The sequence below is a fragment of the Chlamydotis macqueenii genome, chromosome 1 (genome assembly GCF_036417535.1).
Source record: "Chlamydotis macqueenii isolate bChlMac1 chromosome 1, bChlMac1.mat, whole genome shotgun sequence".
Lineage (NCBI taxonomy): Eukaryota > Metazoa > Chordata > Aves > Otidiformes > Otididae > Chlamydotis > Chlamydotis macqueenii.
The window spans coordinates 33,751,515-33,808,140 of NC_141556.1; the positions used below are offsets into that span (position 1 = coordinate 33,751,515).

The 56,626-nt window shown below is 43.8% G+C and overlaps 1 protein-coding gene across 2 annotated transcripts; it reads right to left on the reverse strand.

Moving 5' to 3' along the window:
* Window positions 1-1,804: 1,804 nt before the first annotated feature.
* On the reverse strand, window positions 1,805-44,816 carry SLC38A1 (solute carrier family 38 member 1). Of its 2 annotated transcripts, XR_015258640.1 has the most exons (17): window positions 44,653-44,816; window positions 36,017-36,229; window positions 28,185-28,260; window positions 27,167-27,282; window positions 22,135-22,208; window positions 20,418-20,510; window positions 20,021-20,102; window positions 18,747-18,829; window positions 17,771-17,829; window positions 17,513-17,638; window positions 14,586-14,665; window positions 13,335-13,435; window positions 10,029-10,147; window positions 9,338-9,479; window positions 9,139-9,236; window positions 7,963-8,152; window positions 1,805-4,658 (listed from the first exon to the last, which is right to left on the reverse strand). XR_015258640.1 is itself a non-coding variant. In XM_086748439.1 (16 exons), exons 2-16 carry the CDS (start codon window positions 36,133-36,135, stop codon window positions 8,048-8,050), a joined length of 1,473 nt encoding a protein of 490 aa, XP_086604565.1. In that variant the 5' UTR covers window positions 36,136-36,229; window positions 44,653-44,816; the 3' UTR covers window positions 1,805-8,047. The 2 variants fall into 2 exon arrangements, 1 of the variants encoding a protein (XP_086604565.1); XM_086748439.1 differs by having other exon boundaries at window positions 1,805-8,152.
* Between the last annotated feature and the right edge of the window lie 11,810 nt (window positions 44,817-56,626).

A 56,626-nucleotide genomic window follows, 5' to 3' on the forward strand; every position in this document is an offset into this window, starting at 1 on the left:
TCAGCCAGTAGCACTGTCCCTTGCCAGCACCGTGGCATTTCGCAGTGTAACACCAACAGCTTTAAGAAACTCAATTTTCTGTAACTGTAAGTTGAAAGGGAAATGCATGGCACTTAATATTTGGAAAATACAGCTGGCAGGCTGCCTGAAAACTTCTGTCTAACCACACTGGGATCTGTGTTAAGAAGTCAGTATTTTGGCCGGGGCCTGCTAGCACAACTGAGCACAGAGCAAATGGTGCTGCTGTCCTACGTGGGTCTGAGGAGAACAGGGTCTAAGAAGCGATGCTCATGTCCAGCTGATTGTGGTCTGTGATTAGAAAGGCTTAGAAATGGACTTAGCACTCATCCCTGCTCCTACCATCTCCACATTCTCCACACTTCTTAAAATTGGTGTGAGTGCTTACTACCAGCTCTTGGTACAGTGAGGAATGAGACATCTTAGCAGTGGCCTGAATTTGGGCTTCAGCCTGAAGACTAACTGCAGTTTCATGTGAACTTAAGTCAAGCTAAGACCCCACTTGAACCAAAATGGGAGGTCTCAGGCAGAGCTTGCCCTCCGTAAATTTCCTTTTTTTTTTCTTCAAGTAGGGACTGGTCAAATGAATTCAGAGATCTGGCTGACCAAGCCAAACCAAAGGTAGAAGTTTGTGGCTGGAAAGGAGGTTGGTGTTTCTTTCTTTGGCTGTGTGGCTTGAGGTGAGCTTCAGGTGAAGCTGTAGGACTGCACTGCAGAAAGCAACAGATGTTTGCTGTTGTCTCTGCAAGCAAGGAAGAAAATAAATATAGCTGCTCTTTTTCCTCCACTCCACAAACCATGCTCCTGTGTTTTAGAGTATGGCTCTGAGATTATTATGCTTGGCTGGATAGAGAAGTGGGTATGGCCAAACAGGAGAGGCTGTTAGACCAGGTCAGTGCAGAAGCTTGTACCTCTGTGCTCCCGGGATTATGGCTTTGAGACATTTCCCTGAGCTTGATGACTGGGCAAAGACTTGCCAGGCATCCTCTGATACACAAGTCCTTCCATCATTTCTCCTGTAGAGGGGCCCAGGAAACTGTGCCACAGAGATGTCAGCTGTACTGTTCACCCAAGTAAGCTCTTCAGCTGTATTGCTAGGACTCCAGCCAAGAGGTCTTTCTGTAAGTGGTCACTACAGCCTGAGCACTAGTAGTAAAGTTAGTGGTCAAAGGCAAAAAGTTAGCATTTTCCAGACCCTCTAAGGCTTTGACGGAGGCACTTGGGCACATCTGTCTGGGGATGCTTAAGACATTGCTGTCCTCAGGTATCCTCGTCATTCATCTGCTAACGGCTTCTGCTTCCATAGCACAGGGATTTAGCTACTCCAGGCACCAGTTTGGCATCTGAGCTCAAACCCAACTCTAAGAGCAGCCCTTATAACTAAACTGCCTGACTTGACCCTGAAACAGACTGATGAGCACTTGGACAGTCTTCAAGGAGCAGGCAGAAACAAGCACTGGGCTTGAGAAACACCGTCATCTTCAGCAGCCCCAGTCTGTGGTGCCCGTAATGCCCCAGTTTCAGCTCCCTCTAAAACTGTATTGGAAGCTTTACATTAATGCTCCATAGCCATCTCTTGATGTTGTGCTCTATATACTGCACTGAGTCTAATATAGTTGGCTTTGCAAGAGCTGCATGCCCTGAGCTCAGGGAAAATACTTGCATAAGTGTGGGGAGTGCGTGTTGTTCAAGGCATTATAGTGATATACAGTCATCCCTTTGCAAGAATGAGTGTGGCCTGACGTCACAATTTTAATGTTGAAAAACTACAGAGGTAACAGAGAGATTATAGAACTTAATACATTTTTTATTATTATTTACACACAGAAACTGAAAAACTGCATCGTTTATTTGGATATGAGCAGCACAAAGTATGGTGACGTTAGCAGGAGCGAAGTATTACTCACTTCGACAGAGACGAGCTCGTATCAAGCGTACATCATTCAAACAGTATTGTTTATACTGGATCTGGATGAGCCTTAACATACCTTGGGACACTAAAAACAGGTTTCTATAAACAAGGTAAAGTTCAAGTCTTGTGGAAAAATACCTTTACAGTTTATATTTTGTTGGCTATAACACTGAAAGCAAAATGTACATTTGGATTCATTTGAAAACCTCTGTAGAAGTGACTGCATATAAGTTTTTTCCTCAAATTTGTGCTCACAGTGGAAGCAAATGTTATTTCAAGTTTCATTTTCATCCAAGACCATAAAGTAAACATGGAAAAACACAATTATTTTTAGATGCATTTCTCAACCTCTGTTTTTCAGCAGTCCTGAAAAAAACCACATTTCTGTGCTTTACCAGCAAGAAAATCTACACAAAGCTCTTGACAGAGGCACTCCCAGGACATACGCAACCCTTCCCTCCCATCATCCTCACCCCTGGTCACACAGCTATCCCACGACCAAAATACTGGCCTCCGCCAGCTCGTGGGGTGGGATGTGCAAGCAGGCTCTGTCCGGGGATGCTCTCATCGGCCTCAGGTGAAAGTGTTTTGGTCGCATGGGAGCAGCGTGCCTGGGTCTGCGGCAGAGAAGCAGCCACAGGACTCTGCAGAAAGGGAGCGGGCCAGAAACGGCATGAACGGCTCTGGTTGCTGCCCACCCCTGGCTTGTAGCACTTTTTTTTCTGAACTACAGGCGTTTCTGGTGGCTGAATATAGAAATGCAGAAGTCCTGCCCTGACTTCGGTTTGTACTAGGTGAGTAAATACATGTCTGGATACAACACGGTGTTACGCTTGGTCAAATTGCTGGCTGCAGTTTCCTCTGGTTTCTGCATGAGGCTTTCTCAGCACTTCAGTACCACCTGACCTCAGCCGAGGAAGTAAGAGGTACCTGGGTACCAAACGGGCCCCTAACAAGGGAGATATTTTACCCAGCAGGAAGACTGGCTAACTTGCTGTTGAGAAAACAGGGAGATATGCGGTGGAATTAATCCTAGCAATTTCATTGAACCTTTTATTTCTCTTTTTCTCGTTACATTAGTGATGCAATTATAATTTCAAGTTTAGGATTTAACTTGTGAACTCTTGGGAGAAAGGAAAGGATATACATTTTGCTAAGTCAGAAGCGAAAGTATTTGTACTTCTATTAAAATTATTCTTAATATGCAGAGCCTATCTCAACACTTCTATATCATAGGGGTAAACAACTGCAAAAATATACAGCATCCTATTTACAATATATATATGTACATAAAAATGAAATTTCCTACAATACAACACAACTGCATAGATTTGTCTTCAGAAACACAGGCATGTGTACAGTTCACGAATTCTAGACCTTTCCAGCCCTGTACTTTTTATTAATTCATTATCTTTTTTTTTTTTCACAGTTTGTTACAGAAATCCTTACATAAGATACAAATAAAACATTCTTTGTGTAGGTTATAGGAAATAAGGATTTTCCTGACTCCAAGGGCTCTTGGGGAATTGTTTAAGAAAGCACCCTGGCGCCAGGCGATAAAGCCATCTCGGGGAGCTGCTGATGGAGCCGAGTACATTCTGCTGTGCCTTTCTCCTACAGGCACTGGGGTGGGACGGTAGGACTGGAGGTGGGACACCGCCACATGGAAAGAGTTTTGTTTTGACCAACATGCTCTTTAGCCTTAATGTAAGGTTCAAGCAAATAATCGTATTCATTTAAAGATAAGATTGAGATACCATGAATTGTTACCGTTAATACCAGAGAGAGAAGTGGTGCTTATGCATTGTAAGGTGGATGTACAGACACAACCCATATATCATCCAACCTGTGTTTGCACGTGTGACCTATTGCAAGCGGAGCACAAGCTGTGGGTCAGCGCGTGGCTCGGGAAAGCAGCCCTCGGGAGCGAATTGGTGTCCCTGACCTCGCAGGATGAGACCGGCCGTTCCGCCCCCGGCCTGCACATGGGCCGGGCACCACTTGGTCCGTGTCAGCCCTACAAAAGGTCCGTGCTGGTGCATGGATTTGGCATTGGCCCTCTGACGAGGAGCAAGCACCACCCAGAGAGGTCACCGCTCCCAAGATACTGTTCCCAAATAACAATTTACTGTGTTTTACTTCCTAGGCGTGTTTGCCATCGGACAGAGAAGGGCAGCTGTATTCTACAACCGTAAGGGTGCTTTAAGCTCGTGACTATTTTCTTTGCAATGTGCTGTGAACTAGGAGAGGCAGTAAGGCCGTCTTTTAAGAGTAGGATTAACTCCTACAATTTTAGTAGGAGCCCCTGCTTCTAATTAGTCCTTCCTTGTCCCTCACCACTCAATTGTTGCTATTAGGCAAATGAGAATTCTAAAGTATTTTGTTGTAGTTATCAGGAGCAATTTTGCATCCTGTCTATGACATTTGCAGTGCTCACAATAGTGATAAACTCTCTATGAAAAGAAAGCATGCTACCACCTACTAAGTAGATACGGTACTCTGGATCCTATTAATTTAACAACAGAGAAACTCCTACAGCATTTCACTGTGCTCTTAAAATCCTAGCTAAAATGTGGGACTCGTACATCGTTGGCTACAAGTTCACTATTTCAGATGAACTGAATAACAGCAGTACATTTTACAGATAACCTCATACAAATATTGTCATCCATCACTGATGTTGACAGTTACAGCAGGGTCTATTGCATTCTGTTAAGAATGTATAAACCTGATGAGAAAACAAAAAGCACGTTATTTCACGTTCATTACCACAGACATCAATAAACACATGATTCCTTTCCATAAATATCTATAAATATGATGCCAGTAAATCAGTCTAAGCAAAATTCCCTCTTTTTTTTTTTTTTTTCCAGAGACCCAGAAACAAAGTCTGTTTAAAGACTCAATATTTTGGGTATCTATTTTTCAGTATCTAAGATGCTTTGATGGTCCAGTACCTCGGATAATTTCACTCTATGCACACACCCAGCTCATTCTTCTCCCTATTTATCCAGTAAAACTTCAGTATACAAATAAACTGGGAAAAAGAAGGCAGAACAGCAAAGACAAGAGAGAGGGATAGTGATGGAGGGGATTTAGGAAGATGCAAGGAGCAATCAAGGACCCAACAGTCCTTCAAGTCAAAGGAAGCTGGGTGCCAAAACTCAATGGTTGGTATTTTAAAGACGAGACTACAGACTATTTGGGGGGTGGGGGGGTGGAAGGGAGTTGTCACTGTTGTGACCTTGCTGGGACCCTGTGCAGCAGATCAGACCTCTTAGCTCCTACCTGGGTATTTGAAAGTCGCTCCCAGGATCTCCTCTCTCACAACCCCCTGATGCACAGAGCTGCACCGCTCATAAATCAGTAGTAGAAGAAGGATAAAAGGAGGGCAGGAAAGCAGGAGAGCCCTGGAGCATTTTGAGGATAACACTGTACAGCATTCTCAGGTCTGAGTTAGGTTTTTTAGGATGAGATCCAGAGAGATTATAAGGCACCTCGTCACCTGAAAAGTGATCCCCGCAAGCTGAGTCAGAAAACAGAGCGAAATGCCGGGCTCCTGCTGCAGTGACCAGGGAGAGTTGGGTGCCTGTGAAAGGGGCGGGGCACAAACTTACACCCCGAGCTGGAAAGATGCCTGGAATGAGCTGCGGGGAGACAGGAACCAAGCATGGGTTCTTCTCTCCAGAGCTTGACTAACACCTGGGCTCACAGGCTCTGGTATGGACTTCTCTGTGAAACAGGGCAGGGATCAGTCCCATGAAGAGACATCGCAGAGAAAACTGGTGACCTGCACCATCACAGGCAAGGATTTGAGACCAGCTGCCGGAAAGCATGAGCTGCCTCAGCCTGTGGGTCCCAGGTAGCTCAGCAGCTCATGTGTTAAATGCTGTGCTGGGGGGTGCTTGGGAGTAAGGACGTCCCACTGGAGACCTTGCTGGGAGCCTGTGCAGCCCAGAGTGAAAGTCTGAGGGGCCAGGAGAAGGACAGACTAAGGGAACCCCACTCTGCAGTCTAGAAGGTCACTTTGTCTGGAGGAAGGAGGCTTTCAGTTTTGTTCTTGCTGCTGGGCTACTCTGAGGACTTGGGCAGATGGTGGAGTCTCCTCTGCATTATTTCTACATCACAGTGGAGTACTGGCAGAACCGGGTACCTCACTGCCTAGGCTGAGGTACAGATCTAGAAGTCTGTGTTTAGTAGGTTTATCTTCTGCAGTGTGAACGCTCTGCATCTCAATGCCCAAATTCCAAGGAAGGCCTCAAACTAACCTCTCTGGATGTTACCCTCAGAAACCACCTTTCAAGGTTCTGACAAGTGCTCTGTAATTTCAACTCTCAGTGACTTCTAGCCTCATAGGACAAGGCAATAGCAACTGAGGCAATTCACCAGCTCACAGAAATCCCAAGATCCTGAACTCTCCATCCTTAACCTTAAAAAGAGCAAGCTGCAGTAACAGGTTCCCCATAGCTGACGACAGTCTCCTTCCACAACAGGAGTTACAACAGGAGTTGGCAAGGAACCAGCTACTGGGAGCAAGAAGGTCACTGCATACTGTGACAGGTACAGTTTGGGCACACCGAGGGCACCGCTCAGCCCCTGCTCGTGAAGGGGGGCTCCCTTTAGCCATTGGCTTGTTAAGTGGGAGCCAGGTTCCTATTGTGAACCACTTTTTAGCTCACACGGTGAATGACACAAAGTGAACAAGTTTATGCTGCTGGCAGTGCACGAATAGATGTCTGCTCAGGATGGTTAACAATCACCTGCTTAGCGTTTGAGTCTACACGTAGTTCTCTACACCAGCTATAAGGCATTAGGCAAATGCTTATTTTTGTGGACAACAGGTGCAAGTTACAGTGTTTCTGCTACTAGTAATTAAATATCTTTAATTGTTATGGAGGATCAATGAGAAATGTAAATGAAACATTTTAAATATAAAAAGTGTTTCTGCTTGTTTAAAGAAATGTTACAGATTTCAATTTCCAGTAGAAATCCAGTCGTTTGGCAAGGTGAATCAAATCCTCCTCCTACTGCTGTCAGAAACCCTGCTGACTTCAGTGGGAGAAGGATGACACAAGAGAGGAGTCAGTCTCTACAAGGGATGTAAAAATGAATCCCAGAATGGAAAAGGCATGAGGTATGATTAAATGCGTAGGTTTTGATAAAACTGGAGCTTGGTTTGTTTTGTTTTGTTTTTTTTTTTTTCCTCTGAGAGAAGTAGAGCACTAGTAAACAGTTTAATGCTCAAGAAAATGCAGATTTCCTATGGAAATCTCAGAGCGTAGGCTTCTCTTCAGGCTCAAGTACTCATGGCTTGGGGTCAAGTTTAGTTCTGGTCAGGCTCCAGCTGAAGTGTGCCAGGGGAATGGTGGCTGGTGGTGGTGGCCGTCCTTCTGCTCCCTGCATCCCGTCACAAAGACACACACGCACAGAGGTCTGTTTCCCAAAGCCACAAAAGGGCCAAGCCCTGGGGCTGGCTCCCCCACCAGAACAGCAGAGAGAAGCATCAGATTTAGGACCTATGCTTATACAAAGCTTATTTACGCTCTCATGGTGCCTTTTGTGCCCGTATCCAGAATGCTACGCTTAACCCAGTGAGGCAAATGGTGCACAAAACAGCAACAGAACAAACAAACCAACAAACCGGCTGCGTACAATTGGAAAGCAGAGTTTTGGCTAAAAGGTGGGGAAAAGGGTGTGAACTGACATCACTCCAATTGGGATTGATAACAACAGATGCTGCTGCCCTCCAGGAGCAGAGCTGATGGCTGAAGGGCAAGGATAGTAACAGAACAGTGCAATTCATGGGTGGAAGAGGGGAAACAAATTAATTGTGATGAATTCCTATGAGCAATGCTCTATATAGTCTCACAGGTAATTAACACAGACTTTAGGCTGATCTGATAACTCAGTATTGGGAAACAGAGTGATATGCCTGTTGGAAAAATGGGTCTGTTTTCTGCAAGAAAATACACACATAACAGTATTTTCAGTACTGGATAATCATTATTTGGATTTGATTTGAGTAAACTCACAAAGATGGAATAGATAACAGAACGGATGGTTGCGATTTTGGTGTGTAGCAAACAGAGGCATCTTCTTTTCAGAAGGAGGTGAACTTCAGTGGTGGCCTTCGGCACTGCCTCCTGATTGTACCCAGTCATAGATGACCAAGGGAATGCTCACTAGGGAAAACATTATCCCGAGCGCCAAGAAAAGAGAAGCCTGGAACAAAAAGGAGAGAAAATTAATGAATTAAAAGAAAAGGCAATTGATTCAAGTATGTTAACTTTTCCTCTTATGGAGATTTACAAGGTGATGTATCAAAGTTATCAGCTAAAATGGGATAGCACTTCTGGTAAAGACAAGACCCATAGATTATTAAACAGATTAGCATCATTAATAATTACTCGCTGTACACCAAACCCAATTTTTTTCTCCTTTCAATTCACTTCTTAAACCGATCATCTCTAAAGAGGATTAAGAGAGTCTGTTTTTAGGACCAACTGGCTCTGCTCTTTTCAAAGCCTCACGGAAATAAGTATACTCTTCCCATCGGATACGTGTCCATCAAAATTCAGCCCTTTAATCTTGAAGTCTGTGGATGGAGCTACAAGTGAAACAAGTTTCCTGCCTGTGTGCTCAGAGCAGGAAGATCTGACCTTACAATGCTTCCAGTATTCACACCCTGTCAGACTGGGAATACACTGGAGTGTTGCATCTTTTCAGCTGCAGCTCTTTCTGGGCTCATAGGAAATCTTTCCAAGGCTGCTTCTGGTGGAAGCACCCTAAGTCTGAATCAGGTCCATTAAAACCACGTGGAATACCGCAAACAGAGGGCATTGCATGCTTTCTGAACCAACATGCTGAAATGGAGAAAGCTTGCTGGGCTGAAAGGGCTGCCAAAGGGGGCTGGAGGGGTGCCTGCACCCTGCCGACAGCCACGGCTGCTGCAGAGCTGCTGCTCGCCAGCCAGGGGTAGAGCCCCTCGCCCCCCAGAACACAAGGTGCCCTGTGTGGACAGCCCCTCCACCAGGAGAGCCCCAGGGTGAGCAAAGGAGAAGAGCAAGCATGGCTGCCAGCTGACAGAAGCAAGGAGGGAAAGTAACGTAAAGAAGCTCACACATATGTTCAGATTAGGCACGCTTTGCCTCTAGCACATAAGGAATGACAAGAAGCAAGCATCGCCTTGACGGGAAAGGAATGCGTACCCAAATCCTCTGAGTCAACTTTGATCCATCCTGCTGTGTAATTTTTAAATACAACGATGAAGGAAGAATGAAAATCAGCATATTGGCAGAAGTGACCCCTGCAAATTCAAATAAATGAGTTTTGTTAGCTGTCTGCTAATTATTGTGTTGCTGATTAGTAGTAATCTTTCATTAGTAGTACAAAAGCAGGATACTGTACCTACAACTCCAAAAATATCCTTCATGGACGGGATAAAAATAACTAACAGGTTGATGATAACCAAAAGAACAAAAGTAACCAAAACGTGACGGCACAAGTCAAATTTTGTTTTTCTAGCCAGCTCAAATAATGATGAACGCACCTGTAGGAAGAGAGAGAGAGAGTTCTCTGTCAGGAATGGTCTATAAGCCAATTCAAATGTTCCCATGTTTATTTTAACTGGTTCTTCATGTGACAACAAGCACTGCATAGATCTGTCAGAAATGCTGGGGTCTCTGATGTAATGCCCTTTGAAATAATCCTTAAAATTAATTTGGTATTTCAAAACTGTAGGTATACGTGCGTCTGCAGTAGGATAGCCCTCCCTTTCTAACATGCCTTTTGGGGTCCTTCTGCACTTAAAAATGAGCTTCACCTCTGAGCCTGCTCTAGTGAAGTCATGTGAAGTAAGAGAATCCACCCTTGTGGATTCAATTTAAAACAGCTTTAAGACCAAAAGTGATTAATTTATTTCCTGCAGGGAGAACTCCAAAAGTTAGTGGGAGTCTGGTGTGGGAAAAGACCGATCCAGGCTCAAGCTCTTTTTGTAGCTGCAATATCACTGTCTCAGCAACTGCTGGACTGAGGTTTGAAGAAATGCGCCGTGTACAGCCATTACCGACTTCCAAACCATGTGGAGCTTTTTACTTACAGTGAAAAACAGCACTGGCACTGTGAGTATCACCGCAACGATCACAGCCAAGCGCACGGTCAGGATGAGGATGTCGTCTTTGCTCTGGTACTTGTGAAGCAGATCCGACTGCACATCGTCTATGGAAAAGACAATAAGATAAGTGTTCTGGCAAACAGGCAATCCGTTCACAAAAATCATTGCTTAACAACAGCCTTCTTGAACAACAAGTGATTTATCTGCAAACAAAAGAGTACAGAATGAAACATTATTGAGTTAAAACAGCACTCTGAACCAAATCCTAATGATCCCATTATTTCAGATTAATCCTTTGGAGGCCTTACTTGGGAATGCATCCCAACGCAAGACAGCACATGCCTAAGTCTAAGGTAATTTTCACTGTAGAAAAGACAACAGTGAGACATAGACAAAAGCTTGCTTACATATATTAAAAAAATAAGTAAAGTGAAATAAGCTATTTCTAATCAATTCCATGGGCTTTTTTTTTTTTTTTTAAAGTTTCAAATTATATAAAAACAACCACATGCACTGCAATGGCTGAACTTAATATAAACTACAAGTTTTTGAGCTAAATTTGTCTAAAGAGCAAATAAACTTCCAGCGAAAAGCAGTGCCCCTGTTCTCAACCAAGAACAAAGCCTATCTTGGGTCAGCTCTCAGCGGGACGCTCTGACATTTGCACTCAAATCCCTCAGCAGCTCCTCCAAGGGCTGCCCTGATGGTTTTTTCTCTTGAACCTGTTACCTCCCCCACCCCAGCAGTGCCTGCAGCTCGGCCCCAGCAGCCAAGACAAAACATGGGGGGCGGGTGCCTAATGGGGAGGCGCTGGCGATATTTTAATATGACCTCCTGCAAAAAATGTTTCCTTGAAGCAGTGATAAATAGCGCAGAGCGGGTCTGCGTGTGCTAATCAACAGGAAAACCAAATTGCTGAGGGACCTGTGTGTTTGCTTTGTAACTTTTAAATATCTAGGAGCAATAACCTAAGGGGTCATCTGTTAAGCACGCCACAAAAACATACTAGCTGCCCCTTTTCAGGCTTGTGTTTTTTTTCTGCTTCTAATCTTAGAAAGCCGATGGTAAAACAGAACAGCTCTTAAACCAAAGTCCTTAAAGGGAACTCGGCGGCCACATCTAGTTTAAAATCTTTGGCACTTGGTAAAACCTCATGTGTTCCTGGAGGCAGAGAGATCTGCCCTGCGGCGAAATGCTTGCGCTCCCCCCAGGACCCCCTTCTGGGGGAAGAGACCCCGGGTCAACACCACCTACGCAGTGCTTGAATCCCCACCAGGAGAAAGAAAACGCTCTCCCACCTCCCTGCAGATTAGGAGTGGGGTTTTCAAGCCGGGCACATGCACAGCTTCTGCGACACAGAGCTTACTCTGCTCCTGCAAGCACAGACTGCAACTTCTGTACCGCTCACGGGCTGCAGCCAGGTAGGAAGTGAAGGGCAAGGCTTACAGTTGAAGGTCTGTTTTCCTTTCAGCTAGATACACCACAGAGCCCAACCACAGTGTGACCTTTTAGGGGAAGAAAAACACCTCTTTTCTGTAATTCTGCAATGTAAATATAGTCATCACTGCAACACTTTTGAGAATACAGCAAACAGACAAGTACTATTGGCGTAAAGAAATGGCCACAATAAAAATGTTGTTCTTACCCAGGTGAGGGTAGAGAAGAGGGTTAGAAAACTGTAAGCGAATATAATAAAGGTAAGGTCTTGTCAGGCTCAAGGGGAAAAAGGATCTAAGTGGAGGAATTTTATATTCCTTCAGTGTCCTTTTTGCTGCCTGTCACAGCACGGACCCTTGCACGAGCCCCAGCGGAGCCGCACAGCTTCCACCCATGGGCTCCCAGCGCTGGGGAGCAAGGATGCCTGACATGGGGAGAGGGACATGAGACACCCCAAGGGATTTCCTCCGCCATTCCCCCTCAGGAGGGCCAGAAGGACGCAGCCCCTACCTCCTCCATGGACTCCAGACCCTCGTCCTTGAGGGGTGTGGGAGATTCCCAGAGAGGAGCGCCACGGATCTGCCTCCTCAGATCCCTGGGGCAATCACATCAGAATCTCCTCCCTGCCAAAGCGAAGGGGTCCATGCTGATTTACACCCACTTGCTCCCCGGGGCTGCTAATTTGATGCATTTCTACGAAAATGTGTTAGACGGGAGCAGCTGGATGAGAACGGCTGTTGCTGTTGTCACTTGCAGCACATTTGCAGTTTTATTGGGAAAATTAGAACAGATGACCTCAAGTTACTTCAATGCATGCATGCTCAAGGCCTCATAATCAGAACAAGAGCCTAAGAAAACAAATGTGAGACAGGTACATCTTTGGGGAAAAAAAAAAGCCAGATTTCATAATTACTTATTTTCTTTCTCTTGCAATATGTGGCTCAACAAGGAATGGTATCGTGAATGAGGAGATTATAACAAAAAGGTCACTTGGAATAGGATGGAGAAGACTGATGACCTTTTGGTAACTCTGAGGGAAAAGGCAATTTTGTCATCTGTCTTACAACCCCTTAACGTTCCATGGAAAAAGACACTACTTTTCAACATTCCCATTATACTGGACCATGGGAGTAGTAGCTTCCTGGGCAATTAATAATTTATCCTACTTTACTCAATAGTTGTGCCTTTAGGGCACATGTTGTATCCTTTAGCGATACAACATTTTGTTTGTTTCTTTGAGTGAACTGATATGCATGAAAAGAGACAGGGTACAAATCTCAAATACTGAAATAATCACCCTTCGGTGGCTGAGCTGGGACGACACTCAAAGCTTCCCCACCTTCACTGCCAGTTTATTTAACCAAGACCTGAAGGGGTCAGCTCTAGGGATGCAGGGAAAACATTCAGTCCTTCGCCTCTATGATGAAAGTATCAATAAAAAAATGAAAAAGCTGTGATGGCTGATTTGGTACTAATTTACTAGGACCTGCTCTCAAATCTGTCTCATTTTACGCAGATATGGACGATTCAGTCATTACCAATGTACACAACATTCAGGTGAGGAGCTTGGAAAGAAAATCTTAGTGGGGCCCAGCTAATCCCCAGTTCTGTTAAACAAATTTCTCCCTCATATTTTGAATATGCCTTTTGCAAATACTACTTCCACTTGTGCTTTTCATCCACAGGGGAAAAGGATGAAAGGATTTGTACTTTCAATATGAAAACTTTAAGGAAAATTATTTGAAAAAAAAATTTTAATATGAGTGGATGGGACCTTCCTTTCCAGCTGGGATAGGCTATTGATTTCACATGTATTCCCTTTCTACTTTGATCAGTAAAGAACTGCATACTTACCATAGAAAGTCAAATAGCCAAATATGGCAGTCATAAAGTACATCAGAAACATGGCAAAAAATGAGATATTTGAAACCAACTGCATTTTTTTCTGTGAACGGCTGGAGAAAGAAGGAAAAAAAAACACATAAAAATGGTTGGGCTGGATTTTTCAATAGCTATTTAAAAATTTATTAAGTCTTTGCATAAACATTGTAATTCTGGGGAGACTCATGAATGCATTTTCATTTAAAACAGGAATTCACTGACAGCTGCACAAGGAAGAGAAGGGCTGGGGAAATGGACCCTACTTGGGGCTTAAGTCAAGACATGCTGGGTCCACCCCATGGCTCTGCTCCCCAGCCATACCTGCCTAAACAGAGCAAAGGGTGAACCCAAGTGGAGAGGGACGGCCCTTAAACACTTCAGTAATTAAATTAAAAGGCCAAAATAAAGGAAGAGTAAAATTATACACAGGAAAAAAAAAATCATTCAGAATGTTTGCAAAGAAACATTTGTGTTCCCATGGGTAGAAAATAATGAATGCATGCAGACCACTCCAGACCTGTAAAAGGTTAAGTTTAAACGTTTCATTTTTAGATATTTGTTCTGAAATATTCACACTCTGGTACGTCAAGTTAGACTTTTAAACCCACACAGGGACGCCCTGAATAGGCACCTGGGAACCTGCTGGAGTCCCTTGAAACTCACAGCACCCAGCAAGTGTCTGGGACCTGAAGGCACCCATGGGTCTGACTGACCCCAGCCTCTGCCCTGGGGCTCCCCCCATGGCCCCAAACCCCACTGCAGCCCCCAGGGGCCAACAGTGATGCCACAGCCAGAAGTGTCAGCAAGACAGCTGTACCAGCAAAGGTCTTTTAGTACAGGCAAGCCTGAAAGTACTTTTTTTTCTCCTGGTACTGCAACAGATTTTTAGTTGCACTGGAACAAACGCCGTTGGCTGAACACACGCCTCTCTCCTGTGCCAAATAACGACCGGCACAACTTGGCTCTCCCCAGGCTGCTGTGTACTTCAAGAGAAAACTCCCAGAATATTGCATTATCCTCAATTTCCCTCACCCCCGCCCCAGCGGCGTGCCTGGGAGGCCAGATTTCCTAGCTGAGAGCCACACTCATGTGCTTGTTGGGTGTTATTAAAGCACATCTCCTCCGAACGGCACAAATGACTCAGAGCACCTCTGCGCTAACATTTTCCAGGCAAAGTGATGCAAAACAATTAAGTGGAGGAAAAAAAAAAAGAGAAAGGCTTACTCTTTAAGTTCGCTGTAAATTGGGAGGACTGATGGGTGGCACACAAACGCAAAAGCAATGGTGGGCAAAGCGTACACGGTCTGTTCGGAGAGAATTTCAAAAAACAAGTTAAGAAGAATTATTTCCCCCAGCGGTGTGAAGAAACTATCTGTGTTCAACTACCTCAGCTCCCAACTCTTTGGACTCTTCAACCGAACGCAGAGAACCTTCAGAGAAGGCAGAAGACCTGTCAATTAGCACATATTTAATGAAATATGGAGAGCAGAGCTCTTTCGATAGGAGGACAAAGTCTTCGCGTTGGTCACGCGAGCACAGTCCTGACTCTGCTCGCAGAGCACAGCGCTGGATGCCACGCGGCTGCTGGTTTGGCTCCCTGGGATGGGTTTCCCTACCCAGCTACTGCCACCGACATATAAAAGGGACATATGGTGGGTCACTGCTACGCTACCCTGTCTTGGCATGAAGAGGGGTGTGCACCCGTGGTGCTAAGGCTGAAGTCCTGAAGAGGAAGCCCATATCCAGACTGTAAGAAAAGAGAAGAGGAATGCAGAACTTACAAATAAATGGATATTTCAAGGTACCAGACTGCGTCCCTTCATTTCCCAGGCCAACAAAAGGGCTAGGAAGGTTGTGGAGGGAGCATGCTTTTCCTTGGGGAAAGAGAAAGACTGTTATGTCACCAGGAAGCGCAGGAGGCCTCCGGGAGGGGGGGACCTCACCCCCTTCTCCACCAAAAAACTGAGCAAGTTTCAGTCCTCAGCACACAGCCAAACTTCACAAATGATCTCAGTGCCCAAGTGCTTCCATTCTCCCCAGGGAATGGGTAGGAGCAGAGATCATACAAAAACAGGTTCTCCTGAGAGGAGAAAATGAGTCCATCCCTACACGTGGCTCTCCCCAGCCATCTGACATCTGCTTCTGCTAGCCACAGGCATCCCCTTCCCACAGAAGCCATCCTGGGGTATGCCCCAGGCCCAATAGATTCAGTAAATACGCTGGTTGGTCTCCAGCAGTCCTTCCTCACTCAGGTGTGTGCTGCCTCCTCTCCCACCCTCCCAGCACGCTACTGTTGTGGAGCCTCCATCCATGGAGATATCCACAAGTTGCCTGGATGTGATGCTGGGTAACCAGCTCTAGGTGGCCCTGCTTGAGCAGGGGGGTTGGACCACATGACCTTCAGAGGTGCCTTCCAACCTGAGCCATCCTCTGATTCTGAAACTGTCTTTCCTCTCACACACCACAGTTGCTAAATTGATTGGCAAACTGTTGGCAAATCTCTAGAGTTCAGCTGCAGCATGCCTAGTTCAGGTGGACCGGTCCTTCTGATGTGCCTCCACCAACTCCGAGGCAAATGTTGACACTTAGTGCAGGAGAATAAGACTGCCCTTCAATGCTTTCCAAAATATACCTACACCTAAGCGGCTATTGCACACCAAGTTATAATCATAGAACCGTTAGGGTTGGAAGGGACCTTTAAAGATCATCTAGTCCAACTGACCTGCAAGGAGCAGGGACATCTTCAACTGGATCAGGTTGCTCAGAGCCCCATCCAACCTGGCCTTGAATGTTTCCAGGGATGAGGCATCCACCGCCTCTCTGGGCAACCTGTTGTACCACTGTCATTGTAAAAAATTTTTTCCTAATATCTAATCTGAATCTATCTCCCTCTGTTTTAAAACCATTACCCTCATCCTATCACAACAGGCCCTGCTGAAGCGTTTCTCCCCATCTTTTCTGTAGGCCCCCTTTAGGTACTGGAGCTGCTATCAGGTCTCCCCGGAGCCTCCTCTTCTCCAGGCTGAACAGCCCCAGCTCTCTCAGCCTGTCCTCATAGGAGAGGTGCTCCAGCCCTCTGATCATCTTTGCAGCCCTCCTCTGGACTCACTCCAACAGGTCCACGTCCTTTTTAGGTTGGGGGCTCCAGAGCTGGACCCAGTACTCCAGGTGGCGTCTCACGAGAGCAGAGGGGGAGAATCACGTCCCTTGATCTGCTGGCCGCGCTGCTTTTGATGCAGCTCAGGATGCAGTTGGCTTTCTGGGCTGCAAGCGTGCATTGTTGGCTTATGTTGAGCAGTTAATTAACTCTATTAACTATTAATTAAGTCATATCAGATCTTGGCTGATGGCTATGCCCAACTAAGGAAAATTGCCCCAATTGGCTTGTTCAATGGAAGCTGGTAGGATGAATTTAAAAAAAAAAAATTTTTGCATGCATATGCTCTATGTGCACATCCCTATCAATTTGACTGCAACACCCTGAGGGCCCTGCCCTGCTGGGTGAGGTGCAGTTTAACGAGCACTGCACCCCAGCACAGCTGACAGGACCAATGCTCCTGCTCCCACAGCTACAGCCAGTTGCTCTTTCGCATTCTCTTGGCACAACTTTTCCTGCAGCTGTGTGGCGACAGAGGAAAGCATCCAGCTGAAAGGCAACCAAATCTTTGCTGGATTAGCTTTCAACTGTATCCTTTTCCCGATCCAGTTCACCATATGGCTACAGAAAAGCGTACTCTGTCACACAGAAGCAGTTTGTGTGCAGAAGGACGGAGGGATTACTTCTGGGCTTCAGATGCAGGAATGGCTTAATCGTCCTCTGCTGAGCTACAACCTAAAGGCGCAGTTGTGGCACGGACAGTAAGACGCAGTGGAAAGGAAAACTCTCCCAAAGAAAGCATTTGTTGTCTGGTGGTAGCTCGGGCTCACAGCCTTAACACATCTACTATCGGGCAGAGCAAGACCGCGAGGAGGTACGCTCAACACAGCATCTCCCTAAGACTGGGCAAAGAGACCCACTGTGCGTTCACCATTGGAGCACAAGCAGAAGCATGGAGAATCAGGCCCTACGTGGTGCAGATCAGATTAAGAGCACGGGGTGTGGGGGCATATATTATGTGAATTAAAAATAAGTATTATAAAAAGAAACATACCTTGGAATTAAAGATAACATACTTTGGCTTACACATATGTTCATATGCTGAGCTATTTGATAGGATAGGTGATGTTGCATTTAGCTCCGATCCGCCACAGGGAATTTGAAACTTCTTGTAAATAACCTAGAATAAGAATGGAAGACAGCCAATTGCTAAAAATAATAATAAAAGGCAAATTACAATTAAAACATCAGAGACATTATGAATGTCCTGTCAAGCGACTCTCATCCAACAAAGAAAGCAATCTGAACTTACCACTATCAGGAAAAATACCATGCAACTTAATGAAAATCCACTGGTATAGCCAAGATACCCTGAAAGAAATTGAAAGGAAATCTCATACAAAATTATTTTATTAGTCATATTTTGGTTTTTTTTTGCTTCTTTTTGCTGCTTCATTAAAAGTGTAAATGTATTATACATTTAATATGTATTGTGAGCTTCTGGGCAGGACAAAAGCGTGTCCTGTAGGTGTGGGAGTTTCCCACATCGCAAGCCTCCTGGCTTTCAGACAGACCTGAGCTTTGCTCTGACCGGTTTGACTTTCCAAGGGTCACTTTTACGGCCGTTTAACTAATTTTACTTTTGAAAGGCGCTGTGATAATTGAAAGAAAAATGGAAATGTGCAATTGCTATCAGATCGTGACCCATATTCCCTGATACGAGCCATGTCAGTTGAATATGTGTTATTTTCTCAAAAGGAAGATCCCAACATGACTGCAGTGCCAAAACTTGCTAATGGTTTTAAAAAATGCATTGTGTACCTCCTGGCATCTCTGTGGGCTCAAATACATTTGAAAATGCAGTTCTCTATACACATCTTACTTTAAAGTCCAATACCTCCAATTAATCTCACCACTAAAAATTTCGATGCTGACAGAAAAATAAGTTATTTTTTGTAATCTCACTATTTGTGAACTTACTTTTGCAGGCTCCACATAAAATAGAACTGCCTTATGAAATGAAGACCCTTTTAACTATAATTTTTAAATCCATTTCCACAACTGTATAGATGAAGAAGCTGGTTTATACTGAGTTCAACCGCTGTGACAATTTAGGCTCACTTGTTCCAAGATACTCAAAACACAGCTTATTCCTCGACCAGGGAGGCTACTTAGATTACAATGAGAACACATTTTTTTTTAATTATAGTTGATTTGCCAGTGTGGCTGTCAGTGGCATGATGTCTGGGCTCCTTTATTTTATTCTCACAATGGCATTTGCATCTTACCTAAGTTCTTAAGGAGACATAAAGGGAGGATTATACCAAACGTCACTGCAACAACAAGAATCCGCCCATCCACGTACCATGCCCTGTATAAAACATTTTTAAAAAATCCATCATGAGTACACATTAAACCATCTCTGGTTTTCCTCACACTTAGTCATCCTCTTTGCTTGCTGCAGCTACAGAACTATCTTTGGTCTTCTTACACTACAAGCTCCTACAAAAGGAGAGATGGGGGCCACATCTGAACTTTGTAGACTCATTATGTATCCAGCCCTTAAAACACAGCACTGCTCTGACTCAGATACGTCAGATTTTCATATTCGCTAGACCAAATATCACCCTACTGCTGAGATCAGGGAGTGGGACTGAGAGGCAGAACAACACCCTCCCTAACGTGATAAAAGCCACCCTGCCAGGACGAGGAAAGATCATGCAAAGGGCCACACATACAGCAGAGTGGAGCACGGGGGGCCACCACGATTCATTTGCTAAACCACTCGGGCACATGCCTGGAGCAGCAAACCAGGCTCCTGTGGGCTGGCACACACTAGCCAGCCCAAAGCTGTATCTCCTTCTAGAAGACTGCTTTGGATCCTGCTGGAAAGCAAGAAAGGGGAGAAGGGACAGCATTAGTGATGTTCTGTATGGCCTATTTCCACTGCCCAGTCCAATTTAGTATGAAAGGGATCTCTGCCTTCTTGTCGTGCACCACAGCACACTATATATATAACCCAGTGAAAGACTATTTACCACTATAAGGAAATACCACTCCTCTATTAAAGAAGCTGGTAAATGGCAAGGAGTGATAAATGGCAGAAATCTAAGTGTAACATTCTGCTGCTGTCATATGATAGCATCGAAGAACTTCACGCTATAGACAGTGCTTCAGGGGCAAAATCCTGCAAGATGCTAAGAATGCAGGAAAATACATAATATCTTAAATTTGCATTGTTCCAAATATCTTCAAGCCTTGCCTAACACTGTAAAAGATTGGATCCTATGATAAGAGGTTTGTATAAAACACAATTCTGCATGAAAACCTGGTGTGCAGAAAGAGTAACTACTGATGATTTAACCTTTCAGTTCCTATCCATCCTCTTTTCCTTCCCAAAGTTGCCTTGGTTTTTATTAACCCCGAGATATTCCTGTGAAAATCTACTTTGAGAAACCTAAAGAGTATCCAATACTCCAATATGTTTTTATAAACATATGCTTAAATTTATCTATACAACATTGAAGTCTATAATCTAATAATCAAAATAAATTCAACTTACGAAAAAGATTCTTCTTTTCCCATTAGAAACTTTATGGCAGAAGGCAGCTCATTTTTGACTATGAAGAGATAGCTCAACATTGCTGGAGGAAGAAGAATGTCAGCTTAGAAAATGGGTAAGATATTTTGTGCAGTAAGTACAGAGAAGCATCCTGAACCTTTTCCCACATGAGGCTCTGATGATAGAAGACTCCGAACTATAACTGACTGTAAACTACTGATCATTCAGTAATACAGCATTTTTAAAGGGCTGCATGCAAAGTGTTAGCCACAGCTATACTGAGAAGCATGAAAATCCCAAGGCGTCACAGAGAGAAGGAGGAACCTGGGTGGCTGGTAGCTGTAACATCATGAAAGCGTTCCAGCGTTTTGTTTTTCAATACCCCCATCTCCTTTACCTCCAACGTTCTGGAGAGATGTAGATCCAAAGACAATCATTTTCCCTGGGGTACCGAAGACCTGCTCACCCAGCTTTTCATACACCATGCAGCCTGCATGAAAAGAAATGAGGAGAAAGGCAACAAATACACCAGCGAAAGCTGTTGAATTGAAACACTTACGATTCCTTTTCAGCTAACCACCCATCTGTGGAGCCGTGCCTGCCCTTTGCAAGTAAATAGAGAGCTCTCTTGTAGTTACTAGGGCTGAAACTTATGTTAGGAATGTTTTCTTGACGTCTACAAATGTTATCGTTGGCTACCAGTCACTTTTGAAATTGAAGCTCTTAATGAGGCTATTACACTCCTTTAATGAGTTTGTCTGTACCCCTAGTGACATGTTAAGTTCTGGTTTCCCCATCGTGGCGTATTAGGTTTGCGCCCGCAATAAGAGTGACGTAGAAAGCCTCTTCTCCAGACAAAACTGGGTACAGCAGGATCCACAAGTCAGCACTGTCTGCCTGGCCACAGCAGACACAGCACTTTTGCTTGCTTTGACTAAACGATCCAAATGCGGGCAGCCACTGGTTTACAGGAATATTTACAATTTCTAACGAGGAAGTCTTAACTTGTGAATTCTCAGCGTGACATGTTTTTGGTAAAAGCAGGGAAGGCTGTAAATTATAACTAAAACTTATTTTAAAATATTTGTCAAGCTTGAGAAACTCCTTTATTAACTGGTTTGTGTTTCTGTTAAATGTTTTTTTCCTTGGCTGTGATTTAGGCTGAGAAAAAGATTGGCCATTGTAAGGATGGTGAGATACATGAGAACTGAAAGAGCAGTATTGCAGATGTTACACTGTACAGATGATTTTTAAAATGCATCCCATTGTTTGGTTTCCTCTGAATTTCCTTATAGCTGACATTTCTGCTTTGAAGCTTGTATAAACGCTGAGTTTGAGCTTAAATGTACCAGCGGCACAGAAACTAGGGCTTAGATTCCAGGAACTAACAGGGCATAAATGTGTCCGTAATTAGGCATATGTACCTAATTTAAATAGGCAGTTGCTGCCATTATACATGCTATAACAGTAACTTATGTGTGTTCAAATTATATATCAAAATATTACAGTGCTCTTGTCCACGGATAATTTAAAAAATCTGGCTTCAGAGATTGTTACCCAAGGAAGGAGACTCTTGGACTTCAGAGCACAGTGACATTTAACACTGCAGGTAATTTCTAATTTCTGTGTAATATATTTCGCTTACAGATAGACTTCTCTTTGTGGAGGAACTGTTCCCTTTTATTTTCTTCTAGGAAAACTCCTACTACCACCAGGCTATCAAGAATTTCACACTAACCATTCATTAAGACAAACTGTGTTTCCAGGTAAGCCTCACCCCAGGCAAAGATTCATTTGCAATTGGTCTTACAATGCAAAGAAACTGTATGAGCTGTTCTTTCTAGCTCACTGAAGATAACATTTCAAGGTAGCAGAATTGACTCTTTGTCATAAGTTTTTCTCTTTATAGTGATGGTCAGATGCTGCTCTCCATTGCCATGACATAAATTCTTGTTAATTCTGGGCTTCTGACCCAAAATGTGTTATGCCTTTCTATTGTGTCAGCAAAGTGACAGAAACTCCACCTTACACAAAGCACCTGGCCTTATTTTAGCACTTTTCACCTCTTATTTTTTACAATTCTACTGAAACGGTATAATAAAATCTTAAATTACCTGTTTCCTTTGAACACACCAACAGGAGATATATTGAATAAATAGACAGCAGTGTCACTGAAACCAAAAGCAGCCTATAAAAGAATGGAAAATAAAGCTTACTGTAAAAGAGCTGAGCTTTAACATTGCAATATTTCATGTCGGGTCATATTCCCATGGACGCTGAGACAATTTTTATACTATTCTGACAATGTAAAAACACTAAAACCACAGGTGATTTACACCCGTCTGCAGTTTCACCACACCAGCGTGGAGGCAGAAAGCCCTGCATGCAGAGGGATTCAACCACGTAAAACCCAGCAGAGCCGCAGAGCGCAGCCTGTGAGTGAGTTACGCTTCCTGTATTGAAGGAAACAAGAATGAAGACGTCTCATCAGATAGGAATTAACATTTAATCAGAGCAGGAATGAGCCCTGTATGTCCCTCACCACCCACCGTAAAGCTTTTTTTGTTTTTTTTTTTTGTTTTTTTTTTCTGGAAGCAGAGTAAAAATTTCAAAGGGAAGTCCTCTATTTAAGGATTTCCACAGCAAACAGAAGCATCTTTTCCCAGGACATGTTTCATATGCTACCCAAGGGGGCGCCTAAATGGCTTTTTAGGTGCGTTCCAGTGCCCAAGGAGGGGGCAGGGGAGAGAAGTTAAGGCTTGACTGACTTTCCTTGGGAGTAAAGGCAGAAACCAAAGGCTTATACTTTGCCCAGGCAGGGAGTGGTGTTCCCTCACTGATGTCACTCCTGGTCTGCCGTGATCCATAATTTGACTTCATGTAGAAGAATCGCAGGAAGTAATGACCAAACTGTTTGTGCAGGGAACTTGCTGGCACAAATGACAATTAGTCAGTGCTGGGGGCTAAGTGCATAAAAACACATTTGCTCATTGCTCTATGGCTTTAAGCTAAGCACCATGTGTGACTTCCCCTCCAACACTGACACACAAAGACCTGATGATGTTTTCATGATGTGTGTGAAGAGCATTCAGACAATCTGTTGGCAATTTCTCTCTTTATTATGACAACTACGCTCAGGACACTGAGAAAAACAAGTCTAAAATTTAACAGAAAACAAGCTGCTGCCATAGATAGGCAGCAATACATCTTTTTCATAGGAATACATGGAAAGAACAGGATGAGAAGCCTCCTCCCCCCACTTTTTTATGTTTTTACAACTATAAGTACTTTAGCGCCAAATAATGACCCACAAGTTTCTTGCAGCCAGAGAAGCAGGGAGAAGCATTAAGAGGTGACAGGAGGAACTGCTCTTTTGACAATGGGGGATGATGGCTGACAATAACAACACATGCTTTGTACAGCCCAAAGGGGAGGTGGAAAAGGGAAGGGAGATTGTGCTGACTGAGGTCACTCCGCTCCATTTTTCACACATTTGCTAAGCCCCGCTCCCGCCGGTGTTCCCCGCAGAGCCGCTACGGCCCTGTCTGCCCGGAGGCACCGCGCACCAGTGCTCGGCCCGGGCTGAGCTCACTCCCAGCCCCAAATGGCTCCGGCTCCTTCGCATGCCAGCATCAAGTCTATTTTAATATTAAAAGCTCCCGTTTTTCAGGCGCTGAGCTCATGGAGCCTTTGCAGCGGTAAAAATAACACTCCCAAGCAGCCAGGTATTTATCTGATCTGTTGTCCTTAGCTCCCCGTAGGGCTCTTGCAGAGACACTTGGCATTTTCATTAGCGCTTTATGAAAAACTTGTTTGTGTTAGGACTGTGGTCTGGACAGGGATATTCGCGCCAGAACCACCCCTTGGAAAGGAATGAAAATGTCCATGCCACTCGCGCTGCACAAATTCAAAACAGAAGCAGGGGAGCTCGTGCTGCAGGCCCAAAAGCACTCTCGTCCTTTTTATTTTGCCCACTTTTGAAGTGCTGGCAGCTACGCAAGTAACCGGCACATGCAAAAGTCACCTCCCCACAACAAATCCAGAATAAAAGAGTTTAGGGCAGGGGATTGATACAGTGCTGGGAAAAACAAACTGTCCCTGCAACGCCACGGCTGTTTGCTCCCAGCTGCCACATTACCAGATCAGTTGTAACACACGCTGTCCCCAGCCCTCTGTGGAGTCCTAGGCTTTGGGGCCAGAAGACCTGTGAGGCTCATGCAGTCACCTGCCTTATTGCACAGAACAGCTCCGAACCCTCATAAGGTATCGGGTGCAGAAGAGCAGGACAGAACATGGGGTTTGCTACCGTACAGCCTTCCAGAAGACCGCTCTGCCCTAAACCTCTGGAGGAGTTAGGCTATGGTTTCGTGACTGCTTGCAGCCAACCCTAGCAGAAGCAGCTGCAGAAAGCAGTGTGAAACTTCAGTCTCATGCTACACCTCACCTAACAAGCCCCTGTGCCTCAGCTGACCCGTATGTCTCTGCAACGCAATTCATCACTCTGGTTCTGGGTCTCCAGGATGAAACCACAGGCGGCGATGAATGCTCCTGCCATCCCTAGGTGTCCTGGCCCATCTCTAACTTCCCAAGCCTTTTGTGCCATCTTTCTGCTGCAAGGTTTTCTCCCCTTTTGCTTACAGGAAAGGATGCTCTTCTTTGGTCTAGGCTGTAGTTATCAACAACACTGGGACCGAGTTCCTCTGAGTTCCTACCTCAGTTGTTTGCCTAGAAGGCATGACACTTTGCTATAGCACTAAGTTATGAAAATAGGATTTGAGAGTATATACTCACTGCTGTGTTTATTTTGCACGTCTTATGCCAAGAATATAGGATCTGTACTGATCCAGGTGTGCATGGCAGCACACAGTTCACATTGCAGGAGCCTAAAAGTTGTGAGTGGAAATAAGGCTGGGGCTCTTTTGTTAGCACTGAAAATGCTCCTTTAATTTTTCCGCCTCTGCTTTCTGCTTTTCAGGGATGGTGCATGCCAATACTGGATAAAGGAACCTAGAAACTTTCCAGAACTGTGCTACTCAAAAGCAGTGAATTTAAGTGCTTTTCCATGTACAAAAAAAACCCCAAAAGTACTTCTAGGATTCTGTCTTTAATCACTTGTAAAGCAGAAATGGTTCGAAGATCTACCTGTGATAGTGACATCAGAACTACACATTTATGGGAAAAATGAGCTGAACAAGAGCGTGAGAAAAAAAATCTAACACTAATGGACTAGGTTTAACTCTGAGATTATTGCATGATAAAAGAACATTTAAAGCAGGTCAACTTTCAGGCATAACTACAGACACCACATTAGGATCCTGTATCTCCAGGCTTCAAAGGGGAAAGCTCTGCTAGCCTGGTCAGTTAGGTCCTGCTAACTTCCTTACCTTTGATCCCGGTGGTCTGATCTATCTCCAGGCCAAGAGATCTAAAGGCATTATAAAGCTAATAAAAACAATTATCCACTTTTAAATGCACACAGTTAATTCTGTAGAGAATAATGCTGTTATTTACTGTATAAAATGTTTACATTTGGGTTTGGCAGTTTTTTGTACAATGTGGTGGTACAGATTTACAAACTTACTACTCGGGCCAAAACGAGCCCAGCGATCATCAGAGGTTGTTAGAAGTTTCTCTGGTGTTCACATTACTGGTCTGATCTACCATACTTAAGAGAAACTGCCTTTTTACATCCTTCAGAGCAAACACATTTCCCATTTCACTTGACTGCCATGAAAAAGTGCTGAAAGAATGAGAAGAGGATGAGATTATAGAAAACTAAAGCAGTAAGGAGAAATTGAGGCTGCTCCTTGGCTGAGACATTATTATCACAGAAGAGGTAACAAGGCTGAAGCGAGATAACTTTTTTTTTTGTCTGGTTACAGCAGTTTTTGCAATCATCAGTCTGTGCCCTCAGAGGTGTGCTTGTCAGAGCACGGGTGGAGTACCACATACAGGTTAGAGTAACTGGGTAAAAAAAGTAACAAAAATAAAATAAACTCAGTCCCTCTGCATAAGACTGACCAAAATTAGAGTCCAGTTACTCTATAGCCTAGCTTAGTGACAATATAATTATGAGACTTTGTACATTCTTAATATAAATGGATTAACTCTTTGTATTATTCTTAGATTTTACCCAGCCACAGCAAATTGTAAGCTAGCAGCATGGATGTAGCTATGCTGGCATAAAACCCCAGAGCAGATGGCTATACCTACCACTTTGGCCATCCACTCTGCTATATACAGGGGTCATATTATATATTTCCCAAAAAACCTAAGAAATAACAGAAGTTCTGGATTTTTAGATTTGACATTCAAGAAATGACACATCTTTAGAGTAATCTGTAAACTCTATAACTGTGTTGAACAGTTCTCAAAAATTGCAAATTATTGTATTTCTTCCCTCAATGAACATTTACCACTGAAATCTGCACACAATTCCCAACTGATTTCTTAACAATCACTTTTCACAATGAAACGTCTCGTACTGCGATCCAGAATAACACAGAATAACACTGTGTCTTACTCATTCACTGGCACTGTTTCATTTTTAAACCATAAAATTCTCCTTTACAAAATGCCTCTTTTTTTTCTGGAATTAAGTACTCAACCTCTACTCTTTTTTAATAGTAAAATCTTGGCTATATTTATGTTGGCTCTCAAGGACTCTAACATATAAAACTGAAGAAACTGTGGGAGTGAGATGAAAATATTATGTGTAACATATAAAGAAATATAAATGTTCTTTTCCTTGGTTTTTTTAAAAAAAAGTAATTATTGCACCATACTTTGATGAAAGCTCTGGAGATCCTGTGACACAAGAACCAGGTACTATCCCACTGCAGCTACTACTATTGAACATTTCTGATGTATGTGTAGCTTGTGGACCACAGGAACAATCTCTGGTTAGGCTCAAGTCAGTACTAAATAACACGGACTTAATTTGCTCTAGCATTCCAAGTAGTGGCTTTTCCCCTAAAAAAAATTGACTGAAAAAAATGTCCAAAATTTGTAGTTAACATTTTCAGGCTTGAATGGTGTACTGGATCACAGATGGACTAAAATCCCTCTGCTTGCTGGCAGGGTACACGTTCTTTAAATGCAGTGAAACTGCATGGGGGATCAGCTACTCACCACATGAATACTTACAGAAAAAGGAGAATTCCAGTGTTGGCCAAGGCAAAAGCAAGACCCAAAATCCCACTGCCCATAATCGCATTGCTGAGGTTGAAGACAGACATCCCCAGCGAAGTAGTTCCTGGGATCTGGAGAAGTAAAGACAGACGTGTCAACAGCAGCTTGGAACAGAGCAGGGAAATGCATCTATCCTTCAAAGTGCATGTTTTGCGATGTACCAGATTTAAATAACTACTGCTATGGAAACGACTTAATAAAAATTAGTTTGAAGAAGAAAAAGTGTTGCTGAACTCTGTCACTGATACATTCTGATCGCTGTCCTACAGATTTTGTAAACTGACATAAATGGTAGAGGCAATACACAACTCACACTACACTTCCAATTCTAAACCCCAGCTCTCACTACGCCTGTGAAACATCTTAGGCGCGTGATTTATTTAGTGTAAGGCCATAAGGAACCACCAGGACTTCCTGCCTAACACAGGCCAGAGGGACTCCCTTGCCTCAACTCAACCAAAACGCTTGGGTTTCTTTGCTTTTTGTTTTTGTTTTTTTTTGGTTTTTTTTTTAAGTGCTGAGCCCAGGTAGTTTCTACTGGAATTGGAATCTCAGTTATAAAGGGGAGAGACTGTTCAGTAGGGCCTGTTGTGACAGGACGAGGGGTATTGGTTTTAAAATAGAGGGAGGTAGACTCAGATTAGATATTAGGAAAAAATTTTTTACAATGAGGGTGGTGGAACACTGGAACAGGTTGCCCAGAGAGGTGGTGGATGCCCCATCCCTGGCAACGTTCAAGGCCAGGTTGGATGAGGCTCTGATCAACCTGATCTCGTCAGGGATGTCCCTGCTCCTTGCAGGGAGGTTGGACTAGATGTGCTTTTGAAGGTTCCTTCCAACCCTAACCATTCTATGATTCTGTGTTTCTATAATTGTGTGTGCCCAGCGCTTCTGAAGACCATGTCCAAAGGCCGTTCATATACACAACATATTGTTCGTTTTGATAGGGAAAAGAACAGCAAGAGAGACTTACATATTCATCGCATTTCTTCTTTTCCAAGTGGCTGTTTGTGAGACTTCTTCTGCTTTCTCGGTCCGAAATAAACTTGCTGAAAGAAGTCAGAGGGTTTATTTCCAGCATGTATTTAGAAAAAGCGAACACATTAATTCCACGAGCAGCGTGTGATTACAAAATATGCAATGTATAAAAATGGTATGTGAAAAGAGGTCAAACGCGTAGCTGTCAATGAGCCAGACTGTGCTTCATTGATACCAGTGTACACAGGGCATCGAAAAAGGTACCACTCGCACGAGATCAGAGTAAATGTATTCAGAATGATCTTTTAGCAGATGTAGTAAAGCACCAACACCGATTTTGTGGATGGGAACATAATTTGTTTGCACAGACACTATGAGGAGATACTTCTCCAGGTATGCTGCAGAGGTGCATGTGACCGGTACCCCCCACTCCCAACCCCTGTTCACGTGGTTAGCAAAACTAACGCCATTTTATGATGCAAGCAGCTGTTTTCTGCGATGGAGCAGGTCATGTATTCATTCCCTTTCCCTCATTATCAGGCCTTGAAGGTCCTGTGAACCAAGTAGACAAACCAAACAGATTTCTTCTTGCCCTTCCTATTGTCCTCAAGACTCCCGGGCGCCAGGTTGATTACTCCCTGCCTTGCCAGCCCTGAAGGTCCCAGGCACCCACCCTACCAGGCGGTGGTGATGGCCCCACCACAGAGCAGGGCAGCCTCACAGCACCCAGAGCACTGTCCATGAAATCCAGCAGTCACAAGTCCTCAGTTGGGAACTTGGACTGGAGCCGCTGCTGGACAGTGAGACCCAGGATCCCGGGTGTCCAGGGACGTTCCTACTGTCCTCTGCTTCCTCCAAGGTTTGAGGGACTGACTTGTCTTCTTTTATATTATTTTGGAATCTAGATTATGATTGTTATATTGATACAGCAAACCATGTATTAAGATTTGACCCGATCTGCAGAGGGTCCACGTGATCAGAAATTGTAAGTTTAGTTGTGTTATAAATTCTGTATTATGCTACTTACAGATTGTACTATATTGATTCTGCTTGTAGAAATCCTGCGCCATTCTAATAATAAATTCTGTGCTACACTAATGATAATATTCTGTTAAGAAAATAAAAGCTTTAATGGTAACTACAATCTAGTGCCATCATCGTTCTGCCAAGGATCTCTAAAAGAACCTGTCTGTCCCCTCAGTGTTGGGTAACAGCGCAGCACCCTATGAAACCCTAAATTGCCATCATAGGGTTAGTATGGAGTTAAGAGGAGGATGAGATGCTGCATGCAGCCAGCACTGCCCAGACCATCCCGAACCGGGCGATGTGCTCTGTTGGTGCTCTGTTGGGCTACTGGATTTTCATTTAAACGTCTTTCAGAACTCTACACTGACTTCACCATACTGCAGAATAAAACACTTCTGTGCAGGGAAACACAGAATAAACGGCTTTTCTTTATCTGCATCCTTTACTTGTTGTGTGTCCTTGATATATCCATATTTAGGAACTTACCACCACCAGAACAAGATTGCCTCCTGTGGCCATGCCGGTATCCTTGGGATTTACGACACTTCTGATTTGGATGAGCTGTTATTTTCTCCCAGATCCTCTCTTCAGCAAACATTTGAGTTTGTATAAAACATTCTTTCAGCTTTTCATCTTTCAAAGGTTTATGCACAATTAAGTCCCTGGCATCTCTGTTAATCCACAGATGGTTCTTAGGCTGCACTAGCTAACGCATCAGCCATCGTACATGTTACATACCCAACCAGGGGCTGTCACCAAGTGTCAGAAACCCTTTTTGCTATAGGCAAATTAAGGTGGCTCTTCTGAAATTACAAAAGACAAACCATACACTGAACACAAAGAGTAGCACCACTGGTCCGTTCCCACAGCTGGGAATGTTTACTGGCTGGGGACGTGTCGTATAAACTGTGACTCAAGATTGTGGATCTTTTGAGTACATCCAAAGGTATTCAGCCTGGTGCTATAGCCATGAACTCATCAAGACAGAGCTCTATCAAACTTCTGTACTACCCTAGTTGTGGCCTAATTACTGTCAATATATGCTGGCACAGCTTCTAAGTCTGTCCCAAAATCATGCAGTTGTAATGCTGCTGACTTGGCTTCCACAGCTGACACCCTGGGCCCTGTGTCTTTAACACTTTGTGTACTACATAGACTTTTTGAGCTTATCCCCTAAATCTCGACATAGCTGGCAAAATGTATGCAGTATTTTTTCTGGTTTTGTTGCAGCTTTGACTCCTACCCATTGGTCTGGTTTGACTTCCTTTATGTCAATAAAAACTAGCTATAGGCTTCTCCTGCATTTTTTAAACTACTAATTTCAGCAAGTAATTTTCTGCAAAATATAGACACCATGCCAGGTTTACTAGCCCCAAAGCAGTTGGAATAGGTGGCTGAACCTCCCCCACTGTTTTAATAAGTAAAAAGCAACCACTTCTAAGATAGACTGATCCAAAATTAACTTTCCAAAGCGCGCCATGTAGGTATTTCATCCTCATGGAATAAAATCTCAACCCAACTCAGAACATGTGCTTTTTCTTCATGTCTGTTTAAAGCCCATCTCTTGAACGCAGGCAGCAGAGTGTGAACGGTTTGAAAAAGACATTCCAGCTCTCTCTCGAAACACCCCGCAGGCAATTTGTACAGGCAGTAGCACAGAGAAGAGTTTTGTCTCTTTTGGATTTGTAAGTGCTGCTGGGAACATCTGTGGACTTTGCCTTCTTCTGTCATTTATGGAGATCATGTGTCATTTTAGATTTTGTCAGAGTTATGACAGAAGTAACTAGCCTGCTCCCCTCACTTCTCCTCATCCCTCTGCAGCCAGTCCCCCCTTAATATAACAAATTTGTAGATACTATTATTATTACCATCTGATTGTAAAGTTTGATGAAAATTATTAGAGAACTAACACATAATAAAGACAACACTTGAGTAATATTGCTGTAATAAGTAATAAGTAATAAGACTGTGGGACTTCCCATTAGAACACTTTTGACAGAGTAAACAGCTTCTGCAGAACTGGTATCTTCTGTGGCCAACAAACACATTATTTCCTTCTGGATGGCACTGTAAAAAAAAACCCTAGTCTGATTTGATAAATTGATCTGAAGTACTTTCTTTTGAGTTAGTCCTATGTTAAAATGGACAGGGCTTGTTGTCCAGCTTCTCATCTCCTGTTATAAGCTGGGCTCCTCATCCACACCATGCTTACCACGTCACACTGCAGATTTTTCTGCATTTATGCTGTGTGATGTGTACGGGAGGGCAAAGCCAGATACAGGAATGTGGCCACCAGGCTCACAAATCACACCTTCTCCTAGGTACACAGCATTGCACTCAGCTTTTTTATGGGGTGCTTCCCAGCCCCTGCCTCCCAGCCCCAGGACGGCTTGCCCAGAAAGCGCAGCAGCGATGCCGTGGTGGGGGACGCGGGGTCTTGCCTGATCCCGAGGCTGTGCTGCTCTTGTTATTGCAGGCCACTTAACCTGCAAGTCCAGACGAGAAGGTTGCCTCAGGACCACGCTTGGTAGGCGGTACAGAGATACTGCATGACAGCCTAAGTTTTTTGTAAATGGAATGTATTACTGAACTTAAATTAAAAAAAACCCAAAAACCAAACAAGCAAATGAGTAAGGGGAATGTAATTCAATGGCTTAAGCAGAAACAAATTTTCCCAAGATTTTGCTTTTTATAAATGTTTTTTTCATTTCAGGGTGGTTTTTCCCCCCTCTACAGTCTATGAAAGGGGAACATATGTTGGAATACTGGAATTTCTAGTTAAACCATAACATGCATCTGCTCTGCTTAATAGATATGCTTAGAAAATGAGCTATTCATTGTCACAGAATGTTGTATATTTGACCTTCATAAATATAACACGAATGAAGTGAAACAAGTCTTTACTCCAGCCTCTCCCAGCCCTCCCAAGGACGAAAGGCCACTGTGACAGGTGCTGTGGAAACGCGCAGTAGGACCGTCTGTGCCATCAAAGCCTTGTGACTCCCTGACAAGCATGAAATCCGTTTGCGCTGTTTGCTGTCTTCATTTCAAACTCTTTACTCATCATTAAAAGACATAACCTGTTCTCACATGCTTCTGCTTTTCTGTTGTCCTTCCTATGTCACAGCTGAGTATAAGCAGCCCACACAAACCTTTTCACATAAGTTATAAAATATAGAATCACAGAATAGTTTGGGTTGGAAGGGACCTTTAAAGGTCCTGGCCAAAAAATAACCAACTGATCCTTGCAATGCATGAAGCCTCATGGTTGGCTGGAAAGAATTTCTTCATCTAGTTCTTTTCCTGGTTTGATTTAATGCAGAGCAGGAACTTAGTCTTATTGATAAAGTGGTTTTAAAAGAACCATGTTAAACAAGCGTTCCCAAAATTTAATTTATTAAAGGACTTAAATGAGAAACATTTGATTAAGGTGATATCCCCAAGCTAACCATTTTGTCTAAGCAGAGTTAGCCAAAAACCATTTAGCCATCTCAGATACGTTTAAGCGTAATTAAATTAAAGTTATATTTGACAATGCCTTAAACATTTGTTAGGGAAAGCTAGTTTTGCCAAGATGACAGAACTTTATCCTAAGGCAGCTTCTTAAACTGATCTCTAGCTTGAGCAATGGCAAAGATTTCCAGGGCAGGCAGGAACAAGAAATGCAGAAGAAACCTTAGTCTGGCTTACACTGTGAAACTTGGACCAGGTCTGGGTATACCTACTAATAACCCTGTTACCTGAACAAGGGGTGCTGATAACTTATTAGTAGCTGTAAACCAAGACATTGCTGTAGTTACGGATAAGCAGTGGGGCACCTAAACACCAGTTTACAGTTATGTGCAGAGACGGCAAAGTTTTACAGCCGGGATACGTGGTTAAAAGACACCAAATCCATGTCTGGATTGATGCAAGTCTGTTTATTGACATTCCCAGAAGAAATTAAACATCTGCGTACAAATTAAAACCCTTCCCAATACAGGCCCTACCAAACAACATCCCCTCCCTACATACAACTGCATCTCTAAATGCGTATCTAGAAAAGACTGGAAATCCAAAGTAAACTAGAGTATTCTTTTCCAAGATCAAAAAATATTTGTGATTTAAAACCAGACCTGGAATCAGCTTCTCCCTGGTGTACCTTCCCCAAAACACCTTTCAAAACTCTGCCCTACATTTTGCTTGAAAAATAATGCACTAGGAGAAAAGAAGGTTTAAAATTAAATATAGGGTGCAAAATCAAACAGGTTGAAACAACAACAAAAAAAAGGTAGTTGAAAATTACAGATCTAATCTAAAGCTCAAGTGAAATCAACAGAAAAAATCCCACTAGTTTGGATGAACTTTGGAGTTTCACAAGGCCTTACATCGTATCCCAGGCAGCATAAAATTATTTATCCCATATGCTCGTTAACCTCTTATTCCATGGAGACAGAGCGTTTGCAAAATAGTTAAGGAAAGGGAATAACCACATCTTTTCAGGATGTGTTTCGTGTGGGGTACAGAGCAGTCTGCCCACTGGCTCATCACCCGTGTCGGTGTGAAGGGCTTGCACAGGGCAGTGGCCATGAGTGGCTCAGCCTCAGCCCCAGCCCCAGGGGAGGCCGACGGGGCTGCATGGGTGCCCACATGCTGCTGCGCTGGTCAGTGTGAGCTGCCTCGAAACTCTTGTTTTAGACGTGGAGGGGAACACGAACACACCAGGATATACAGGGCAAAATATTCATGCACAGGATGCATGAGTAAGTAGCTAAACCACAGCACCTCAGCAGAGGGATAACAGGCAACCATATCGGACTACATCCTACAATCAAATGATGCTCTGCAGAGGGAAAATGCTATCCATAAGGGAATGGAAAATTGTGGAAAATGTTCACCTGCCTTAAGAGCCAAGACAGTAAACAGAAATTCTGCCTCTGAGTTTCTGAGGCTCTTTCCTCACATCACCTTTCTTCTTCCCTTTGCAGGCAGCCTGGATCCCACCCAGTCCTTGCCACGCTTACTATGCCCTAACTCCACAAAGTACATCCTAAGCACATCCTAATAGCTGAGGATCAGGCACATAAGGCACACTCCTTCCCCACCCTCCATAAACATTTATTGAAAGATGAAGTGCTAACAGGGTTTTTCCTCCCCGTAACAGTCACTGGTGGCACCAACCAAAGCGCTAGGGAGGTGCAGCCAGCCCAGTACAGCCACTCCTTCTCCTCTCAAGGATATAAATCCTCAGCAGGCTCCAGGGAGCAAATTTATGACTGTCAGCCCCTGAGCTCCTCGCCTTACGAAGTGAGCCAGCAGAAAAGCAAGCAGGTTCATACTGGAACTGTTTTGTTTTGGCAAAGTTGGAGGGGCTTTTTTCCTTGCTTTTCCCTTTTTTTTTTTTTTTTTTTTACAGACGTGGTTTGTGTTTTGTTTTGGCACTTTCCATCAAAGCAGTTGCATCAGAAAATTCCTAGCCAGCTCTAATCTTCATCAGTGCAGCTGGGGCTGGGCTGTGGTCACACCGCAACACGGCGCAGCTGGTGACCGCCCCAGGACTTCCCCTGGGTGGGCGGCAGAGGGGCAAGGTTGGCACCCTCCTGGCGGGGGGGGGGTGCTCACCCATGTCCCCAGCCAGGGCCCCCTGCTCTGTGGGTGGTATGGCCAGCCCTGGGTGCTTATTCTTGCACCCGCTGCCAAGCTCCCTGTCCACTCGCATGGCCGCAACAGCTACACGACTCTACCTTCAACTTGGGAAAACACAGCTCTTAGTTTTGTTTTTACACTAGAAAGTTAGTTTCTCTGGGTAGCCAGAGAAACTACTGCCAAAAGACAGAACTAGAAAGAGAAGGGTTTTTTAGAGACCATAAACACAGGTGGCAGCAGCCCAGCAGTAAAGGAGCAGGATGATATGCCGGCGGAGGATTCCCAGCAGCACCAGTGCCGGGCAGGGCTGGATCCCCACACAGGCACCAGAGAGCCAGTGTGCTCCACCTCAGTTTGTAATATTTGAACAGGAAGTTTGCTCGAAAAACAGCTTCTTGTTTTACAGCTCACAAAACCCAAACAGGGCCCGTCAGCAGGTCTCTGCTGTAAACAGGACGGCTCAGCACCTGTTGGAGGCTGGTCGGATGGCCTGAAGAACCGCTCTCCGGTGGAACAGGCTGCTCTTTGAAATAACTGTACAGCTTATAGAAAAGCCTGCAGCCTAATTTAAACAAATATAATGATTTTCACCAATATTGATAAGTAGATGCATTTTTTTTAAACTTGACATGAGTTAAGTACAGGTGTCTGTTTTATGGGCTTCTTGCCACCCGTGCTTCCGGGAGCAACAGCCGCTGCCCAGTTTACCTCGCCGAATTGTGAACACGGAGTGGGACTACAACTGCTGTGAACAACACCAGGAGCCTGGGTGCACAGAGGTGGCCAGGCAGGTTAAAATTGTCATATGAGAGATGAAAGGTCAACAAAGCGATTTGCCCCAAATTATGCCATTGGTCTAATTGTATTAATTATTATTACTTCTTTGCTGTGTGTAAGCAGACACTTCAAAATGTTGGCTTTTTTGCTACATTATATGTTCATGCATTTTATTAGACTAATTTGAAAGACTCAAAACGATGAATAAATTGCCACTCTGTTTGCTTTATCTGCTGTTGCAGTCTATGCCCAACAGATGTCACATATGAAATTCAAATTACATCTTCAAATGGAGCATGACTTGGTAATGAATAATTCAAGACATATACTGAAAATTAGAATGCTGTTTTTAAACAGTGTGTTTCTTTGCACAGACAGCGTCAGTGGAAAAACACTCACCTATTTATCTGGCCATTTTCCACCTCTGTGAAATCGTTTGAATCATTGCTGATGTTATCATCTTCAGGGACAGTCATATTCTGCAATTCAGTCAGTTCTAATCCAGCTTTGAAAGGCATCCTGGGTGAGGAACTGTACGTATCCAAGTGCTTCTCCAAATATTAGTGTTCGGTTGGTATCTTGTGAGTAAACTGCAGCCACAGTGTCAGCAACCTAAAGAAAACATAAGGAAAAAAACCCAAGCTGCATACCAACAAGAGCAGGCAATGTCTCCAGAAGAAAGCAGTGGAACCTGGACAAGAGGGACTGTCCTCACCAACCAGTTTTGTATTGTTAGAAGGACGTCAAGTTATAACCTAAATGCATCGCAGAGCAGCAGTAACCTTACACGCCTTAATGAAATCAGCTTCATTAACCTTACAAATTCACTCAGTCCCGCAACAAACTGCTGAAGACAATACTTACATTTATAAACGAGTGAGCAAACCAGTCGTATTTGTTTCAGGAAAAATGATTAACCCCCTGCAAATTAAGCAATAAAAATGGTTTGCTTGTCCAAGTCCCATTTCGATATTTGATGTTTATCTTCTGTACATTCCCCATGTTGCCTCTTACTTAAAAATATAAAATACCTTGTGTCTGTGCTGCTGTTAAATGGATGGAACAGAGGGATAGAGTTATCCCAGTATTCTGTTCTACTAATATCTGTATTCCAGGTATTTGAATATATTAAGGGTTTTTTTTGGTAAAGAGGATGTGCAGAGGGTGCTTTGTGTATGGTTAAACTTACTCTGAACAAGGACACAAACAGACAAAAACAAATCCCTAAGCTCATGTATCATAGGAAGAAAGAGTAATGTGTATCTTGTGTCAAGCAGTTATTATCTAGAGATCAGGTGATCTCTCCTCGGATAGATGTGTTGCTCAAAAGCACCAAGAATAACACCAAAGGCAGATCAGACAAGTCTGCTACAGTGACATATTTCCTCATTAGCAATGCAAATCAACTGAAAGACCAATATTTTCTGGAGTCCAACCACTCTCAACTGAGCTACAACTCCAGCGTGGTGCTGAGGCAACAGGATGTTATTCACAAACAAGCTCCTGCACCACAACTCTCTCAATTCCCATTTTGTGAATGAATTTTCTGCAGTATTGCCAAACAGCGATTCCCCCTGGTGAATTCTCAGAAGCCAGATTAATTTGGGGATATTTTCAGATTCTCGAGGCTACCTCAAAACCATCAAAATGCTTGCATGCAACCGAAGAAGCAGGAGCATCCCCAGCTCTTGCAGGGCACTATGTTGAGGCAGGAGGACAGAGTCCACTTGTTCAGCTATGACATCTGCCTGTTTCAAATTAAGTTTACAGGACCCAGTACTTCTGGTTTATACCACATCCCCACCGTGCAGAAAATGGCTTTGCAAATGAGCATTTTCTTCCCTGTCAATACTTTCTCAGAAATGTAATTTTATCTTGAAGTTTACATGTGGTCTTAACATTTCCTCAAGAGCCCAAACGGTCCAAATTTAATGTGCAAAGTTTAAAAGCGAGGCGCGAGGCTTACAGCAGGGCAGGATCTGCTCTTTTCTCCTGAAGGAGGAACTGCACACGTGGTTACAGTGGCAGAGAGGGCCTGGTGCAGCCTGGTACGGGGACCGTGTGGGGGGATGTGAGCTGGGTCCTTTTCAGCTCCTCTACAGAACAGCAGGGGAGCAAATGCTCAGGTGTTAAAATGTTGGCATAATTAAAAAAAAAAAAAAAAATTAGGTTGCTGATAAATGAATGCAGACTGGCAAGCAGAGGGTGGGTTTAGTAGTGACATTCTGTAACAGTCTTCCCAGAGACTGTGGGGATAAAATAGTCTACCTATTTTGGAAGAGAAGCAAGGATAAAGTCACAGGAGACGGCGACTGCTGAGGCAACAAGGACTGAGCTCGCTGAATTCTGAAGCTTCTTGTGACCAGGAGTTCCTAAAATAAACAATTCCTTAACAGACGCGAGCACCTCTGTACCAAGATCTGTATCCCCTGGCATTCAAAAACCCACATAAAGGTTCGTCTAAGAGTCAAGCAGAGCAGCCTTCCCTTTGGGCGCCATTTTGCATCACAGTCCCCCAGGGTGGATTTTCAGAACTGCCTTGACATTGCCTGAGCTTAACAAATTTCCCATTAAGCATTTCAAAAGCCGGGTGCCGAAATTAGCCCTCCTGTGAGGCAAACAGCGTGCTGGAGAGCAGGCTTCACAGCTCACTGACGTGCAGCTCCTGCTTCGCCGCTCTGCCCCTCCGTAGCTGAAATGCTGCAAGGCCGGACCGGCAGGAAAAGGGCTCGCCGGTTCATTCTTTGCAGTGCAAACAACCTTTTTTGTTGTTGTTGTTTTAACTGAAATTCTGATTCTATGAAAAACCGATTGAATGAAGACACAGCAAAACCTTAGTGCGAGCAGTGCCAGCTGAAACACCAGCACTCATTTCAGCAGATCCCAGGTTTCAGGAAGAGCAGTTCCTCCTGAAGCAGCATGACACCAGGCACATCTTTGAACCTGCCTCAGGTTCTTGCTAGGTTAAGTGATTTACTCAAGAAAAAAAGATAAAATAATAATAATTAAAAAAAAGGACAAACCACCAAACAAAGCTCCGAAACAAAAAAAATCGTTGAGTGAAATATGGCATTGCACTTCCAACTATGAGAAAACCTGATCTCTGTGCCAAAACACAAGGGTGAAGAGAGAGCAGTGGGTCAGGGAATTGAAACCTTCACTGCCACAGCATGAACTCATCGCAAATCTTTGGCAAAGGATAACCACCTTGTCCTTAGCACCTCCATCTGTAAAATTAAGATGATCATAGCAACAATGACATTCAGTCTGTGAAGCACTTGAAGATTCAGAGGGAAAGGGTGATAGAAGCGTGATACGTGGAGAAAAACACTATGCAAATCCCCATTTTTTTGCAAAGATAACTTTACCTTAGACATAACAGAGCAAACCCTTTGTCATTGCTCATCACTCTAGCCACCCTCCACAGTCAGTGGAGTACAGGTGGTCCCATGAATTCCACTCCCAAATCGCCTCTTCTAAATTTCAAGTTCGTGGATGTGACAAATCACCGAGCTACAGCCCCTAAGGGTAGGCTTCACACCAACCGGCTTCAGTCTCCACAAGTCTAGCATCCAGGCTCGTCACTCGGCCCCTACCGCGGAGCCTGACCCTGCCAGAGGCCAACCCGCCCTGGCCCACGGGAGAGGTCTGCAACCTTGCTGAGCTGCTCTCAGCAAATGCCATAGCTTTGCTCCCAAAGGGAGCTTCCACAATGGGATAGCCAAGCTAAGCAAGTCACCACCTCAAGTGTAGGTGCCAATAATGCTGTGGGAAGAAAAAAAAAAAAAAAATTGCTTTGACTGATAAAAATTCACTGTATGCTGATGCTGAGCTATGCTGGAAGCAGCATGGCAATATTTTTACTTTAAGACCTTTTCATTCAAGAAATACCATGAAATAAATGCAAATAAAAATGCTATGTTGGCAGAAGTTCCTAGACGGAGTTTTATGCTTAATTCACAGTGAAAGGCAGTAAATAATCATCTGAAGAGTGACTGCCGCAATTCCAATTACTGTGCCCACTACTCTGCCCAGCCTTAAACCTCCCAAAAAGAAAACTTCCAGAGATCTGCCATCAGACCTCTCTCTCCAGACACACACAGAGTAACCCAACATAAGAAGTAAGAATTTTGCTCTTATTTCAAGCTTTTCTACTCAGATGGGCAAACACGGCTTCTTGAAGCAGGAGTCACCCCAAGAGAAAACCAAGAAAGAGCTAACGGCCCTGCTAAAGGAACCTCAAAGGTCTGTGTTTGGTAGCTGATCCAGCCCCTCCGCACTTAGTAGAAAAAGAACTGCTCTGGCCTCTTGGCTTTGTTTTTAAACATCCCATGACATGTCTTGTAAAACCCATTATGGATAATTTATTCATTGTGTGGTCCTTGCAGGATATGGGAAAGATTACAACTGGTCACAGACTTCAGAAGAAGGACTGTGAGATGACACAAGAAGATAAAATGAGTTTATTTTTCTCAAGGACACTGAGACCTTCACAAGCCATTAAAACACATTCCAAGAACTCAGGTCTTTTTCTCTGTTGCCTTCTGAAACATCAAAAAAAAAAAAAACAAAAACAACCCAAAACCCCATCCCTGCAACTCCAGTTTTCTAGACTGTTAAAATTCCACAACAGCAGTAATGGGCTCATAAAGTTTTTATCAGAAAAAATATGGTAATACAGACAATTCCACTTTATTTCTTCTGCTGGCTCAAGCATGAATCCTTTCTGGGCAGTACCTGGAAGACGTGTTATCCCAGAAAACACTCAGCTAGAAGTTGTGTTTTTAACAGTAACATCATCACTCTTGGTGGTAATAGCGATGACTCAATTCACAGGCCATTTTTTTTTCATATCCTGTAAATAACATCATTCAAAAAGTGCCATCTTAAAACACATGGCTGCCCAAAAGCTGACCCAGTACACGAGAGGCCTTTGGGTAAGTAATCGAGTTGGACGATATTTTGCCTGTTATCGGGTACGGTTTTTGTCAGATGCCCTTGCACACTCACTGGGCACTTCATTCACTGAGCGCTACCCGCAGTCAAACGGTCTCGGGGATGGCAAATATCCAAGACGCACTAAGCAATTTTAACTATGGAATTCAAGATAATTTGCTTAAAAGCTGAAATACGACTCAACTTTCTTCACAAAGGGAGTTTTGCCAAGAAGTCCTCTTGGTCAGTTACGAATCATCAGAATCCAGTGCTTGAGTTTCACACAAGCTGGTTTTATTCCTGCAAAGCCTGAGATGTGATATGTCTTTCTTTGCTCATACTTTTGAAAGTTCTTTCAAAGAAGAGCAATATGACCAGTAAGACTCCGTGGATATAAATAATGAAACACTGAGCCTGAAGCTCTGTGTACAAACTATTCTCTTAAATGACAAAAAGCAATAACAGGCTTTATGCATAACAGTATCACGTTGGGAGGCGGGAAAGCAACTACCTCCTTTTTGTTCAGCGTTAGTGACACCTGACACGTGGAATGTAAAGCTCCCGATTTACGCCTCATCTACAGGAAGGACAAAATGGAGAGATTAGAGAAGAGCCACTGAGATAACAAAGAGCTTGGAAATTAAAGACTGACTCACATCCACTGAGCGCACATCTGCAGTGCTTGAAATGTCATTGCCTCCAGCTCCTCGGTACTGCCCCTCTGCAGCAGGCTGCAGCCGTGGGAGTGGAGGAAGGAAGCGACTTCACTCCATCCCCGGTGGGCTTGAGGCCACCATGGAGAACCACCAAGGTGCCAGCACGCGCCCGACCTGCCCACCAGCAACGCCGCGAGGCCAGGGGCAGTGCAGCGGCTGGATGGCCTTCCAGCAGCTGGAGATGTTTGCTTGGCAGCTGCAAGCCATCACCTTCCATTTCCAGGCTCCTTCTCTCTCATGCAGCCCCCACAGTGCCAGGGACGGAAACAGTTAAACGATAAAGTGTGCAGGGGGTGGAAACAAACAAGTGACAGAAGACTTGAGAAGGAAGCTCAGAAAAGGATGCTATAAAAAAAAGCAGTGATGAGCACAAACATGGATTCTCAACCTTTCTCTCGGTACTGCGTGACCTTACGCTGCAATAGGAAAATGCTCCTGCTCTGCCCCATCGCTCTCCATGCTGCCCTTCCATGCTGCCATAAAGCAAAGGAAGACAGTCCCAAATTAAGTCTCAACAGGCTACTCAGCTGATCAAAGGCAGGCAAATAAGAAATCATAAAATCCCAGTCTGATTCACCCAGTGATTCATTACTTTAGGCAAAACACTTAAAGATGAGCCATAAAGAAAAATGGTTTTAAGTACATTTTTGTTTTGAGCCCTTCCCAGTCAATTTAGGCAAGGCATCTGGCAAAGCAATATAGTCACATTTTTTCCTAATTATATTTCTCTGTGAAATCCTCTCAACAGTCTTGGTTTTGCTGAAGAGATCCCAGAGCGCACCACCACAAATAAATGAACTCTTGTCTTCCACAGAAAGTGGAAGCGCTGTACTTATGGCTAACAGCAATGAAACAGACTACCCAGATGGATTTGGAAGGGCTGAACAGCAGCTCTGAAATCCTTTATTTAAAATAAACTTTGTACTACAGAAAGAAGAATCCTTTGCATATGTTCGTATGTAACTCACCTTTCCTTCCCACCTAGTTTGCAAGTAATTTCTTGCTTCAGTTTTCTTGACTGTAAGAGACTTGGAGTGATATTTACGTGATAAGCTTACACAAATATTATGAGAGTTAACTGGAAAAGGGCCGTGAAACACTTTCAACATGCAAAAGCTGCCATTTTTCCCAAGAGTGGCGCCTCAAACTTCTTGGATTGGATTAAGGTCACAGCCATAAATACCTGTCAGAAAAGAAGCTGAATTCAGGCTTAGAATATTGAAATATTCCCACAACACCTTGTTTGCCTTCACAATACCAACTTTCAAAGTGGCGGTTATTTTCACACTACGTGCTAAGTCTGTTTCTACAGAAATGAACAAGTTGAGAAAAAGACAGGGGAGAGCACAGGAGGAAGGAGAGTACCTTTTTTGCTCAGTCACCACTCTTCCTCCGGTGAAGAACAAACCCTCAAACCAGAAAACCCAGACAAAATGTAGGACAGAGACCCAGGATGAGCCGCCCACAAGCAGACCGGCTGAGAGAGCCCTGCCTCCCTGTCCATGCCTTTAAAAACCCTTGTAAAAAGCAGGATCTGGACACAGAGGACAATTGATCCTCCAGGTTCTACGGCAGTCTGCAGAAAGCCTCGAGCGACTTGGAGGAGAATCCTCCGCACAGGGCTATGTGGAGCGTGCTGCTCACTGCCAACATATCTCCTGTCTCACTCGGGCTGGAGAGCCCAGTTGGTCCAACTACGGCATAAATAGTCTCAAGTGACAAGCCAGAGGATGCTGCAGTGTGCTTCAGTGAAGTGCTCTCTCTATGGTGCCTCTTAAAAAGAAAAAAAAAAAAAACCAACAAAAAAAAAACCCTTCCAAAAAGGCAAAGTCAAATAGGAGTCATTCAGCATGACAGTGAAGCAGATCCCATTTTAGTCGGTGAATTTCCACCGAGCCACAGCTGAAGGCCTCTGCCCACCAGTGATATGGCAATTACTAGACTTCAGACACGTTTTGCCAGTCGGTTTCAGCACAATTTCAGTAGGGGCTCCTGGCCTGAAAAGGGCAGTTATTGATACTCTGTCTCCTTCAGCCACAAATGGAATTTCCTTCTAGAGGCTTTTTACACACAGTTGGTAACAAAAGAAGTAAAAGTTAGATGGAAGGATGCTCTTTCTTTCTCCCATTGTAGCTGTTTTTACTTCTGATCTAAGACGATTAGACTCAGAATGTCTTCTTTTCCTTCCAGAATGTATTTTATCAATTAACAAGGACCTTTTTCTAATACTTTACAACAATGGCTGGTCCATATTATTTTGCCTTTCAACCCAAACAAACCCAAAGGTGAAAGAAGTTCCGCAGAGCGCAGGTTACTGTGGTTTGGAGTAGAGGTTAGTGGAAATGCCCCAAAGTTGTGGGACACTGAAGGACACGTAGTGGGTTCAGCTGGTGGCACCAGCAGGCTGTAGCTTTGCCTTCCCTAAAAACCAGCTGGGGTTTACTTCACTACTTTGATGATGTCACATCAACAAAGCACGGGTTTACACACCTCCTGCTCTCCTCTTCCACCCCAGCTACAGGTTGCATTGCAAACTCCGCAAAACAATGGAACAAACCCCCTGCCATAAGCGCAAGCTGGCTGTATACACACGTGAGCAAACGCACACCCAGGCGACCAAACCTGCTCCTTTTTTGTTCTCGCCTTCCGCTGATTAAAAGCGAGCAGCTTAGCTGTTACTATGTATTTACGGCCAAACACACGCACACACACACACACACGTGCGTGCCGTGGGCCCAGCCTGCATTTTCCGAATACCGTAAAACTTCCAGCGACCCCACGGCAGCGCCGGATTTCAGGGGAAGGCAGGAACCCTTCCCAGCAAGGCCGGGCTGAGCCCGCGGCCGCGGGTTTTGCGGGGGCTGCGGCACACCCGGCCCAGCCGCGCAGCCCCAGCCGCGCAGCCCCAGCCATCGCGTTTGCCAGGGTGAAACTCTATCAATTTTTTTTTTTTTTTGGCGCTGCCAGCGAAAACTCGTAGCTGCTGACTGTCTTTTTTATTTTATCTTATTTTATTTTAATTTTTTTTTTTTTCTTTTCCAAAGGCACCGGCTCGGTCTGGCAGCATCCCGGCGGCCAGCCCCAGATGCCGCATGGCCGGCTCCGTGTCCTCCCCACCCGCGTCCCCTCCCGCCCCAGCGATGCCGCTGGGCTCCCCTATCCCCTCCTCGACCCCCTGCGCGCATTTTTAGGGTTTCAAACCCTCCGCGCCCAGGGCACGTTTAGCGGGGGGGGGGACGACTGGGGGGGAGGGGGTGAGCTGCGGAAACAAAGCGCGGCCGGGTGCCCATGCTGCGCGGCCGCGGCCGCGGCGCGGAGACAAAGGCAGCGCGCGGGGAGCCGCGTCCCCGTCCCCCCCCCCCGATTGCATCAGCTGCTGCCTACCTTCCCCAGGAGCCGCGGGGATCCCCCGAGGAATAATCCACACCCTCCGGCGGGAGCACCCCGACAAATAATTACGGTGATAATAATAAAATAAAATTAAAAGAAAAAAAAAAAAGAAAAATGAGCGAGGCCGGGAGGGGGAATTAAATTGGCGGAACGAAGACGGCGAGGAAGATGCCGCTCCTCCTCCCGCCGCGGGTGTGTGCATGTGGAGGTGGGAGGGCGGGAGCGCGCCGAGCGCGCCGCCGCGCCGGGGCCGCGGCCGCGCCCGCGCCCCCGGGTGCTGCGGGACGCAGAGTCGCGGTGAAGCCCCCGCGGCGCCGCCTCCCCGGGGCCGTCTGCTCGCACGTGGACCCCGGGCGGGGCACCCCCGCGGCTCCCCAGGACCCCCGCTCCCCGGCCGCGCGCATGTCCAGCGTCTTTCTTGGTTTAAAAAAAAACAAAAACAAAAACAGGTTTTTACTCTTTTTACAACAAATAAATGACGTTTTTTTTTCTCTGGGCTTGCCCACGGCTTGCTCACGGGAGAACCACTCCTAGCTGGCAGGCTGGATTTTTGTGGCGTTTTTCTGTGAAAATGGCCACGGAAGATCTGGCGGCATGATGTTACCCCATTTCCTGCTTCGTGATGCAAAATGTATATGCTGCGAACGCTGCCGGTTGTGCGAGAGGCCAGAGCATTTCCAGCTGGGGCCAGATATGCTTTTTGGACGTAAAGGGCGATTTGATGTATAAGATGATTTGCCGTAGCTTGTTGCTGCCACCCTAACCTCTAGAAAGCATCGTGTGAGCTTTTTGGCTTGGGGGAAAAAAAAAAAAAAAACAACCAAACTTTTTAAGAACAAACCTGAAGCAAGGTGGCATTGCAGCTGACAAACCTGAGACTGCAGTCCTTGGTTTCACCCAACCCATGACTTGCACGGGGTGTCACAAGGCAACGAGTAAAAGGATGCTGGAGCATGCGGCTTTGGGAACAGTTTGCCTGGCTGTCCACGGAGGAGAAACGGCTGCTGGGAAGCTCTCAGGGTAGCTCTGCCAGCACTTTCTTGAGGTATTTGCTCTGGAATTTCCCCTACCAGGTCTCCTAAATGTCAAGCCAAAAAGGCAGATGACACACATGAAGAACTGTGGTTTTCAAATTACCATCTTCACATGTACAGGTTGGATTCTCGTTTTGGTGCTTCTACTGCATTTTTTTTTTTTCAGTAGGGTAGTTCTTGGCATGTGAAATGCTGTGCAAACAGTAATTTAATTAACACCCATTGCACCCCACTAGGACAAGAGCCGTATCACCCCAGTAAAGAGAGCGAAGGCAGAGGAAGAGCTGCCCAGGGCTGTTAAGCCAAGGGCTGCTTTTTCAACACTTCCTCTTGCAAATAAACCTCTCCGGGGCTCACAGCAGTGCCCTGCGCAGCCCCATAGAATTTTCAGATCGACAAAGGATGTGGGGTGGGATTCCGGGTCAGGGGCTGGACTCCCCATGCAGCCCTGTGCGCAAGGCACCAGGCCATCTGTGCCTGGAAGCAGAGAAGAAAGTGTTTGCAGTTCACTCTTCCTCAGTTAGACTTGCTTCTCTTGAACTGACAATCAACCTCCTCCCCAAATTACTAAATAAAAATGTAGTGCATGTGGTCAGGTGACACTGATGTAGGGAATAAGAAGAAACTCTATCTCTTTAAAAAAAAAAAAAGGTGTATCAGAGTGACTATCAGGTGAATGGTCATTGATTTGATGCATTAATTTCATACCTGTAAAGGCAGGTGTTTTCTCATGTGCAGATAATTTGATTCTTTCCTTATCATGCAAATTCTTAGAACCAAGGTAATTATTCTTTATAGAATTCTGAAAAAAAAATATTTTTAGTGTATCTTAACATAGCTGCACAAAAATGATAGCACATTTCAGAAATGAAAACTATTTTACTTTGCACTTCTAGTATTTCAAATTTCTCCACTCTCCCTCTCAATATCTTTCTGATTTTTTAGCACTGTTGGCTCTGTTTGTCTTGATATTCTGTGAAACCTTGATGCTTGTGACCAGAGCCTTCTAGTTCTAGCTTTTATGATTTCTTGTAAGCTTTTTTTCAATAGGTTTTCATGCCATTCAGTCCTTATTGAGCTTATTCACTCCTCCTGGGCCTTTCTCTTCATCCTTTTCACTTATAATCTTGTTCCTAAATCCGATTTCAGACATACTGAAGATTCAGGAATTCGCTTTTATATTTCAGGCCCATCATTTTTCTTCCTCTTGTCTGTCTAGAACTGGCAGTTCTTTTCTTGGATGCCTTTCAATGCACTTCTAACTAGTCAAAATGGATCCTCTCCTCTTTCCTCTGAAATAGCCCCGAGCCTTTCTCTGTGATAACACCATTCCCATCTTTCTTTTGTTCAGACCTGCAACTTCCAAATGTTCTTTAGATTATATTTTGGCTGCCTAAAATGCATCAGCAGCCACGTTCATTTTCAGAACTACACTCCGAAGTGCAATGTTCTTCCAGAGTCTGAAAATTCCCTTCTGAACTGTCCTTCAAAAATTTATGCTTATTGACTAACTTAAGCTGTCTAATGGAAACTGCAGGTACGCAACAAACCCCTGTACCTATATAATAGAAGTTAACTTAAAACACACCAAGTATTTCTTTGTTTGACTAAATTGTCAGACGTGTGAGCGTTTAGCAAGCTTCTGCATGCAGTTTATGAATGCTGTTTGATTTGGGGTGCATTTTATTGAAAATGGGGCTTGGTTGGCTTCTTTGTTGTCTTTTGCTTCCAAATTGCACTCAAGCCTACAAGAGATTCCAGCCACAATTCTTGCACCTGGCACAAAGCTGATGACAGCGGGTCATTAAATTTGGGTGATTACCCGCTCAGGTATTTTACCCCTGGGCAAATATATGGCTACAGCCCAGGGGAAAGCTGTTGCTGGAGTCGGAGGTAGCTGTGCCTGGGGCTGGGGGATTCACGGCTGACGTGATGAGCCTGACAGGAGTAGCTGGAGGTGCTTACAGAGTTCTCTTCACCTCTATTTTAGTACATCCGTCATTGGCATGTTTGAACTTACGTGTTAGTGCTTGTGTGAAAGGGAGTGGAATAAAAGAGAGCAGAAGCGGAAAGCCAGCTGAAGGAAAAAAATCTTGTGTTTTGCAGAGAAGCTGCTTGCTGCCAGAAAGTGACCTTGAACATCTCTGAAGTCTCTGACTGCCCTTCAGGAATGGCCGAGAGTGATGAGGAAGCACAGGGTGTAGGCAATGGCTATTTTTGCACCTCAGTACTACATCTAAATCTTGTGCTAATTGAACTAAAATGCATGTAGACTTTGGGGGCTTTTTTTTTGTTTGTTTGGGTTTTTTTTTGAAAAGAAGGAACTAAAATGCATATGGACTTTTGGGGCTTTTCTTGTTTAGTTTTGGTCTGTGCAAAGAAAACTTCTTGTCCATTTGCAGCAGAGAGCCCAAGAGCTTTGGTTTGATAAGGCAGCGTCTAAGCTCCAGGGCTGCTCTCAGGAGGGGGCAGTACTGGTCCTTTTAGGAAGTAGACAGTGAGATCCTCTTCCCACCAAGGCTTCACAGAGACTGTGGCCTCCGAAAGTGTCGCAGATGGGCTGCAAGGAGGAACAAAGTGCTGGTACCTACTTGGGCTGAGGGTGGTTCAAGCCCAAACATACCATGGGACCCACTGAAGTGGGTGAACTCTTCCAGGGCGATACAGCGAGATATTGTACTACCTGGTGCAACGTTCTTCTTGGAAGTAAAGTAAAATTTTCAACAAATATGGCTTCTCTAGTCTGTGATGCCAGGATTTGCTATCAGGCAAAAATAAAGGTTTTTTTTCTGGCAATCTACTGCCATGTTAAAAGCACGCTGGGGCTAGCGGAGTCTTGGTATTGATTCTGTGGCATTAGTTGAGAAGAATATTTTGCCTAGCAGTTGAGCAAGGATAAACATCGTTGACTACGATGCGCAATGTACGATGTGTACATGACTGGTCTTGCACGATACTCTGAAAAGAACTGCCCACACTTGTCACACATTTCGTGAACAGTGATAGCATCAGCTGTGTTTAAACATGTGTTCAGCCGCCTCCAACTCTGCGTGTCGAGACAATCGGTTTTCAAGGCCTGCGGAATCTTGCTTGTGTGTCTGTGACTCTGTGATCATGAGATGGTATCATTTGTTAGTTTCCCGGCCAAAGTGTGGTATACAACTACGATGACTAATCCTGGTTTAGTAGGAGGAGTTGTCCTCTGCTCTTCTTCTTTAGATTCAGGATTTCATGCAGTGAACCAGGTAGTTGTGCTTTTTCTCCTTACCTTCTGACCCTCCGCTCTGACTTTCTTCTCTGGTCAGAACAAGTGTTTTGCTGGAATACAAAGGTTTCAAACTTCTTGCATGAAGCAAAGGAAACAGCAGTGACTAAAACAAAGAGATCTGCAAGTATGATAGATTCCTATATTATAGCAAAAGCTTCACTAAAACACGCTTTAAAAGTATGTGTAACAAAATGCTCTTTTGTTTAATTGCTTTTAAGGCGTTGCTTCTTACCGTAATTTATAACGCTGCAGACCAATTTATATGGTCTGAGTAGACCATAAAACTTTGATCTTTCTGAAATGAGTAGATTCAGACTTTGTCACTTTACAACACAAGGAGGAGATCCTCTCTTCCCCAGAAAAGGATATTTTTTGTCATTCCGTTTGTACAGAGTAACTTTAAAGGCTTGCTCAGCATAGTAAGTGGTAGCACCTGTTAAGTTGGGTTGCCAGAAATGGTCCTAGCAACTTGCAACTCCTAGTGCCAGCATAAGGCATGGCTATGGAAGACAGGAAGCATCTAGAAATGTGAAATAATTGATAACTGTTGTGAATTAAATTGTACTAAAGATAATTTATTTAATCCAGGACTCGCCTGGTACTGTACAGTAACTAAATTCTCCTCTGTTAAAAAAGGTGGATTAAAAGACACATATCTAAAATAAAAGAATATGAAAGTTTAATTCAGAGTCTGGGTGCCAAATATTATATATCTAAATCTATATAATTAATTAGAAGCGTTCAAAGTTGCTGAGCATCTCTCACTGCTGCTTAAATCCATGGGAGCTGAGGGAACTCAGTACCAATAGAAATCAGAGCGCTCATTTACCTGACTGTGTATGAAATTAGATGCTGACCTGTAAGTACTCGGGTTGCACATACTGACCTCATTGTAATACACAATAATGTTTCCTGGAGAAGTTATGGGATCATGAAACATCATGAAATGTGTGAATTTGAAGAAGAGGAGAGAATTCTTATTTTTGACATTTCCTATCTAATAAGACAACACGAGGTTTTCAGCATGACAGTAAAATGATGAACTCTTTAACTCATGACGGTAATATAATAAGCTAATAAAGCTAATAAAGATTAGCTTTACACGCAAGAAATCATACTCAATGAGCAGAGGGCTAGGTTAAAGTGAAGTCCTTTAAGAACATCCTGATGGCTAATATTTTTTAAAAGAATAAACCAAAATAAAGCTATTGCCTGCCCAAGGGCACGTCAGAAAGTATATCTGAAATACAGCAGAAATAGTAAACTTATTTAAAAGCTGAGATTGTTAACACATTTGTAAGACCTGGCAGGTGCCTCATATGGTGCCTGGTACCCATCCCATTATTCCTCTGATGTTTACATTATCTTTTGCGATTCTTTAAAAGGCAAACAAATCCCATTTTCATTAAACCTAAATGAAATCAGGGAAAGCAAAATTTAATCCATAATTTACAAGGCTTTGGGTATTGTGTATTCCATGAAAGTCCTTCCCTAGAGACTGTGACAGTGCTGTAGGCCAAAGCAATGCTCTGTGCGTGCGTGTTCAGTGGTTATTAAATGTGCATGCATTTAATGATGTGTTTATGGAGGAGTCAAGTTCTGTAGAAAAAAACATTAAACTGATAAAATTAAGCTAACTGGAACTGCATGTTATAAATATAGCAAAACTTCCTGATCTGCTCGAGACAGGGAAGTCTCCAGCACTGCTGGTGTGGCTGCTTCCCCTGAGCCTCCCTTGGAGCTGGTCAACGCCAGTCACACCTCCCTGATGTACTATTGAGCTCAAGCTGCAAATAAGGAAAAAAAGTAAATAGTAGACCAAAATATCAAAATGTACAGCTATACTAGCAGTTGTGCTTAAAAACATTCTGAGGTACCTGTGCAGTAACCTACTTCTCTGTCTGGTTTTGGGTTTCATATAGCAGCTGTCATTACAGTAATGAAGTGATTAGATCTGCTCTGTTGCCTAATTACAGGACTAGAAATGGCATGCATTCCTGCAATCTAGTTAAGTACTCCGTATCTGAGTCCTCTGATTTCAAGGATAGTCTTTGAGAAATTATCTTTAGAGCACATATTTTTTTTTTTAAAGTGCACTTGATTGAAGTGAGGAGTCTATCATATTGTAGAATTATTGATTATGATAAGTACTTTGAACTTATACGGTGTTTTTAATCTCAGAATCTCCTAGTATTTTGCTACCAGGGGCAAGTATTATTAGTCCCATTGCAGATTGAAAACTTGGAGGAAAAATGAGAGAATACGTTATTTATTTAGGATTCCTGTCAAATGGTGCAGCAAGCCTAGCTAGTTCAAGACTAGCTACCCTTTCCTTTAATGCCCTTGAAGGGATCCTACGAGCAAAAGACCTTTTGTTGCATTTCTTTAGGATAGAAGAGTCTTCCGTACGAGTCCTGGTGTCATAGATTTTCAGTACAAAACGAGAACGCTCACAGCCTCCAGCTGGATACAGCACCTGCAAGTTTTCTTTCCTAGAGCAGCTCCCCTCTGTACAATAACCAGAAAGTTCTGCATGGTCATACAGGAGCACAGTATTGCGAGATGAAAGGCTTTATGTGTCTGCCTTAATTAATCAGTATATGCCTCTACAGAGGTAGGTCTGCCTTCATGCCAGCCTCTGACATCTTTGGAGATGGAAAGCTGAACCTGCTCCCTACCAGCATCTCTTTTATTGTCTTCCAGCAGCTGTGTATTTGCCCACCTAAAATGCATTGCAGAGTTGTGGGCTTACATCCCTCTCCGATCTGGGCTTACATCCCTACAGAGTCCGATCTGGGACACTCGGTGTGACCAGGAGTTGTACATCCGAGTGAGCACCACCTGCCTCGTCCCACAGCCTCTTCTGGTAAACGGGGGTTGGCGGAAGATGCTGTTCACTTAGCAATGCACACAACTAATTGTGTACATTCTTACAGCAAACAAGATAACAATTATCAGCGGAACATACACAACTCAAACACTGGTAGAGGCTTTTCACACCGGAAAAGGGATTCAGTACTTTTGATTCCCACTGCTTTCTCTCATCTACAAGTCCCTTCTGTTTTTCCATCTCTTTCACATTGCTTTGTCAGAAGATGAAGAAAGCAGATAACGTTTTAACAAAGCTGATGTCAGAGGAGAAGTACAATAAAATTTCTAAGATCCTTGTAAAAGTCTAAACGTTGGTTTAAAATAAATTATCCTGAGGTAAGGAATAGTAGAAAAAATTCTTACAAGAGCAAAGTGCAACACATACTTTACCAGTAGACCTGATGTATAACACTTTGGGTAACCAGAAGGCAAAAGACATATTACAATATGTAATATATAAAAATTTATATATGTATTACTATTTTATAGCTAAGATTCACATATATATAGTATATATTATATGTTAGTACGTCTACTGTATCTTACAATAAATACATCTTTAAAAATGCTGCAACTGGGTTTAGAACTGGTATTTGGTGCATGAACTTGACTGTGGTTTGTCAGAGTGTTCTTAGTCCAAAATGGCCATTAGAAAACACTGTCATTGTAAAGCCTTGCCTTGGCAGCAGATCGTAGCCTGGTCCTACAAATTTTGTGCACTCAAGTCCCATTGGAAATGTTGTTAGGGACTAGCATATGCGAAGCTGCCTGACTCAATATGTTTTTACTGTTACTGTCATGGCCTAATGCAGTTGTGAAAGGAAGGAGTAAGTGCATTTTGTAAATGTATTCTAAAATATTCATGTTCATCACGAATGCTACCTGGTTCAGGTTGTGGACGCTTTTCTAAAAGATTGTAATCTAAAAATGCTGTTTTCAGAAAGAGTTGTAGTGCCGGTTTCACAGAGTCTGTCTCCCTGCTTCACTCTCCATGTGTGGGGGGCTGCGGGAAGTTGCGTCTTCGGCAATCTCAGGCACCGTTAGGGCTGACTGGAGGCTCGTTGAAGTCAATGAAGACAGGCAGGTACATGAAACGTAGCCTGTGCTGAAGCACTTTCCCAAATTTCGTCCATAATGGGGAGTCCAGGACATAATGATGTAAATAATTGCTCAGAAGTTATAAGGGTCCAGGGGGAAGGGGCAGCCTGGGGAGGAGCATGCCTCCCTCGTAGGCTGTGGTTGCACAGACATCTCTTTTGCTTTTAGCCACGCTGAGGCACACATCCAGGTTCAGAACACCACCTTCCCAAGCATTGAGCTCAGACCAGTTCACAGAAGGGCCAGTGCAGAGGCAGAAACATGGAGGTGATGTACAGGTGGCTTTACTTCTCTGAAGCCTGAGCTAGGGTTTTAAACCCGTTTGAGTTATCTACAAGAATGCATTTATTCCTGCATCCCAGGTAAACAGAACAGTTCTGCAGTCTTCCTTGGGTTTTGGACTTTTTTGTTTTTGCACTAGACTCTGTGGTTTAGTGCAAAGATGAGAGGTGTGAAAAATCTGGGTGTCACGTGGCAGACTCACCAGCAGCGACAGCCAAAAAGTAGCTGAGCTCAGTCACAGGCTCTTCTCCTCTCTTTTTGATTGAGACAGGACAAATCCAGCACCACAACACCCCCCAAACCACCTAATGCTTGGAGCATGCCTGGCATAGGAAGTGTCAAGATTTTGATTGTGGTTTTAAGAAACCCAAATCAGGACCTTAAATGAAAGAGCGATCAGGCTTTGGGGCATGCCCACTGCCTGCAGTGAGAAAAAGCCAAACAAACACAGCAGCCTGTGCTACAGGGAACTAGGAAAGTAAAAATATGATCTATCAGAACTTTTTTCACTTACATAGTTCTGTTTGAAAATGCTCTGGGTTTAACCAAGGGAGTGACTGATAGTGAATTTCTGGGAACCTCACCCCACTCACAGTAAATATTCAGCACGCAGAGAGGCAGAGTCCGTAAAAGATCAAGAGGCTCTCGAAGCTTACAGTAGTATGCAATTATTACAATTTGAGCATTTTTTTTTTTTAGCAGAGCAAATATTTGCTTTCAATTTCACAGCTAGCTGTTGTCAGCGACATACGCAGCCTCTATGGGCACAAGCATTCGCTTGCTCCTTGTTTGCCTTTTGGTTTTTATGCAGGAGGAGGGTTCGGTGCCAGCGTGTAGTATTACAGATATAAAACTATTTGCTTTTCTCTGACGTTCACCTGGTTTGAAGTGGCTACTGATGCTTTTCATTCAATTTCTCATGTGGGTTAAACAAACGTGTGCCACTCACAACAAACACTGCTGCTCATGACTCATTAAGTTGTGTTTCCTAACCAGGTAATCAATTGCCTGAAAATGCTGTGACAACAGAGTTGATGAGCTGTGTAATGTGAAGAGGACAGTAGCACAACCAAAGGCCACCTTCCTCAGGCCTTTTGCACGCAACAGTGCTGCACTGGAACTTCTAAAAATTGAGGGATTTTTCCTCATCATTTTAATCTCACCTTTGGAAAATTTCTGAATTAAAATTCGTGGTTTTCCCCTTGCCTTTTTCCTTACCTTTGTTCCCTTTATTAAGGCTAGATTAGATCAGAGATAACATTATATCACATCATATCATGGAAAGGGTGGAGTGCCAATGTCGTTAGTTAAGGACAGACAAAACTTTCTCTTTCCACTAGCTTTGGGGCATAACACTTTGCTAGTTAAAATACCCCGATGCCAACTCACCTGCCTTGCCCAGTGCCATGGGTCCACAGAGCTGATGGGACACGGGGACAGCAAGCACAAACTGTGCCCTTCCCTGTCTTGGTGCTGATAAGTAAAACCTAGGTGGTCCATCTGGGGCTGTTGGCATATGGGTATTTATTGGTGTACTCTCTTAGAGTTTTGGAGTCCGCACCGCATATTTGGAGAGTGAAACAAAACTTTTAAAAATAACTTTTCGGTCTAGTGTTGAACTGCTCTTGGAAAATATTTGGCTACTAACAAAAATGACTGCCCCCCTCCCCATGCATGTATCCAGTCTAAAAATACTGTGTCATATAGAATTCACTCCTATTTCATTCATAGGCCTATCATTTTCCCTAGGACATTATTTCTTACTGTGGAAGTGTTTATTTTCTCCTATGCCAGTGACACGAGGCTATTAATGTCATTACACTAGTGCTCAAACTGTTCATATCGTTGTCCTGCTGCTGCAGTAAAACTTGTGCTCTGGTTTCTAGTCATTCAGATTATTCTGCATTAGCACATCGTGCGGGACAGCAATGGCCCAGGACACAGTTTGTGCAGGTGGAGTGCACTAGCAGACACTGGCAAGCTGAGGTTTGTGCCCTTAGTAAAGCAAACTTTTGAGCACACACGGCCTTCTTCAGGTTAAGATGTAGAAGCAAACTTCAAAGCTTGGCACAAATGGAGGGGAGCTGCTCTAAGCCAAATTAGAGGTGTGTAAGTTAGGCCACCAGATAGAAGAAGTAGCTGGTACTTGTGCAGCAAAGTGGAGAGGTTTGCTAAATTTATCCCCTGGAGTGTGAGGAGGGGTAATGCATCACCTGCCTGACGTGAGGATGGGAAAGAAGCAGACTGTGATGTGCAATGAAACTTCATTTCATAGCTAATTTATGTTTGCTGCTTCTGTTTCAGGCCTACACAAGAGCTTGTGGTCCTGCAAGCTTTTGTTACCATTTTTTTTTTGTTTTTAATGAGACCAGTTCATCTCATAAAAGATATAATCCCTACCTACCAAACTTGTCTTTTTATACTCTTATGCCTTTTTGGCTGCAGTAATGCTATGTCTTTTGATACAAATATTAACTGAATACAACTTTGATATATATTCTCATTTTTCATTTTACAGCATGTGAAGGAGATAAAATATTCTTGTGACTAAATTAATGGAGGGAAGTAATAAAATTAAATAATGATTCTTATGGGACTCTCCAGGTTTTATAATGGACTTTTGTGAGAATATGTGTTCCTCTGCTATATTGCAGCTTCTCTGCCGTCCAAGATGTATGGAAAGATTTAAGTGCCAGTTCTTTGGTGTCCAAATTGAAAATTCTTTTGTTTATTTCTGTTTTCCACATCTGTTTTGATATTAATTTTTTTTGGATGTATAATTTTGTCTCTTTGCCTTTTTGCTGTTCCAGGAGATAGGCGTAGAACTTTTAGAGAAATGAGAAATGCTTTATCTTTAATAGAAATGTGTTATGACATATAATGCTGTCATTGATCTATGGTGGTGTTGTCCTCAGATATGCTTTCCTCGCAGAGCGTTTTTCAGAGCCCAGAGTTAAAGAAATGAGCAGCTGAAGTTCTGATAATCCCAAGCTAAATCTAAGTCATGCTCATAAGTCTAAATATAGAACTAATAGCAAGATGCGATCAGGGTTTGCGTATGTCAGCTTCATTTGCAAAATCAAATTCTGACAGGAAATGGAAAACAAGAAAATCATCCTCAAGAGGTTTCTAATAACTTGAAAATTTGAATATTTTTATCTTTTTCATTTGATCCTCTTTAAGGATTAATACAGTGTGTCAGGATGGTGCCTCCTACACAGGAAACTTAACAGACAGAAAATAATGTTAAAAGGTCTTCTATCCCAGCAGAATGAAAAAATGTTTGTAGCAAGAGGAGAATGAAAAGTGAATTTAAAGGAAAGAGTTTATTTTTCATAACTTGACTACTTAACAGCATCAGGCAGGAATTGTCCTAATTTTCCCTGACGTATGGGATTGGCTTCTAATTAGTCAG

Coding starts and splice junctions, on each gene's coding strand:
- SLC38A1 (XM_086748439.1), bottom strand. CDS start 36,135: ATGCCTTTCAAAGCTGGATTAGAACTGACTGAATTGCAGAATATGACT. Junction 17,639..17,770: donor TGGTATTTTTCCTGATAGTG/GTAAGTTCAGAT, acceptor TTCTTATTCTAG/GTTATTTACAAGAAGTTTCA. Junction 13,436..14,585: donor ATTTACAGCGAACTTAAAGA/GTAAGCCTTTCT, acceptor TTCTTTCTCCAG/CCGTTCACAGAAAAAAATGC.